Source organism: Podarcis melisellensis (genome assembly GCF_964234715.1).
Source record: "Podarcis melisellensis genome assembly, chromosome: 5".
NCBI lineage: Eukaryota > Metazoa > Chordata > Lepidosauria > Squamata > Lacertidae > Podarcis > Podarcis melisellensis.
Window position 1 is genome coordinate 78524493 of NC_138537.1, and position 72089 is coordinate 78596581.

Sequence of the window (72089 nt, forward strand, 5' to 3'; positions counted from 1 at the left end):
AGTAGAACCATATGGGTGGAATTCACCTAGGGAGCCTCATCAGTGGAAGATTTGCACAAGGACTTTTGCTTGTGCATTGGGGCTTCCCCCCTCATGAGTCCCCCACATCCCCTGAAATTGGCTTGGAGGGGCTCGGTAACACACACACACACACACACACACACACACCGCTCAAAATAGTATGGGGAAATAGAGGAGGATTGTTCTCTCTGGAAAGTTGAACATTCGGAACATGCATAATAGTGCAATGTTGAATTCCACCCTATGTATTTACTAAAAAAAACACAACCCCATCTGTTTTCAAGGTTTCTTGGGGTGGGTGGGAAAGGAGCAATTAAGAATTCCTAAGACACTGATACCGCTTTTGAGATACAACCAGTTAGTTTAGACCTCCCAAAATCCTGGGCTAATTTTGGATGAGGAGAACTTTGGAAGTACCTTTAGAAAACCCAGCCAGCACATGTGAGCTTGGTTTGCTTTTTCAAAGGTCATATTTACATGATGTATGGCCTGCCCTTGGAGCATATGTGAAGAGCCACAATAGGGCTCTGTAAATTACCAGCCCATTTTAAGGAGTTCAAATCAATTTCTGCAATGCAATGGGCCGACCAACCACCAACACAAGCAGCTGTCTTGTTGAGTGTCTAAACTGCCTAATGCAGAACACACAGGCACAAAACGGGCACACACCGTAAAAAACATATCCTCAGTTTAAATTGTGACCAGAAAACCATTTTACGGGTCAACAGAACTCACCTTTGAATATATCCACATACTAAAGGCTAAGCAAATTCATGCGGTGAGCCAGATGTTATTGAACTTCAAAGCCATCACTGATCATTATTTGTTCATTAATATGGTGAAAATCTTTCCAAGTACTTGTGAGAGAGATCCTTTTAATCTTGTAGAAATATCTCACAACCCATATACCATCCATTTGTATCATCACCATCATCATCATTAGTAACAGTAATAATAATAATAATAATAATAATAATAATAATAATAATAATAATACATCTTAACGTTTGCTTCACATGCGTTATATTTTCACTATCCTTATATATGTAAATTAGGTTTGTATAATTAACCCTGCATTGCATATGGGGAATGAGTAATAATGGCTTGCCTAAAATGGACAACAGCAGGGATGGGCAACCTGCGACCCTCCATGGGTTCTTGGACTGCTAGAATGGTCAATGGTCAAGGATTCTGGGAGTTTCAGTCCAAAATGTTCCCCATCCTTGGCCTAGGGTGTTCATCGCATCAGTGAGATTATTGATGGGTCACAGCTCCATGTGTTAGACAGCAATCCTGTACACACTTAGCTGGGGAGAAGTCCCACTGGTGATGATGAGACTTATGTCTGAGTAGACATGTATAGGAGTGCACTGTTAGCCACTGCATTATTGCTGTATAGTTGTCTATCACCTACCACATGCAGAGATCAACTTTAGTTTACAGGTGATTTAGAGGAACTGTAAGCCTATTCAGGTGTGTGAAGCTTCACTTTGGGAGAAGAAAAAGCTGGGGGGTAAACCCTACACATATCCAGAGTGGAGTCCCTAAGATGTTGGATGGAGCCTCCATCTGGTAACTCCTGCAGTCAAGCTGCTGCGAAATGTATCACTTGCTCTGCTTTCCTTCGGCCCACATCAGTGAGACTGGGGGGGGGGGGAGGTCTTGTCATCTGGGCAGACCATCACCTTTGAACATAATGCCCAAACTTGCCAACTCCTAGGGGCTGTGGTCCCTTTGGCTCCCCCAGGGCCCTCCAAAAGTTGATGGGCATTGCCATTCTAATAGTGTGTGTGTGCACCATCTTGTAATCAATTATGTGGGGCAGGGCTTACCTGACCCCCCCATATTGTATCCGAGTTGGCACCCCTGCCTGACCCCAGAGAGATGCTGCTAACACAATGGTTTGACTTGACCCCCAGAGGCACACTCCGTTGTTTCTCAGGACAGACAGATGCCAGCAACAATTCAGGTCTTCCAAGCCCCTCATGTGATGAGAGAGAACAAGGATGAGTATACTGTCTATGCTGCCCATCACCTTCCCTGTCACTCACAGAACTAGGCTTCTTCTGGGTTTGGGCCCCCTGTTTTTCCAGGGTTCTAAATCAAGGGTTGAACCTACATGAGGAGAGCAGGGTTCACACTGCTGAAATTTCCTTAGAAGCATGTGGAAGGTGACACAGACAGCAGTAAGCCAAGATGGATCTATCCTCACTCTCCCATAATCTCCTTCAATGTTTGAGGAATTTAGAATGCCTAAAAGGGGATTCTATATTCCATTAACTGCTACCCCCATTTTGTTTTTATAGCGGTGGTGTTGATGGGCGAGATCTGTTAACACCGACTAGGCAGTTATTGTTCTAATCAATAAATAATTCATTACCATATTTCTTTGGCAACTGTGTCTTGACCTAAGAGACTCTACAACCAGAGGCATCCGTAGCTTCCAGTCATTTTCATGACACAGAGACTGAAGAAATCAAATATCTCATGTAAATATTGCAGTTTTTAAACCCTGCTGCTGGGAAGGAATATATTCTGAGAGTTGTTACTCCACATAATATCAAATTTGCTGCTTATGCTGTACAATGACTATGTAAAAAACCAAAATGAAACAAACTAGCAACTTTATAGAGGGCAAACAATCAGATATCTAGAGTTCAGGAATGGAAAACCCATTGGGAATATTAGACCGAAGCACATGAGAGCACCGTTTGTACAACATTGAGTACACAAATCCTATAGTTGAGTTATGCCTCCTAGAAATATATGATATGGGCGACTCCTAAGTCTCCCAGTGGACCACAGAGATACAATGGCAGCAGGGGAGGTGACTGCAAACCAGGTGATGCCTTTGCACTCTTGGGAAGATAGCAGCAGTAGAACTTTGATCATGTCAGGATGACATCAGATGGAGAGAGAAAACTCGATATATCTGCGTCTTGGAGTGAGAGGAGCAGCGCTTAGTTGGAATCCTGACTCACTCGAGTGTTGTTCAGCCCTGCATCCTGTAGCAAAATATCATTACACCTCTCTATCGATCTATAGAATTTTTATTATAGTGTTTTGAGGGGGGGGTAAGCTGTATGCCTGGGTTCCTTCTAATTCCTGGATCCAACAAGGTTCCGGGTGCTGGAATTGCCAGGGAAGTTTCTTGCTAATGGTCTAATCATGGGTTGTTAAGGTAACAAAGGAAGTGGCTCTGCGCCAGAGAACAAATGGATGGACCGCTCTCCTTCAACTGTCTGGTAGTTAAGACAAATGGCAGAGTTGTGGTGTGTGAGCTAAAATCTGGCAGAAACCAGAGAGAGAGATGTTTGACTTCTGCTTGAATCCGAGGCAGCTGCTTATGGGAGAAGCAAGACCCTCTTAGAGTGTTAATGCTGTGAGCCCCTCCATCATGGGCTCAGGTTGTATATCTGTGTAAATAAACCATATATCTTAAAGACATCACAGTCTTTGCTGTCCATCACTCTAAAGAAACTGAAGCCTGGAACTCCTAGAATCTCACACCGCTCAGAGATTTGGGTGGCATGTGAGGCTGTTATAAATTGTTTTGGGATGCTTTATGAGAAGCAATTCCTAAAATAAATAACCATGATGTTCTAAGGCCCTGTTCAGGAATTTGCTAACTGTGCCTGTGAATGGGCTGCAGGGCAGTGCTCTACCCTGACCTTCCTTCACTGAGTGGGCATCCTGCACAATCAGGCTTCCTGATCATAAAGGTAAAGGTACCCCTGACCATTAGGTTCAGTCGCGGATGACTCTAGGGTTGCGCGCTCATCTTGCTCTATAGGCCGAGGGAGCCGGCGTTTGTCCGCAGACGGCTTCCGGGTCATGTGGCCAGCATGACTAAACCACTTCTGGTGAACCAGAGCAGCACATGGAAATGCCATTTACCTTCCCGCCAGAGCGGTACCTTTTTATCTACTTGCACTTTGATGTGCTTTTGAACTGCTAGATGGGCCGGAGCTGGGACCGAACAATGAGAGCTCACCCCGTCGCAGGGATTCAAACTTCCAACCTTCCGATCAGCAAGCCCCAGGCTCTGTGGTTTAGACCACAGCACCACCCGCATTCTTGAGCATGGGAGTGACTAAATACATCTTGCAAAATGCAAGTCCCTGTTCAGACCTTCCTACTCAATGCTGGAAGACTGGGGATGGAGGAGACTAGGTCGACACATGCTGTTGCTCCTTAGATACAATGAACGAATGCCTGCCAAGGGCATAACTCTACAGATCATGACACACTAGCAGGAGTATGTGAGTCTCTGCCAGGGGTCACTGATCTCATGCCTGCAGAAGCATGCATGAGGCTACATCACTTTGCCTCAGTATCTACAGAGGTTATATTCGAGAAACGGGAACCTATAAATGTTAAGAGTTGAGGCATGAGAACAGGCAGCGAAGAGACAATAGCTAAGACTAATAACAACAACAAAAAGAGAGATAATTAACATTTATCGCCTCAGAATCCTTTCTGCTGTTTTGCCTTGCGTTGCCAGGCACAAACACCCACTAGGAAGCACAAACTGGGCTGTTAGATGAAGTTGCTCACTTGATAAATCCTTGGCTTCATCTAAACTTTGTGGGCTGTGATTGGGGGCACAGAGGAGACAAAACCTGCCCCAGAGATTGGGGTCACCAAAGCAGCAGAACAGATTTTTGCCCCCTCCCCTAAAGGCTGCTCATTTTATATACACACGTATACTCACAGTCATAATTATGAGTGGCTTATATATTTTGACTAGCTGCCAGCCAATAATAGATTTTTCTGCTACACAATTATTATTATTATTTTAAAATGACATCCACAAGCTCTTTTCTGCCCCCATCCCACCCAAGCAGTTTTAATTCAATCACCATTATTCAAACCTCAGCTTGGTAATTAAGCAAATTACTTCAAATGTGGTAATCTGATCTAAAATCTTTTTCTGCTAATCTGCAATGAAGTAAAATTTGATAAAAAACAAAGAGACTGGCAGGTCTCAGAACTCCGCACTGAGTACAGAAATTAACATCTTGGCACCTTTCAATGTAATGATGTTCCTGACTTCTTGAAAAGCCTACATTCATTTCCTCATAATGCAATATTTTTTCTCTGTGTTTCAGCTTAATTACTCCTTTGAAGGATCAAAGGCACATTTTATTAGTTTCATTTGGTGCCTACAATGTGTAAATGCAAAGAAGGATGATAAAACATGCGGCTACGTGAGGATGAAAACTTTAGGGCTTCGTATGATGTTGGCAGAGGCATATTCCAATACCCGCTTTTGTTTCTTGATTTTCAGCAGAGTATGCTACTAAATGGAGTTTTCTTTTGGATAGACATATGTAGGATTCTGCTGCAAGTGGACCCCCCCCGGGGGGGTGAGGGCAGGAAGGAGCCATTTGATAACCTGCACTGATTATTGTCTATAATCATAGACTGTTGTTTATTCCAGGCAGAAACATTACCTGGCCTTTGGGTGAACATTTTCTACAACTGCCAAATAGAGGTGGATTTAGGGGAGCAGGACTGCTTTGGTGGCACTAGGTGCGGAGCCTTGGAGGAGCCAGAAGGGAACATCATAGATAGGATTTAGAATGGAGTGTGAGAGGCAGAGGTGCCAAATTTTAGCATCACACAGGGTGCTGCTGAAATTTGAGATCCAGACACTAGCTCTCTAGTGTGTCCACTGTCCACCACCCTCAATAGCTGGGTTCCAAGTAATTTAACTGCTGCTTTGAAGTCAGTCTTTAGGAGAAGAAAGGGCTATGCAGTAAACTCTACATGAATCTGGAGTGGAGTCTGGTTGAATGGTGTCTTGTACACCTCTTTCCAGCAACTCCTGCAGCCAAGCTGGTGCCAAATGTTTTGCTCCACTTTCCTTTGGACCACATCAGTAAGGCCAAGAGATCACATCAGTAAGGCCTTGTCATCTGGGCAGCCCAGGACCTCCAGATACACTGCTCAGGCTTACACCCCTGGGAAGTCACTTTGGAACTGCTAAAGCAGGAAAAACAACACAGGAAGCAGCCACAGCAGGTGCTGTGATTCTCCAGTGGTTTAACTTCACACCCCCCCCCCGAGGTGTACTCCATTGTCTCTTGAGACAGACGGATGCCAACAAATTCAGAAATTAGCAGCTTATATTTAGCCCAGAAGCAAATAGGTAGCCTGTCAGGGAACTGACATCGGAGCCAAGTGGAGAGGTAAGGCTCCCTAATGATGCCGGAGAGGGAACCAGCAAGGAGAGAGAGAGAGCTTCTGCTGGGGAAGGAAACCAAGGTGACACCAGGAAGAAAGGAGAGGCTGAGAGTACTTTGGAGGGGAGGCTCCTAGACTCTTCCAGTGAGATCAGTGAGGAGAGTGCAGGTCCACCGCTTGGCACGCCCACTCTGCGCAGAAGGCTTCCACGCAGAGAAGCGAGGAGGAGATTGGCTGTTAAGGAATTCTTATGTTGGAAGAAGTTTAGGAAACGCCCACTGACGGATTCTGCCAGTGACTGAGACAGTCGCGCTGTTAGGGCTGTCAAACCGGGGAAAGGTCCAGCTATGCAACCAGCTCGGAGCAGTTTGGAATTTATGCACAAGCAACCCCAATTCCCATTACATAGCCAATGCAGATTTTAAAACCATTTTTGAGTTATATATATAATAATGTAATAATAATTTATTATTTATACCCCGCCCATCTGGCTGCATTTCCCTAGCCACTCTGGGCAGCTCCCAATCAAATATTAAAAACAAATACAGTGGTACATCTGGTTACGAACTTAATTTGTTCTGGAGGTCCATTCTTAACCTGAAACCGTTCTTAACCTGAGGTACCACTTTAGCTAATGGGGCCTCCCGCTGCCACTGCGCAGCACAGCTGCGCAATTTCTGTTCTCATCCTGGGGCAAAGTTCTTAACCCGAGGTACTACTTCCAGGTTAGCAGAGTCTGTAACCTGAGGTGTTTGTAACCCGAGGTGTTTGTAACCCGAGGTACCACTGTACAGCACTAAACATTTAAAAAATTCCCTAAACAGGGCTGCCTTCAGATGTCTTTTAAAAGTAGGATAGTTACTTATTTCCTTGACATCTGATGGGAGGGCGTTGACTTACTGCCCCAGTCAACATGCAATATCAACACTCTATATGCAGCTGCAGTCTGCAATAATTGTAGCTTTTGGACCATTTTAAGGGTAGTCCTCATTTATTTAAATTCCCTCCATTTGTAACTCTACATTGCCTTTCTTAAGTGAAATAATCACATAGCCAAATCAGGCTGGCTACATGGAATCATGTTCATTACATCGTTACTAGCTGGGTGAAGCTATGGATGAGATTATTCCAGAAAGGAAAAGGGAGTAGCAAGTCAAGAGGAAAATGGTGCTAAATCAGTAATCAGGGAAAATTGTGGTGCTGCATTTGGGTGGAAAAGAGAAAAGAGTTGTTGTACCTTTATGAGTGTTGTGGAAGAGGGAATTTCAGGAGGTGAACCAGTTTGCAAACTGAAATGCAGCTATTCTTCAAAACTTGCCCTCCTCTGAATTTTGTGATACAGCTGTCTACCAATAACCATGTCAAAAAATGTGTACATTAGCAGGAGATTCAAAGAAAAATGTGTGTATTCCAGAGAAATGCAGCAATCACAAGATTCCCTTTGTATCTGTAGCATTTAGGAGCAGCCTGATCTGTTTTGGATGCATTCTGTGTCACTCTGATTAGATTCGCTATTCAGGAACGAATCTGACAATGCTAAATCGAAAAATCTTTTTTTTTGCCCCGACTGACAATAATGGTACATTCCTTATATCTGGGATGGTCCTCCTCTTCCATGGAGCACTCAACTTTGGGAGGGATGCACATGAAAAGGTGAGGGAGGAAGAGGACACCCGCCTAGCCAGCCAGATCAAAAATTGGCTATAATTCCCCCCCCCCTCCTTTGCACATAAGTGGAGGAAATATGTAAGCAAATGAGCCCCTCAATAATGAAATTAAACTTCCCAAATTTTATATACGAGCATGGCAGCTTCCAAAGCAATCCTTGAAATTATTGTTTTGACTTGATGAGGTTGATGAGCATTGTCCATTATAAATTCCTAACCACTCTCAAAGAACTAGTTTCTTGGGTTCTCTTGGGTGAAGAAATGTCCATTAATCCACTGTTGCTTCACAGTGTAAACATCTTTAGTCATTACATAACAGCTCTTGAATAACATTCTATGATCCATGTAGGATTGAGATTACACATAAAAGTATGCTCAGTATGCTCAGCAATTTAATTTGCCACTTTACAAAATGTAGGACAAAATATATTAGTGAGTTTATGAGTTAATTTCATCTTTTTTTCAAATCCATACCCAGAAATTAAAATTCCGTAAATTTTTAACCCATAGCTTTAGAGAGGTTGTCCACCCATTCCAAAATGTACTAGCATTGCTGTTATTCCATATCTAGCACATTGCATATTATAAATTTCTTTTATCAATGTGTTCCTTTGATGTATAATGAAGCTTTGAGCATATTCCTCCACCGGAAAAGCTGAATTAATGAATCACAAAATTACATAACCTGGACTGGAAACCTCCCCCCCCCCTTAATATCTTCAGTAAAACATGCAAAATATCCCACAGTTCTACATTTGCATTAAAATTTATTTTAGGCAATCTGTAAATCAATGGCAACTATACACGCAATATTGTAAATGGATGTTAACACACACACACACACACATTATTGACATATAACTAGCTGGTACAATGCAATACGGAAAGCATTTGTGCTGCATTTAAGATGCATCTTAATCGTGATGTTACAGTTAGGGAAATCTACTTGATTTGGTGGGAACATGATTACTGAAAGAAAAATTGTTTTACCCCTCACCATCACAAAATTACTGATCATATGTCTGCTGCTCTAGAACAGCGTGCATGAATTATGGATGAATTGGGGGGTGAATCAGTCTCCTACAAAAGCATTTCTGTTGGCTTTCTGCAGGAAGCAGGATTTAACCCCAGCTGATCAGCCGATGTGGGGTGGGTCCAATCCTCCTTGGTTTGACTGTGTGTGTGAAAATCCTGCAGGGAGCTCCCAAATTGAGCTCAACCAATCAGAAAGCAGAATTTAACTCTGATAGGTGGGAGTGTGTGCGTGTTCAAACCTGCTTGGTGGACTGAGTGCCCATGTTCCTCTGCTCAACCTTGCAATATAAAGGAGGTGCCCAAACAATTTTCAAAAACAACCTCATCAATTGTGCACTGTTTTCCAGCTTTTATACAGCACCGTTGTGAGCCCAATTGCTCAGTTGAGTCACGTTCCTGATCTTAGATGAACACAAGAACTACAGCAATTTCTGCTTCTGCGTCCATTTGCAGGGGAATTCCCTGACACAGCTTGTTCTCAGATCACAAATAGATATTTAAAGGGGATGGAATTCCTCAAGACTCCTTTGATTGTAAGAACATTCACATTTTCCAAACCTCTTCAGTGCCACAGTTTCCTTCAGCTGCTACAGTGCTGCCATCCTCCTGCACAACCTGGGTTCTTACTCTTTTGATTTCTTTCCAGAATTAGTCAGATTGAAGGGGGTGGGATCCCAAGCAAACAGGGATCAAGTGGTGAATGGGATCGCATCACTGTAATGCACAGCTAATCAAATTTGACTGCTTAATTGAGTTCTTTTCACCTCCATGACACTAAGTGAGAGACAGAAAAAATGGCTATGCAAGTAAATATATTTTCACAGGTATTTTTTTTTTAGAAAAATGTCAAACTTTTTACCAAACTTTGGTAAAAATGTTTCAAAAAGCAAAACAAAACAATGATTACTTCTTGAGTCAGTTGTACAAGTTAAGAGCTGCTTTTACCTCTTCTAAAAAAAAAGAAAAAGTGAAAGCTTCCTTCCTTTACTCTGGAGATGAAGCTATGAGGAGACTCAGAACAACAAAGGAAAAGTATGTTTAATAAAAATAAGCCAAGTCAAAGAATCTGCAAAGTTGAGTACAGAAAGTAATATCAGCTAATGGAGGCATGTTGAACTGTCCTTTAATAAAACATGGAATCTGTCATTGAGAAAGTCTTGACTTGCATTGCCCGAGCCTGTCTTTCGTTCCATGGAAAATTGATAGATAAGGAGGGAATATTTTAACTATGTATTTCAGATCTTCAAAGACAACGCATGACATGACATTGCATTGTAAAATACCTGGAACTATAGAATGGATTGCATTTTAGAATTTTCAAAATGAAATTTAACCCGTTTGAAGAGGAGAAAACTTCAGGGCATATGGACTGTGCAGGAACTCACAGTGCATGTGATATCATATGTTATCTGTGCCATTTGCATGTACATTCATATATCTGTCCATTATTATTATTTGTTAAATTTGTTAGTTGCTTGATTTTGCCCAGGGCAACCCAAAGTGACTTACAAACCAGACAGACAATAAGCCACACAGATACATGAAAACCAAGAGGAAAGAGAAATACATGAAAAAGGCCAAATATAGTTAAAGGCTAAAGGCCTGGTTATGGAGGAAGGTCTTTGCCTGACGCCTAAAGATGTGTAGTGAAGGTGAGCATTCAACAAATGGAGAACCACCGCAGAAAAGGCCCATTCTGGTGTTGCCTGCAGCTGTGACTGCCTCTTATCCAAGGGCAAAGCAGCATAGGGATTGAATGTTGCATAATGGCCAGAGGGCATTCCTCACCACTTCTACAAAAATCCAGGCTGCTTGAAAGGCCGGATTCCACTAAATAATTGCTCTAGCGGAAGGCAGCTCAATGATTCCCACTTGTGCAATGGGGTTTCCACTTTCTTCTTCCCTCACAGCCCCCCTGTGTCCCCTAAAGCCAGCTGGGGCAGGGAGAACCCCCAAAACAGCTAACAGGGAGAGGGGAGATTGTTCCACCTGGCAAGCAGAAATGGTTACACTGATGGAATGGTTGTATTAGCTTTATGTTGAATTCCACCCTTTGTTACCATCTGTGACCCAAATACAACAAGCGTCCTAGCTGTGGTTTCTGAGCTGCATTCCTGGGAGTTCCTCTGTGAAATGATCAGCAGTGACAGACAGCTTCCTTAAAATATAGCTTGCTACTAGGGGTGCAGAGTTAGTATTGCAAGAAAGAACTCACCCAGGCAAGCTTGGAAAAAAAGATTTTAATACAAACAAACTTGGACAATAGCTTGGTTTATTCCAAATCTGATTCTGAGCCCAATTTCAATCTCTGATGATGTCATAAGGAATGTAACAGGATCTGTTTTGTCCCTGAACACACCCACACCCACATATGAGCTCACAGACAGTCAGAATTATACTAACATTGCTTTGACAGTCATTGGTTCTCTTGACACTTGCCCGTCTTGGCATAAAAGAGCAAGCCGGGAAGGGCTGGCCAGGAGAGTGCAGACAGTCAAGACTGCCTCATTGGGGGAAGTTATAATCTCCTATAATCAATCTAAAAGTGGTGGAGGGGGTATATATCCTCTTTAAGGGGACCTACCTGGATTCTGAGGTTTTAGATAACTACCACCCATTATTGACTCTCTGCACTTGCCCAGCCAATCATCCCCTGATTTGCTCTTTTTTATATAAGCAAATATTTTCCATTATCTTCCACCCTGAGCCTTATGATCTGTGGAGGAGACCCTACTCATGCTCCTGCTTATGGCTGTGGTTTGCAATTCAGTGACTAGGGATAGGACCTTATTTTCTGTGGCACCCTGATTGTAGAACCCTCTTCTGTTCAAAAGACTGCCCTCGTGTTACCAGGCATTCATCATCAGGGGATGATGTTACTGCTCCTTCAGAAAGTGAGCTGAGAATGTTCTGCTTTGTCTTGATTTTTAGTTGTGTGTGTGTACACATATATACACACACAATTGTAAGGAATACACACAATTGTGTGTATTCCTTACAATTTGCGGAACTGGGATCTCCTTGGGATGAAGGGTGGTTTAAAAACATAACAGAGGGATAGAACATATTAGAATATATGCTAATTCACCATGAATACATTGTGCATGGGTATTCTGAATGCTGCGTATCTCTCATCCATAATGCACACGATTTCCCTCCTGTCTGTAATAGATAAGGATCTGCAGAGCTCCCTTGAGAAATGTCACTTACTGAAACTATTTTTGCTTCCCTTTAAATTCCTTGGAAGTCCCTTCATGAAGAATGAGGCTTTGAGGCTGCAGGAATTTGTTGCTCAGAAGATGAATGGGACTCACCTTCTCTGTATCAGAACCCACTTCTTTGCAGTGAAGCTGTTCCAGTGTCAGAATTGCTGCTGCTGCGAGGAAATCTCATAGGACAGGGAGGAATAAATTGAGCACAAAAAAGGACACTCACCTTGGTGATACAAAAACTTTGAATGGGTGGTGTTCCAACATCATCAAGTGTTAGGGGAAGAAGTATTCTGAGATGCTTGCAAGTAAGGGCTTCAGCCAACCTGAGATTTATACATGTGCACACAGAAGATCCCATGTCCAATCCTTAATATTTCCAGTTAAAGAAGATCTGATTGCAGGACTGGGGTAGATCTCTGCCTGAAACCTTTGAGAGCTGCTTCCAAAGTAGGCAGTATTGAATCAGGTGGACCAGTATTTTGACTCAGGGTGAGACAGTTTCATATGCTTGTTTCATTAGCCTTTTGTGACTTCACACACGGGTGGGTAGAGATGTGGTTGCCTAGGTAATATTTGTGTACCTTACTTATGGAGGTTTTCACAGAAAAGGATTGAGCTGTTTGGTCCTCAGAGAATTCTGCTAAGTTACATTTTTCAAGAAGTTAAAGTGTTTTCTATGTTTTGATCAGGAGCATCAAAAATATCACCGTAAGTAAGGTTAAGTGTATTAACACAATAGTTGCATGGAAAACTTGCCTTTGTAACTGCATGTGAAGACTCACAAATGTCACTGGATCTGTAGCTTGGGCTAAGATGATGGTGATGATAATAATTTTGTACCCTGCCCCATTCTGGGTGGCTTCCAACAGAATATAAGAAAACATGATGATGGTGGTGGTGGTGATGATGATGATAATGATGTTGATGTTGTTGTTGTTGTTGTTGTTGTTGTCAATACCCTGCTCATCTGATTGGGTTGCCCCAGCCACTCTGGGCAGTTTCCAGCATATATAAAAACATAGTAAAACATTAAACCTTAAAAAGCTTCCCTATACAAGACTGCCTTCCGATCATAGCTGTCGACTTTCCCCTTTTCTTGCAAGGAATCCTATTCAGAATAAGGGGATTTCCCTTTAAAAAGGGAAAAGGTTGACAGCTATGTTTCAGATGTCTCCTAAAGGTTATATAATTACTCAACTCCTTGACATCTGATGGGAGGACATTCCACAGGGTGGGCACAGCTACGAAGCCCTATGCCTGGTTCACTTCTTGCAATGAGGGAACCACCAAATGTTATCTGAAAGGTAACTGCATTCTGATCCATCCACATCTAGGAGGTGTGGATTGCACCAGTTTTGTATGAGAATTTGCTAGGGACAAATCCCTCGATGATCCCTAGTTCCCAAGCAGTCTCCCATCTGACTGGCCCGTACCCCTACCCATGATTGCCTATACTAGCTATGAGAACTAAAGCTCACTATTAGCTGAGAGTCTTCATTGCACCTATCCTTCCATAGGAGGACTGCAAGTGAATCACTAATGGCCTGAGAGGTCACCAACTGTGTTGTCATGTGCTTAGCTGGACAGAGAACAGTGTCTTGGGCAATTTATTTGCATTGTATATTTGCAGGCTCTGGGGCACACCCATCAGTAGTTTAATTGGAAATGGACTTGACTCATTGTCTATCTTATGGCAGGCACATGGCTTTATAGAAACGCCTTGGCCAGTAACAATACAAATAAAGTCAAAGGTAATTCTTATCAGTTACCCTGTTCAATAGTTTGTGACTGCCATTAGTTTTTATTACACAGAGAAGTCACTTTGGAAGACTGCCTATATATCTTGTAAATGTGAGGCAGCTCCCTGCCTTGCATGTTGATTTGGTGGCCTTGGTTGCTGTCTATTCTCATTGCTTCTTTCCTTCTTGGTCACTATGGTGTGTTACACAAATCAAGGGCCGGGTGCCTTTTGATTTTGTTTCCCGACCCCCCACTGCTCTGCTGGAAACCAAGGACTAAAATTCTAAATTAAAATTCTAAACCAAGCCTTATGAGGAACAGTTGAAGGAACTGGATATGTTTAGCCTGGAAAGGAGGAGACTGAGAAGAGATGTGATAGCCATCTTCAAATATATCAAGGACTGTCACACGGAGGAGGGAACAAGCTTGCTTTCTCCTGTTCTGGAGGGTAGGGCTCAAACCAATGGCTTTGACTTATAAGAAAGGAGATTCCCAATGAACGTCAAGAAGAACTTTCTGACAATAAGAGCTGTTTGGCAGTGGAACAGACTCCCTCAGGAGATTGTGGACCCTCCTTTCTTGGAGGATATTAAGCAGAGGTTGGATGGCCATCCGTCATGGATGCTGTAGCTGAGATACCTGCATTGCAGCGGAAACCCTTCTAACTCTACAATTTATGATACTATGATTCTATGAAATCTCCTGACTATATTGACTTGTTGGCCAAGGAGCTCCTGTGCATCCATCACAGAAATGTGGATTCTGGGGGATGCTTTAGGGTACATTGCCATACATTGTTGAGGGGGCCTCCCTGGGACCACTTGTGGACTAAAGGTATGCTCTCAACAACTGTACATAGGGGAAACAAAAAAAATTCCTTTCAGTAGCACCTTAAAGACCAACTAAGTCAGTTCTTGGTATGAGCTTTCGTGTGCATGCACACTTCTTCAGATACCTTCAGATACCTTCTTCGTATCTGAAGAAGTGTGCATGCACACGAAAGCTCATACCAAGAACTGACTTAGTTGGTCTTTAAGGTGCTACTGAAAGGAATTTTTTTTGTTTTGACTATGGCAGACCAACACGGCTACCTATCTGTTACTGTACATAGGGGAAGATAAGAATTGGCATGGCAAGTTGGCACGAAGCTTGTCCTCCTTTACTAATTTATTGCAAATTATGAATGACTTCCCCTCAAGAATTGCAAGATGATATAACAACAAAAACATACCGTATTGGCCTGAATATAAGCCTCACTCCCCCCCCCCCCAAAAAAAATCTGACCATGAAAAGTTAAAGTGCGGCTTAAATTTGCAACCTTACAAAAATGGGCTTTTACAATATCGCTGCTGCAACAGACAGACGGTAAAACGGAACGGGTGTGAGTGCCTGTGGAATTTCAAGGGAGTGCCTTATACTGTATTCGGGTATTGTCTTTTCTCTCTCTCCCCACCTTGAATTTTAAAGGTGCAGCTTATATTTAGGTTCAGCTTATATTCAGGCCAATACGGTATACAGTTGTACCTTGGGTTACAGATGCTTCAGGTTACAGATTCCACTAACCCAGAAATAGTACCTCAGGTTAAGAACTTTGCTTCAGGATGAGAACAGAAATTGCGCAGCAGCAGCGGGAGGCCACACTAGCTAAATTGGTACCTCAGGCTAAGAACAGTTTCAGGTTATGAACAGACCTCCAGAACGAATTAAGTTCTTAACCCGAGCTACCACTGTATAAAGCAATTTAATTTCTAAAACAAAGTGATTCATTTTTTAAAAAGTCAAATCCGATACATGCAGACTGGGATAAAGAAACCTGCAGTTAAAAGGCTTGTTGAAAAAGTAAGTTCATCAATGGGTGTTGCAAAGACATATGTAGCAAGTTCCAAAGGCAGGTGTCACAATCTTGACTGTGAATTCTAGAAGACATGTTCTCTGCCTTGCAGGCCTCTTCCCACATGGCTTGGGAGTGTGAGGCCCTGACTGACTCCAGCTACAGAAGCTGAGGCTGCTGAACAGACTCTTGTGTTGGGGTATTGCTTACAGGGGGCAGGGTTGTTGCTGTTATAACAACAACAACAACAACAACAACAACAACAATATATTTATACATGCCCATCTGGCTGGGTTTCCCCAGCCACTCTGGGTGGCTCCCAAATGAATATTAAAAATATGATACAGCATTAAACATTAAACATATACTTTTTGGTATCTTTAGTTTTGATCCTATTATGATTTATGTGGAAATTGTTTGGTTTGGTTGTGTATATTTTTTGATGTTTTACTTATCGCATATGACTACTTTTGTTAGGCTATAATTATATACTTTTTCATGTTGTAAGCCGCCTTCAGCATGGATTGAACTATGGAAAGGCAGCATACATATGTATGCCGCCACATGAAAGGTCAAATTTTGCATGGAAGAGACCACTTAGTGAGATAGTATCTGCAAGAGGCCTTATGCTGCAGAGTGCAGGGTTTGGTTGAATGTTTAAGGGGTGAGGCAGTATTTTAGGTATCCTGGTCGTAAGCTGATGGCAAAAACGTCCTGGTGAGTAGGCAAGGCACAGCATTTTTTCTTACTAATCTTCTCATCCAGAAGCACAATACATTTCTGAGAAACACCAGGAACCCATAAAATACTAAGACTATTTTCAATGGCTTTCCTATTGCACTTACCCTCTTAAATAGTGATCTTCTTGTAGGGTTTCTTTCCAAGAAACAAACAAATAAAAGAAAGACAGGACCCCAGAAACCATTGCATTTGATTTGGCAATCTCAATCCACAAGGGAATGAGAGACAGAGCCTCATAATTCAGTTGACTCACATTTCCTGCCTATAAATGGCTTGGGCAGATGATGGGAAATGGATAAGGACAGGATTGTGGAGGGTGGGGCTTGTCATGGGCCTGTCATTACTTATCTGCTAAATGTAATGTTGTTTAGCTCTGAGTTGATACAGCTGATTCTGGGGAGCATACTGTAATATGTGGTCTGTAATAAGCATGGTTCTGATTCCCCTGGTCACCCAAACTAAATGGTGTTTCTCCTGTAAAAGCACACCTTGTCTTTTAAGCAGGTTGTACATGCCACAATATAAATCAGATTCAAGAATATGTCACTCCAACAAGGTATCCTTGTCTGCACCACTATCACCTCTTTGTAGCATTTTCAGTTCATGAAAACTCTTGCTTGACACACTTCCAAAACCTGTATTCAAAATGAAAAGTTAATGCATTCTTAAAAGGTGGTGCTTCATATTTGGTTTCAGGCAGAACTCTCACTTATAGTGCATCTTTCTGCTTAGTGTCTTCCCTCTCCTCCCTGCAAAAGATGCAGTTATTATCTTCCTTATTCAGTGAAAGATGGGAGGGGGGCTTTGTTTTTAAAGCTGGATTACCTTAAAGCTTTGAGGCATTATGAGGTAGCCATCGATTGTGTTTGCATGTGTCCCTGCTTAAAATATGGCTGCCTTCTAGACCTCATAGCTTCCTGAAAGCCCCTGAGAAGAGAGGACCTCAAAGTGCAGACAACCCTGGAGGCTGTCTGTGGAGTGCCTTATATCTGGTGACAAAAGTTAAAAACAAATTGAAAGGAATTCATTTTATCTTTTTTAAAAAATGTGTTGCTCTTAGGCCCCTCCACAGGCAGCCTCCTGGGCTGTCTACACTTTGTGGTCCTCTCAAATGCTTGCGGGAAATGCTGGCAGCCAGGAAGGCTGCAAAATACAGCACAATAATTGTTTTAAAAATTCAGACAAGAATGCAGACACACAAAACTTAATTACATCATAATGTTATGGAGACTTAACGTAAATGTGAAATCTGTGCACCCCTGAAATTTCCTCCCCAATAGCAATGGTATTTTTGCCCCTCCTCCCTCATAAATGGTCTAAAAGTGAAACGTATTGGCACAGGCTTAGCTTTGCTCATGAAAATCTAGTAGCTGCAAGAGCAATATACTCAGGGCTGCATGTCTGGCACCCAATTCTCCAAGCTTCCTACTTGCCACAAAATCCCATTCCCTAAGAATCCCAGGTGTTTGTGCTTATTGCTTTTTAAATATTCAGATTTTTGAAGATCTGTGAAGATATCCATGAAAGTGTAGGGACAGCACTTGCTGAATCTCAAATCTCATTTGAATTGATGAATAAAATTACCTGTGGCCTGAAGGCAGCGCTTCACCGCCTTGTATAAGTCCATGTTCCCTTTCCACATGCCTATCAGCAAAATAGTAAAAATAACAAAATAAGTTGCACAAATCGAGAACAAAGCATTTCCTTGATTTACACAACGTGTATGCATCGAATAATTCACCTTTTGAATTGTTATAGTGCAGAGCACTCACAACTTGGGTATAAGATATTTCTTGTTTTGGTCATCCCCTGGGCTTTCAAAACTGATGACAACATGCACATGACCTTAAGGGCACTTACTTGGAAGAAAGGCCCAATGAGGGCAGGGTATACAATATCATCTTCATGTTTCTTAAAGACACAATAAAAGAAACATACGAGAAAACTCTCAAGATACACATCAGATACTGTCAAATTCTAATAGCTACTGTGTGTGTCAGCTATCAAGTAGTGTCAAATGGTTGAACACTACATAGGAGATATTGTTGAATACTGACTGCTGCTGTCTGTCAGTTATCAGATACTGTCAAATGTTGGCTGCTAAATGTTGGGGACTGTTCAATACTATCTGTTGACTCCATTATGGTTCTCCTTTCAGTGTCGACTGCTACAGCAAAGTACTGATGTAGAATATATCAAATATCTACCCACTATTCTTTCATCCATAGGACATTTGTTTTTTGTTTGTTTTGTTCTAATTTAATTTATTCTTTTCAGATATATACATTTCATTGATTTTACAGTCATTTTGACATTTTAAAACTTGACTTCCTTCCCCCTCTTTCTGCGGTTCCTTAAATTAATTTTAAATATCTTCTGCATCTCCAAATTAACTTAACTTTCTCATTTATTTATCTTCTTTAAATATATACTCTCACGTAACTGCAGGTTATTACAACAATCCTGCCAGTGTTTTTATCTGTTTGCAATTTGTCTGTAAATATTCAATAAACCATTTCCATTCTTTTATAAAAAGTTTGTTATCTTGATTTCTTATTCTTCCGGTAAGTTTCGCCATTTCTGCATATTCCATATTTTTTTGTATCCATTCTTCCTTTGCTGGGACTTCTTCTTCTTTCCATTTTTGGTCAAGTAACATTCTTGTCTCTGTGGTCGCATAGATGAATAAATTTCTATAGAGTTTTGGGCGTTCTATCCTTATAATTCCAATGAGAAAGGCTTGTTTTCTGTTTTCATTTTACAAACGTTATTTTAAGCATCCATAGAACATTTGGATAACATTTCTTACCAAAATTTTCAAGGTAGAATTTTGAGGAAATGTTTGGAGGGGCTTTAGCATTGATGGTTTTTTGTTATGCTGCAAGAGGCCTTACTCCACAACAATACAGCTTTCAAGGAGGACAGTGTTTCTTATGTTTGCACCTCTGCACCATTGTAGCATGTGTTATAGAATGTGACTCCACCCCATTGAAAATGCATTGTGTGGCAACAAGCTTTCCATGTGGAGGCCTATACACCCAATTATTTCCCCTCCCTTCCAATAAAGGGTGGGTGGTACAAACTTTCCCATCCTATGGGATATTTGTGTTACTTTATACTGGCAGAGTACAGGAGATGAGTGCATTGGCTGCTTAAGAGAAATGCTTCCCTACTCTTAATTTGAGATTTGAGAGGCAGGGTGTGGGAGGAGTGGGGAATGACTGAGAATCACCTACCCGCTCTTCCACTCATGCAAACTTCTCCTGGATCAAAGAGCCTTCTGCCAGCAGAGGGACACAGTTGGATACAACCTTTACATTGTGCTACATTTGAGTTTCATTCTTCAATCTGAAATACTCTCCTCTGGGTGTATTCTGGGTGAGTTTCCAGGCATTGTGTAAGATGCTTTCATTCAGAGCTGGGTCAGTGGCTAGGAATGGGAAAGGATAATTAGCATGCCATTTCCCAACCTGAGTCCTACGCTCAACTATCAGGGGAATGGCTGATTTCCTATTTATTGTGTCTCTCTTTATGACATTGTTTCCTTCTCCAGAGGTTCCCTCTAACCCTTCTGAGTGTCTTTTCAGTGGCTATGAGGGACTGCAACAGATAGAATCACTGGAAAAATCCCTTTGCATACTTGAATTACTGCATGCAGCCCATTCTATATCCTTTGCATATGAATTTACTGTGCACAGTCCAAGTGTCAGGGACTGTGCTGAGGAGGACTGCACTGAGGAGGAATGGTGGGAGCCACCCCTCCCCCTGCTCCTGCTCCTGGTCCTGAATCCTCCCAGGAGCTGGAGGACAGTATAGATTTGGAACAGTGGTTTGCAGAGGGGCATAGTTCAGGAGGCAGAAGCTGGGAAATACTGGATGGGGAACAGCTAGAAGAAGTGACACTGGAAGAGAGAGGGTTAACAGATTCATAGTCACTGGAGAGCATTCCTCTGATCTCCCCAAGGTCACGAAGAGCTCAGAAAATTTCAGAACAGAAAGCACAGAGGGTACAAGCTCAGATTAAAAAATGTAGGAGTGAATAGATTAATAGGGACGGAGTGGGTGTAAGCTTAATTGGAAGCACTACCATTCTGGGTGGACACTTTATTTTGTCCTTTGCTGTGTTTATTAAAGAAACTAACTGGTAAGAATTCCTTTCATTTGATCTGCTCATTTATGACCACGGGGGAGGAGCCGATTCCCCAAAGCCTGATACCAAGTAGGTAGGCAGGTAGATTTGTGAACCACATTGGTCAATGTAGACATTCTTAAAATAAATACATTTGTGTCCCCGTGGGATCACAGATTGCATTTGAATGTCCATCCAGATGCACATCTGCACCTCAAAGAACATCTGGATCTAAGTCACCTATTGCCAGCCTCACTTTCTTGGCAGAGTGTTGATACAGAGGAGGCCTGTTACTTCAGCTGCCGACATTTTACCCTGCATGGCATTCTGCAAAGAGGCCAATTCAGTTGCTGCCTCAAGGACATTCCTGCATCCTCTAATCTCTGCTTATTACATACAGTCCAATGGCAGCACACATTAGCCTCCATGTTAAAAACACCCTAACATGATTGAGTTCCTGCAGGCAAGTGCAAGTTGTCACTTTGGATTGTCGGTTCTTTCAGCAACAACTCTTCTGCGGTTTGCTCCGGACGCATGGCAAACTGTTTCAAGGGACAGGAAGTTTACACTTGTCATGGTGTTTTGGCAAGGAGAGACTTGATCTAGTAGCAGGGGAAGGGTACAAAAGAAGAGCGAGATGTACCCTTAAAAATAAAAAATAAAAGGACAGAGTTCTGTTTTCTAATAGACATATGACCTTCCTCAAAGGTAAAATCCATCTACAACTGTCTCCGGAGGACAGAAGCAAAAAATATTCTGAAGCACTTAAGTAGTGAGAATTAGAACTTTGGCAGCCTGCTATTGCAGGTGAGCTAAGTAATTTATGAAGACTATGTCACCCTGTTATTTTAGGCTGAATAATTACTCTGACATTCCAACATCACTTCTTTTTTTTTAACAGAAAGCAGCCCTTTTAAAATTATATCTGCAGCTCTCCATCAATCTCCAAAAAGCCTAGTGGGATGAGAACCGATTGCTAAATTAAAGCATGTTCCTATTTAAAATGATTTTCATTCAAATGTTTTTGGCACATCATTAAGGATAACCCTTCTCATGGTAGCGCAAGAGAGTTTCCACCCTCTGTGATATTCTATATCAAGTACATTATGATTAGTGCCACACTGAAATCTCTCCTCCAGTTTCTCAAAAGTTTCTTCCCCTGTGAAAGAGGCTTCATTTTTTCCCCTGCCCATGTTCTTTATAATTTATTTAGGGTTGGGAGAGTTTGAGCTTCCTTTATCGTTGTGAGGTGGTTTCAGAGAAGCCTAAACAGGTCATTTAATTATTTCATATATTTCTTGATAGACTTGAGACCAGAACGATGGAAAAATGTCCCCCAGAGCCCACAACCCCGCTAGCAATTCTGTTCTGACTGTGATGTGACATGAGACATCTGCCCATGTATACGATGCCATCTATGCAGAATACTGAGGGAAAATTCCCTCACATGTGATGAAACAGATTTGTCAGGCTTAGCTGACCACATAATGATTTCCCCTGAGATTCCTCTCCCAAGAAGATTTAAGGCCCATGAAGGGACCAGTCTGTAAATAATAGAGACCAGTTCTTTGCCTTTGTGATGCAATGGACTCAAATTAATCAGAAATCCATTAGCCTGTGCTTTAAGTAACTTAGCTGCCAATATGTGACAAAGTTGATAGTTGATTGTAGTCAATTTATGACCAAGTGGGAATAATGGTGAGCCAGTTGGGGAAAGGCATTCTTGCCAATTCTTCCACACCTTAAATGTGTTTGTTTGATAATTTTTGAATGCAATTTCTTTTCTCATTAATTGAGGGGTATGCGTTGTTGTTGTTTTTCTTGTTGTGTGTTTTTTAAAAATTATTAAAACATACAGCATGCAACATTTACACAATTACAAAAAAGCAGTAAAAAAACTGTGGTTAAAAAAAATACAGGAGATGTGTGGGGGTTTGGGGCAGCACTATTTATGGCAGGCAATGTATTCACAGGGGCTTATGCAACCAAATAAGGTAAAATGAAGTACATGGTCTGCTGCCGCTTTACACACAGGAAACATTGTGGTATATTAGTGAGCTTTAGCACTTACATCACATGGACTGATTGATGGCAAATGACATTCTTTGTTTTTTGTCATACATCATTTTGTCATACACTGAGAGAAGTGAGGTTATAGGGAACCAGGAAGAGTGCCTTCTCAGTAATCGTGCCCACCCTGTGGAACACCCTCCCATCATATGTCAAGGAGATAAGTAACTATGCAACCTTTAGAAGGCATCTGAAGACAGCCCCGTATAGCAAAGTTTTTAATGATTGATGTTTTATTATGTTTCTGTATATGCTGGAAGTGGTCCAGAGTGGCTGGGGCAACCCAGTCAGATGGGTGATGTATTACAACAACAACAACAACAACAACAACAACAACAACAATCATCTATTTATACCCCGCCCATCTGGCTGGGTTTCCCCAGCCACTCTGGGTGGCTTCCAACAAAATATTAAAATACAGTAATCCATCAAACATTAAAAGCTTCCCTAAACAGGGCTGCCTTCAGATGTCTTCTAAAAGTCTGGTAGTTGTTGTTCCCTTTGACATCTGGTGGGAGGGCGTTTCATAGGGCAGGTGCCACCACCGAGAAGGCCCTCTGCCTGGTTCCCTGTAGCTTTGCTTCTTGCAGGGAGGGAACTGCCAGAAGACCCTCGGCACCGGACCTCAGTGTCCAGGTAGAACAATGGGGGTGGAGATGCTCCTTTAGGTATTATTATTATTATTATTATTATTTCCACAATGCACAGCAGCTCTGGTGAACATTTCAGATTGAACAGTAAGTAAGGAAAGGGAGGAAGGAAAGACAGCTTTCAGCAATTGTGAATAATTGAATACCCTTGGCTTAGTTCTACTCAGAGCAGTTTGTAAAGTTGCAATGCTACGTTTTCCTGGTGACTAAAGAATAAAACCCTGCTTTCACACTCACAATATCCTAAAAGGCTTGAACTGTATTAATTGATTCATCAACAAAGCTAATTGAAAGGCTACATGCATAAATGGCTTTGGGAGCCTGACATAAAGTGGCTCATTAACTTTAGCCATACAGAGTAGCTAATGTTCTAAGAGGAACATCTCTCACTACTGGCCCCAGAGGAACGCTTCCATCCATTTTTAAAACTGGCATACAGTGCATGCCTATGTGGAAATTGTAATGAGATGCTCACGCACAGGGAGAGGGTCTGTGCAAGGATCATGTAGTTCTGAAGCAGAGCTAAGCTGCAGGAAATAAATATGGTCGAGATGTATGTGATGCCACAGTGGTGGCTGGTGCCCATTAGAACTGATAGACAGGTCAACAGTGGCAGACAAGTCAACAGTGAGTGGAGCCAGAGCCAATGGCAGGCAAAGTCAGTTAATTCAAGCTTTGTTCTCCTCCTCCTCCTCCTCCTCCTCCTCCCTACAAGGCCAACATTGAGACTACAAGGAGAAAGAAGCTGCCAGGCAGGGCTAGTTGTAAGAAGACAGACAGGCAGATTGGGGAGATGGGGGTGAATGAAGGCAGGCTGAATGCTCCATTTGTTCCAATGCACTAGGCTCCACTGTGATGCAAATACCACAATGGTTGCCCTCAGGGACTCTACCAAATTCCTGTAAGATAGAAGACCTCATATAAGTAACATGCTTAAGTCTAATTAGTACATCAGCAGCAAACTTTGGTCTTTCATATTTCAGTGGTGCCCCGTGCAAGCCCAAAATTTGGCACCCTCCATCTCTCACCTTCCATTCTGCTCAATTCACTATGTCACATTTTTGCACATCTTATATTACCATTTGTGCACACACTTACCCCCTAATGTGCATGTTTGCTTTTGGGTGCGAATTCCTTGGTTGGGGTACTGCAACAAAAAAAATTCAGAGAGGTGTGATATAAGCTGTGTTCATGTGTTGGTTTGGGATGTGTGAGTTAGACTGACTCTGATTAAAATGCAAACTGTATGAGTTTCTCCCTCATCTCTGCCCACCATCTGCTTCATCTTTCAGTGGCATCTTTGACATGTGCAGAGCCTCATAATCAGACCTTAGCACTGAGGGGCAAAATTAATGTGTGTGTGTGTGGAGTAACATGGAGGAACATGGCAGTCTGACCCATTCTTTCATTCCTAACCAACCTCACCCTCCCATTGGGTGCAGGTCTTCATGTGGGACTTTGAAACCCTGCCCATTATGTTGGATGATGCTTTAGATGTTCTCTTCAGAGCAAAAAGTCCCAACCCAGAGCCAAGGCTAGGCAAAGGCAAGATCATAGTCTCCTTTCCCCTTTCGGTGTTGTTGAATAATGAGAAAATATGCTGCAATGCAGCATTTCTTGTTTGTTACACATAGTGAACCTCTTTGGCATATTTGGAAATATGCTTCAGACATCCCTGGACGTTACGGTAAGGTTTTTGCCATTTGCAGGAAAGAAAGTTCCCTCCTGCCTTTATGGAGTGTGACATCAATATTGCATAAGGATCTTTGTGAATGAAGCAGCAACTGGAGAGACGGATGACCCATTCATGAAAGAAATGGAGAAATCAGAACCTTCCCAAGGTATTGTATCAAAATGAAATGAATATTGCAGGAGGCAGTTAAGCACTCCTCCCCCCTGAAAGGCACTACCCACGGTCTTTTTTCTTTTTTTTAGTCAGCCCACAACACATTTAACCCAAGACCTCTCCCTGACCGCTGAAACCTTTTTATAGTGCAAGAGGGAGGGAAAAGGAAAATGCCATCTGTCTCTTTGTGAATGCGCATTGGTATGTCTGAGAGCGTGGGGGGAGAGACTTGCTGGTACAATCTCTCTGCCTGACTATGTGAGATGATGGCAATTTTAACCAAGAGATGAAGATTTGGATTTAGAACAGATTAGAACAGGGGTGGCCAACTCTCAAGAGACTGAAATCTACTTTCAGAATTAAAAACTGGCAGTGATCTACCCCCATTTTGGGGGGGGGGGGTTCAGCTCAAAGTTGTAGAGCTTGTTTTACGAAGGAGAAAAGCCCCATTTGGGGGGGCAGCTCAAAGTTGTACAGCTTTTTGGGGGGAGGAGAAAGTTTCATGGGGGGGGGGGTTAAAGGCAAGGGGCAAAGGGGTAAAGTCACTCACAAAAAGATCGCTATGGATCAAAACAGCAGCACAGAGAAAGCTCCGTCTTCCCTCCCATAGATCATACAACAATGGAGGGCAGGGTGATGGGGTGGGGCAGGAGTCAGTTTTAGTGACACCAAGGAAAGGGAGCCAGAGATCGACCACGATCTACCAAAACATTGTGGGGATCTACCAGTAGATTGTGATTGACCTGTTGGACATCCCTGGATTAGAACATACATTTGATGCAGTGGTGGGGATTGCCCCATTCCCAAGACTGACCCATCTATGCACAACATTGCATGCTCTGAAGTGACAGTCTCTCACCAAAGCCCGAGGCAGGGATCTTTCCAAATGTTTATTACATGAGATTATTTTAAAGTGGGAGAGGGGGAGCTGGTGAACCATCAGTTGTTGCTGGATCCCATAATCCTTAACCATTGGTCATAGTGGTTGGCACACATGGGCACTGTAGTCCAAAGTTTCTGAAGGGTACCAGGCTGGGAAAGACTGATGGGGAAGGCTGATCTTCTGTTTTCAAAGCAGATATTGATGGAGGGAGAGAGAGAGAGGAAGGGATGCAGAATTCCAAAGAAAAACCAAACAACTTATGAATAACATACTGTCTATTCAATTAAGACTGCAACCCGTTGACATAAATTTTGATCGATTAATCATGTGAGTTTTAGTTGAGTAATGAAATATGCACAAATGTGCATATTGGGTAAACAATATTTCTGAAGTAAGAACCATGCATTATTTGCGCCTTAGAGGAGGAAGTCATCTGTATGAGAAAATGGAGGGCACCTCTTTTACAATGGTGCTTGCCACCTTCAGTTTTTAGAAGCATATATATATATATATATATATATATATATATATATATATATATATATATATATATATCGCTGCTGTCTGAATAACCAGAGCAACATCTTAGTCAATTAAAAATTGTTTTAATGGACGAATCTAAATGGTCGTTCAGTTGAACATTGCAACTCTGATTAGAATATGTATACCTGACATGTTTTAAGAGACTTGCTTCTCACAAGGTAAAATAATGTTGCACCTGTAAATGGCAATAATTAATTATTCCCAATGAGCCATAAAGCAAAATGACATTGTAAGACTTTACTGTGTATTCATAGGATAGTCGTAGGCCATCAATTATGTCAAAATGTACAGGCCACTTTTTCTGCCCAAAGATATGCTCAGAGTGGCTAACAAAATAGGTAAGGTAATAGGCACATGGCCTAAACATTTGGAAAGAGAACCATGTTTAGGTGTTTATTTTGTTCTCGCTGGAGGAAAAATGGGATGTGCAAACAATAAAGAAAGGATTTTGTGGTGAATAAAATGTAAGTTTGTTGTTATAAAACTTTGGTAAAAGTAAAGGGACCCCTGACCACTAGGTGCAGTCGTGAGCAACTCTGGGGTTGCGGAGCTCATCTCACTTTATTGGCCGAGGGAGCCTGCGTACAGCTTCCGGGTCATGTGGCCAGCATGACTAAGCCGCTTCTGGCAAACCAGAGCAGTGCACGGAAACACTGTTTACCTCCGCGCCGGAGCGCTACATATTTATCTACTTGCACTTGACGTGCTTTCAAACTGCTAGGTTGGCAGGAGCAGGGACCGAGCAACAGGAGCTCATCCCATCGCGGGGATTCAAACCGCCGACCTTCTGATCGGCAAGTCCTAGGCTCTGTGGTTTAACCCACAGCGCCACCCGCGTCCCCTATAAAACTTTGACTTATACCAAATAATACATTTATCTATACTAGATTTTATATCCTTGGCTTCAATATATTTGTATCAGATTTTTTCTTTAAAAATGCTATAGTCCTGTATACAGAGTGGCTGCTGCTTCTCTTTGCAAGTGAGTGGAACTCCCTGACCCAGATTTCCCTCCTTCCACTACCAATATGAACTCAAAAGAAAAATTAACCATAAATGAACTTTGCTGTGGATGTAGTTGTTTTTTAATCTTCCTGCGTTCTCTTTTCTTTACTATCTTATAGCATACATATACATTTATATAGTTCTGGTCTGCCTAGTGAATGCTAATTTTAGTCCACAGATTGCAAGCTTTTGCTTCCTTCAAGGCATTACACAGACTTAACTCCAGCTGTATCCTGTTGCCTTTGACGTTTAGTGGAGAGCCTAGAGTAAACATAAAGAAACAACCAAGCTTTGGAACTGTAAGGAAAGTCCAGGTTCTCAGGCCACACATTAGCACTTTACTCTGGCAGTCTACTCTGCCTTCCATAAGTTGCTGATACACTTCCAAGGTTCACAGATGTGGCACTAGTGTAACCTGGCAATATGAGTTTCGTACAGCAGTGGAGAGTCAGATGTTGTTGGGCTCCAACTCCAACCAGCCCCCACCAGCATGGGAGTTGTAGTCCAACAATTTTTGGAGAGCCACACTTTCCCCACCACTGGTCTAGTAGAAACCCCCCTACAAAGTATAGTACAGCTGTACAATAACATACAGTGTGATAGTCTACTTTTATCCATAGTAAACCACTGACATCAATGAATATGACTACATTAGAATTTCTACACAGCAGTGCCTTCTCCTTTGGTTTTCCACCAGTAGCACATGTTGGGAACATTGCTGGAGGGGAGAGGGCAGCGCAAGACTAAAGCTGCAGGCAGTGAGAGGCTTGGACAATAGGTACAGCATCTGCCATCTCCTGTTTTGCCCTAGCAAATGGCTTCTTTGTAACAGACAAGCATTGCCTTAATTTCAGAGCATGTAGTTTGGCCCTAACCTCTGTCCATTATCATCAGCTGGGTGAGACCTCAACTATCTCCTTCAGGAGCCTTTGGAACCAAGAGAGGTTTTGTCAGTCTCCTAAAAGCCATGGGAGAATGGCTCTGATATTTATTTGTTTATTCCAGTGATTTTTTTCCTCTGGCTACGCATACTGTGATGGGACGATGAGCTGCTTGTGCGTAAAATGCAAGTCCCTCAGAGTTTGATCAGGTTTTCAAACCTCTGCCTGTGACGGAGCCCCTCCAGCATGGCTGCGTCAATCACTAGTAGAATCCGAAAGTGGCTGCTTTCGGAAACGTTTCCAACATAAAAGCTCCTTAACGGAAACACGTCGTCTGGCCTCTCGGCGTGACAGTTTCCGTCGAGGTGTGGGTGTCCCTATAGGAGGTCCTGAGACCTCCCCACTGGTTTCGCTTGAAGCGTCTCTGAGCCATCCCTCCGACTCACTTTCCCTTGGAGTTCTTGCTCGCCCTCTACTGGTTCCCTCTTCCGCTGCTACTGCTCTCTCAACCTCAGGGAGCCTTTGCACCTGCGGCGCTTTAGATGTCAGTTCCCTGACATCCACCTCCCCTCCAGGGCCCCCTTCGCCCCCTCCCGTCTCCTCTCCTACTGGCGGTGAGGAGGTAAAACCCCTGAAAGAACCTCCCTCATCTTCCGACGTCGCGAACACTTCCTTCCACTTGTTGCTGTTCCTACTCTCTAGGTACTCTTCGTCATCAGAGTCCACTCCATCTTCCAACTCCGACTCCGCGAACCCTTCCATTTCCTCTTCCTCATCGGTGGTGCCGAAATACTCCCTCCTAAACCTTGCTATAGGCTGAGGTTTCCTCGGGAACCTTTGGTGGAACGTTTCTGTTAAAACCTCGTCATTGACTTCCTCTGCACTTACCCAGGTGTTTTCTGACTCCGGTTCCCCTTCCCACGCCACCAAATACTCCACCTGATTACCCTTCCACCTGGAATCGAGGATTTCCGCTACATGGTTGCGGCGTTCCCTCTCTTCCAAGGCTGGTCCCCTGACGTGCTCCCCTTCACGTCCCCCCCTGTATGGTGACAGTAACGACCTGTGGAACACTGGGTGCAATTTCATGTGGTTGGGTAATCGGAGTTTGAAAGCTACCGGGTTGACCTGCTGAATCACCTCAAAGGGTCCCAATCTTCTGGGCCTCAGTTTCTTACAACCCCCTTTGAACGGCAACCCTTGGGTTGACAACCACACTTGATCCCCCACCCTTATGGTTTCACCTTCCCTTCTGTTCTTGTCTGCCTGCTTCTTATATTGTGCCTTGGCCCTTTCTAAGTTGAGCTGGAGCTGCTGATGGATGGCTTCCATCTCTTCTACAAAATGTTCAGCCGCTGGAACGCTCCATCTCTCCCCTCCTTCCCCTGGAAATGCCCTGGGGTGACACCCGTAATTAGCCAAAAAGGGACTCATCCCTGTGGACACATTCTCCGCATTATTGTAGGCAAATTCTGCCAACGCCAACTTTTCGACCCAATCGTTCTCTCTGTCATTGACATAACACCTAAGATATTGTTGAAGAATGCCATTTGCCCTTTCCGCCTGCCCGTTGGTTTCAGGGTGCCGGGCAGTTGAAAAATTAACTTCCACGTGTAGCAAGCTCATGAGCTTCCTCCAGAACCTGGAAGTAAATTGTTTGCCTCGATCTGAGATCACCCTCGAGGGAGCCCCGTGCAACCTAAAGATATGTTCCACAAACAACTTCGCCGTTTCTTCCGCTGTGACTGCATGTGAGCATGCTACAAAATGGCACATCTTAGTTAACAGGTCTACTACTACCATGATGGCTGTTTTCCCCTTGGACCTTGGCAGATCCGTCATAAAATCTATTGATATCGCTTCCCAAGGCCGTTCTGGTGTGGGTAAAGGTTCTAATAACCCTGCCGGCGCCCTTCTTTCCCCTTTGGCTCGCTGACATTGGTCACACCCTCTTACATACTCCCTTACATCTTCCCTCACCTTAGGCCACCAAAATTCCCTGGTAACCAACCACATGGTTTTGTGTTGCCCAAAATGTCCCGCCGTGGGGCTATCATGCAACTGCTTGAGTACTCTCCCCCTCAATTCACCTTCGGGTATATACAGTGCCCCTTTGTAATACAATGCCCCATTTCTTTCCTCAAAACCTCCGGGGCTCTCGCCCTCCCCCCTGAGACCTCTGAGCTTATCCTGGGCATATTCATCATTTTCCGTTTCCTCCACCAGTTCCCGTTGCCCCACCAGCGCCGCCCCACACACCCAGCGGTCCTCCGGGATGACATGTCTCTCTTCGATCACCTCCTCCCCTTCCCAATATTCTGGTTTGCGTGAGAGCGCATCCGCCCTGACGTTTTCTGGGCCTGGCACATAACAAATCTCAAAGTTAAATTTGGAGAATTCCTGTGCCCATCTCACTTGTCGTTGGTTGAGCACTCGAGCTGTTCTCCAATACTCTAAATTTTTGTGGTCGGTGCACACTTGCACCTTGTGTTGTGCCCCAATTAATAAATGTCTCCACCTCCGGAATGCTTCGTGAATGGCAAGTAGTTCCCTGTCATACACCGTGTAACTCCTCTCGGACTTATTCAGTTTCCGCGAGAAGAATGCACACGGTCTCCACTCCGACGCACTCCTCCCCGGTTGAAGAAGGACCGCCCCTATAGCCCGGTCGGATGCATCTGTTTCCACTCTCATGGGTTTTTGTAAATCCACATGCAGAAGTTGTTCTTCCGAGGCGAAAGCCCTTTTCAGTTCTTCAAAGGCTCGATCCGCCTCCACCGTCCAAACAAATTTCTTCTTGCTGCTGAGGCAGTCGGTGATGGGCGCCGTCAAGTGGGCAAAGTTCTTGATGAACTTCCGATAAAAGTTCCCAAACCCCAAGAATCTTTGCACGTCCTTCTTGGTTTTCGGTGTCTTCCATTCCAGTACCGCTTGAACCTTGCCTGGATCCATGGCCAATCCCTTGTCTGACAAGCGGTACCCCAGGAATTCCACCTCCTTGGTATGAAACTGGCACTTCTCCAGTTTCACCCACAGCTGGTTGGCTTGCAGCCTGCCCAACACTTCTCGAACGTCCCTCACATGCTGTTCCTCATCTTCCGAATACACCAACACGTCGTCTAAAAAGGCCACACAGTTCTTGTAGAGCAAAGGTCCCAGAACGTGGTTTATAAAAGCTTGAAAACAGGCGGAGCCCCCTTGTAGACCGAAGGGCATAACGAGGTATTCAAAGGCTCCCAAAGGGGTAAACATGGTGGTCTTCCATTCATCTCCCTTCCTTATGCGTATCAGATTGTACGCCCCCCGCAGGTCCAGTTTTGTAAAAATCTTTCCCTTCCTTACTCTGGTCAAAATGTCGTCAATTCGGGGCATAGGGAAAGCCAGGGGCTCCGACACTGCATTGAGGGCCCTGAAGTCACACACCAGTCTCGGTTTGTCTGTGTTCTTTTTGTCCACAAAAAACACTGGGCTGCCCCCCACCGCTCGGGACTCTCTGATGAAACCTCGCTTCAAGTTTTTGTCAATGAACTCCCTCAGCTCCTGCATCTCCCTGTCTGACATGGCGTACAGCTTGCCTACTGGGAGTTGGGCCCCTGGGAGTAGGTTGATTTGACAGTCAAAGGGTCTATGCGGTGGCAGTTTGTCTGCTTCCCTTTCGCTGAATACGTTGCTCAGATCTGCGTATTGCGGGGGCACCTTCCCTTTGCCCATCACTTCCATCCCCGCTAGGGTGACTCTGTCTCCTCCCGAGACCTTCCCCTCCTTGCAGTGTTCTAGGCAATGCGCTGACCCAAAGGAGACCACCCTCTGATGCCAGCCCACTAGCGGATCGTGTAGCGCCAGCCAGCTCATCCCCAAAATGATGGGCGCTCCTCCCAGGATGGCCACATTAAACGCTATCTGTTCGGTGTGCCTTGCCACTCTCATTATCATCGGGACAGTCTGTTGGCTAACTTCTCCCCCCAACAGCTCTCTGCCGTCAATCGTAGTCACCTGCAAGGGGTTACTTAAAGGGATGGTCTGTATCTGGTGCTCAGCTGCAAACTCCTTACTCATGAAATTACAGGAGCTGCCTGAATCCAAAAGCGCCTTGACCTTTAGTGGGTGTCCGTTTGGCAGTTCTAGTAACACCTCTATCACTAAAGCAGGTCTGGGAGGTTCTGGCATGGGCACTTTCATTGCTCTTTGGCCTGGCTGCTGTGCCCCGACGGTGGCAGCCAGGCGTTGGCTTTTACTTGCTCCTTGCTTTCCTCTTCCTTTCCCCCAACAGCTCCTGCCATCCCTTGCCATTCCTTTCTTTGTGGGCAGACTCTGGCAAAGTGCCCTGGCTGTTGGCAGAGATAACATCTCTTGGCGCTCTTTCCCTCCTTCTTCCGCCCTTCACTGGGATTTGAAACTGCGCGCGCCCGCGCTGTTCCAACTTCCATCGGCTCTGCCGGCGGGAAAGATGGCTCTGGAATGTCTGGAATGCGGAACTCCCTCCAACGGTCTCCTTTCCCTTCCCGCCTTTCCAAAGCCCTCGCCTCCTGGCGCGCTCCTATGGCCAGCGCAGATTTGGTTAATTGGTCCATAGACTCCGCCCTGGGCCCCCGGGAAAGCTCATCTTTGACGGTTGAAGAAAGCCCCTCTTCGAAAAGCATTTGGATGGGCTCCGCCGATAGGTCCCACCCCAATTTATGAATCAGCATAGTAAATTCAGTCCAGTACTCACGGACAGATCTGCTTCCTTGCTGGCAAGCCATTAACTGCCTTCGCACCACCCCCTGCTCAATATCGCTGGAAAACATCAGGTCCATGGCACGAAAAAACTTCCTCGTGTCCTTTAAGATCTCATTATTCGCTGCCATCAGGGGTCTAACCCAATCTTTCGCCCCGGATTCGAGATGGCCAATCACATACGCCACTCGCGATTCCTCGTCGGGGAAGTCATCAAACTGCAAGTTTAGAGCGTATTGCATCTCTGTTCTAAAGGCATGATAGTTCCTGGGATCCCCCCCGAATTTCTGCACCAATCCTGGTACCTTTCTGGCGAGCGGGGTGGTTTTCTCCTTTCCCTTTTCTGCATCCTGAGCCCTCCTCTCCTCAAGCCTCGCCGTTTGCAGCGCCAACTGGATCTCCAACGCTCTGTACCTTTCTTCCAGGCTTGGACCCCCTCCAGCTGCTCCTGCACCCCCGGTTCCGGCTGGGTTGCTCATGATGCTTCTCTCTGCACAAGCTGGCTTTCGGTGACTTTCGGATTGCTGTGATGGGACGATGAGCTGCTTGTGCGTAAAATGCAAGTCCCTCAGAGTTTGATCAGGTTTTCAAACCTCTGCCTGTGATGGAGCCCCTCCAGCATGGCTGCGTCAATCACTAGTAGAATCCGAAAGTGGCTGCTTTCGGAAACGTTTCCAACATAAAAGCTCCTTAACGGAAACACGTCGTCTGGCCTCTCGGCGTGACAGTTTCCGTCGAGGTGTGGGTGTCCCTATAGGAGGTCCTGAGACCTCCCCACTGGTTTCGCTTGAAGCATCTCTGAGCCATCCCTCCGACTCACTTTCCCTTGGAGTTCTTGCTCGCCCTCTACTGGTTCCCTCTTCCGCTGCTACTGCTCTCTCAACCTCAGGGAGCCTTTGCACCTGCGGCGCTTTAGATGTCAGTTCCCTGACACATACCTCTAAACATTTTGTGAATCTAAGTATGGCCTCATTGAGGGGCAGTATTTCAATATGTGTAGGAAAATGAGAGTACCCCTAAACATTTTTGTTTAGAAAAAAACACTGGTTTATTCCATATATATATATATATATACCATATTTATCCTCCCCATTTCATCCTCACAATAACGCTGTGAGCTAGGCTAGGCTAAGAGATGGTGACTAGCCCAAGATGACCCAGTGAGCTTCATGGGTGAGTGGGGATTCAAACCCTAGTCTCCCAGTTCCTAGTCCAACACTCTAACCATTATGCAATGGTGGCTTTCATTGACATGTAGGATCTGCAACAATATGCTGTTGTCTGGAGTGTTTATCCTCAGGATTCCATTCCATTCCCTCTCTGTGTTTTTCCATTTTCACTCTTGAGTCAGCATTCTATGCCCACTGAGCATGCTTCATCCTCACTGAGCTCTTTTAGTGGTCCTGCCCCTTCAGCAAGGGTTCCCCCATTTTTGTCATTCTTCTGTAAACTTTGCTGTTTCTCCAAGTCCACTAATGTCTGTTCCTTGGATATGAGTGGTGATGTTCTGGCTTCATAAGCAACACCATTCATAACCTGATCATTGGAACTAGAGGGAGAAACAGACCTCCCTAGGAAATAAATTCTATATCTATAAACATATATTAGTACCAATGTTATGCCCATTTTGTCACACGCACCCCTTGTTGTTCCTTTCCTTCCTCTGCCTCCATGGCTTTAATTTTTGTCCTTTTCCAATATATGTTGTTACCTGTTGTTCATTTCGAGGAGGAAACCCTTTCAACAGACACAGATTTCAAATAATGTTTGCTTGCTTTTCTGGAACACAGTGTGGGAGATTAAAGCCCAATCCCTGCCTTTATTCTTAACATCCTGGTTGTTATCAGTTTAGGACAGATGTAATGCCATTTTGAGGTTGCTAGTGTCTGTCTGTGTTATACCTTGAATTAAGCTTTCATTCCATTGTCTTTTGTGACATTAGTAAAAAAAGAAGTCTAATTTTCAGGAATAAGGCTTTTTAATAAATACATAAATAAATGGTCTGATGAATATACTCTTTGCCCGATAATTTGCTCCTTTAAACAATCTGTAGAAAGTCAAATTTATTTTCTTTTTAATCATCTGCCATTTGTTTACATCCTCTCTATACTGGAAATGGTCCATCTTTGCAGCCATGTGGCTTCTGATCTGAAAACATCACACTGAAATATTGCTTTCTAATGGAAACAAGGAAATCTTTTGATTCCTTTCCAACATATATTCAGTACTGAAAGCTGGTCTCTAGTAGCTAGAGATGTTGTGTTTGCATGAGAGCTCTGTAATTCATTTAATCCTTCCTTTCTTTCAAGATGTCTGCTGCATCCACAATAACATCATCCAGTTCAACATTGGAGGGCATTGCACAGAACAGCACTCTCTGATCCCCTCAGCCCCAGCAAGCCTCTGCCATATCTGAGGCTCATAGATCCTCAAGGCCTGCTGTCATGTTTCTTCTGGTAAGGAACTCCATTCGTGGCCTGGAGAAAAATGTCTTCAAAACCCACAAGCTAGGAGGACTCGCAAGCTCTGACCACACTATACACCGAGGGTGAAACATTTTTTAGCCAAAGTAGGTACAACAACAGGTATGACACTAACCTCTGTGCATTTAGTTAGGGGTTTCCATGCTCACGTTCTCCAGCCTCTCCCATGGTTGCCATGGTGCAGCAAAGATGTAGTTTGGGCCTCTTGAATTTCTGCCTCTCAGAATATTCACCTTTTTTCATGGCCAGTTCACAGCAATAATTCATCCAGCCTTATGCTGTTCTGGTGCTCTTTTTTACCCCATTTGGTAGGGCTTATTTTTCTTCATTACATTATCCCTGCCGATCAGGGACCATGTGGTGATTTTGATGATGCCACAAGGCTGCAAAACAAACCATCATTGGCTACCTTATGGCTCCTTGAAGAGCAAACAAGGCTCATTGATAGTGAACAATTGTTTCTGGATCATTAACACTACCACTTTCAACAGGTCAACATGCAGGTCACTTTTAGAACCAAACTGAAAAATCAACCAAGGAAGGGGAGCTATTGACCAAAATGCATCACTCTTTTGGCTCGGCCCTTGTCAGAACAGAGCTATTCAGATAAGGATATCTGCATGACTGCTGACTCAGAAAACCAAATATACAACATACAAGTTTACCTGTGAGACAGGTTAAAAAGCGCAGAAAAACAAAATGCCTCTCTTATCTATTTAGAAACCAAAGCGGGCATGGCAACACATCAAAAGTTCACTCGGTGCTTAAGGGTGTGGAACGAAAGGGTAATAGATAGATGTGTGGTGCATCAAGGGGGTTCTTCTCTCAGCTTAACCCTTGGGGCAATCCTCTGATGAACTGGCAGTCACTTTTCATAACATGCATATGGATGAATGATTAAGATGATAATCCTGACATGAATGTTCATGTTGCAAAGCCTAGTTGCTGAAAACCATTACAGAAAAGGTTCGCCTTGCTTCTTTAGCTAGGGTGTATTTAAATGAGCATTTTGTAGGTGTGTATATGAAGGATGGGGAACCAAAATTTTTCAGAGGAAAACAATCTTCTGAATTATATACCTATTGTATGGAAGTTGACAACTGGACAACAAAAGTGGATTATACATGTCCTAATGGTGACCAAAAGACTGGTATTGATGATTTAGAAGAATAAAGATATGATCCCCTTTAATCAATGGATTGATGACATGACAGCACTCGCAAAATATGAACAGACTGCTTATAGATGCTGGCATTGTTTGGACAAATATATTGAAATTTGGAAAGAGTTTATACAGAATATAGTAAGTTATAAATATATGTCTTATGGCATAATATTGTTTATTTGTTGTTGTTGTTGTTGTTGTTTAGTCGTTTAGTTGTGTCTGACTCTTCGTGACCCCATGGACCAGAGCATGCCAGGCACTCCTGTCTTCCACTGCCTCCTGCAATTTGGTCAAACTCATGTTGGTAGCTTCGAGAACACTGTCCAACCATCTCATTCTCCATCGTCCCCTTCTCCTTGTGCCCTCCATCTTTCCCAACATCAGAGTCTTTTCCAGGGAGTCTTCTCTTCTCATGAGGTGGCCAAAGTATTGGAGCCTCAGCTTCATGATCTCATAGAATCATAGAATCATAGAATTATAGAGTTGGAAGAGACCACAAGGGCCATCGAGTCCAACTCCCTGCCAAGCAGGAAACACCATCAGAGCACTCCTGACATATGGTTGTCAAGCCTCTGCTTAAAGACCTCCAAAGAAGGAGACTCCACCACACTCCTTGGCAGCAAATTCCACTGTCGAACAGCTCTTACTGTCAGGAGGTTCTTCCTAATGTTTAGGTGGAATCTTCTTTCTTGTAGTTTGGATCCATTGCTCCATGTCCGCTTCTCTGGAGCAGCAGAAAACAACCTTTCTCCCTCCTCTATGTGACATCCTTTTATATATTTGAACATGGCTATCATATCACCCCTTAACCTCCTCTTCTCCAGGCTAAACATGCCCAGCTCCCTTAGCCGTTCCACATAAGGCATCGTTTCCAGGCCTTTGACCATTTTGGTTGCCCTCCTCTGGACACGTTCCAGTTTGTCAGTGTCCTTCTTGAACTGTGGTGCCCAGAACTGTACACAGTACTCCAGGTGAGGTCTGACCAGAGCAGAATACAGTGGCACTATTCTGTCCTTCCAGTGAGCACTCAAGGCTGATTTCCTTAAGAATGGATAGGTTTGATCTTCTTGCAGTCCATGGTACTCTCAAGAGTCTCCTCCAGCACCATAATTCAAAAGCATCAATTCTTCGGCGATCAGCCTTCTTTATGGCCCAGCTCTCACTTCCATACATCACTACTGGGAAAACCACAGCTTTAACTATACAGACCTTTGTTGGCAAGGTGATGTCTCTGCTTTTTAAGATGCTGTCTAGGTCTAGCTTTTTAAGATGCTGTCGAAACTACCAACATGAGTTTGACCAAACTGTGGGAGGCAGTGGAAGACAGTAGTGCCTGGTGTGCTCTGGTCCCAGTGGCAGTCCATGATGTGGAGTGAGAGTAGAGAAAGACACAGGGGACTAGATATTACAGAAGGACAGTAGGCAAGTTAATACACAGCTGTTGCCTAAAATGGCAGCCCCATGTGATGTGCAACATGCAATCACACCCAGATAAACAGGTGCTTGAAAATGTGCGCATCATACCATTACACTCAACAGAGACTCGGGATTGCCTCTGGCACTTACAAGGTGTGACCAGAAAGTTCAGTGAATGGTCACATAAATTGGACAGCAGGAAATATTTGAACATACAATCAGCATAGGAAACCCACAAAATGCTTACAATTGCGTACAGGGATGAAGCTGTAACTCGAAAGACAGTGTATGAGTGATTTATGTGTTTCCGTGAAGGGCGGCAAACCATCGAAGATGACCCTTGGTCTAGCAGACCATTGATGAGCAGAACAGTGGCAAATATAGAATTCATGAGTTATTGATGCAGGATTATCGGAAGAATTGCATATTCCACGTGAAATCACTACTGAGGTTACTGAGTTGTCCCACCCTCCATATTCTCCCGATCTCTAGCCCCACTGGATTTTTTTCTGAAACCTGCACTGAAAGGGCACAGATTTTCCAACATTTCACATGTCCAAGCTGCTGTGATGAGGGAACTGAAAGCAGTATGAAAAAAGAACTTCTCCGGAAGTTTCCAACAGTTCTACAAACGTTGTCAGTGGTGCATTGTATCAGAGGGGGCCTACTTTGAAGGCCTGTAAGGTATCTATTTTCAAATATTTCTCGCTGTCTGATTTCTGTCACCGTACTTTCCGGTCACACCTTGTAAAAGCTGGCCAGGCATCTTGGACATGTTCCTCACTTTTAAAGAAGGTACAATAGCCTCCAGAGAGAGGCAACTCAATGGCAGGATGCACACCTTCACCAGCAGCTCTGTGTGGTGGTAGAGACAGGGTTGATAGTGTTGGCAGTGTCCAGGTGCATGGCTGCAGAGTGGGCAGCAGTTTCCTAAGTAGGCCAATGACATCAAGCAGTCCGCTGGTGGTCACTAGATGCTGACTTACACACACACCTTTGGTGCCCACCAGTTGCACTCGGTGGCGTTGGTCATTGACTATCACTCTACTTGCTCTCCAGTCACTTCTGCTGGCTTGCTGATCTCCCTGCTTTAGATGTTCCAGAAGTTCCAAGCATTCAGTTGTCATCCTTCTGAGGCTGTAGCAGAAGACCAATGTTCCAGTTTGTCAAGGGCTCAGCAAGCCAAGATCTTAGGCGAGCTGAATAATTCAAAAAGAAGCCACAGGATACAATCTATTCCCCAACACAAGTCCACCAGCTTCAATGGATTTAAGATTAGTTCTCCAATGAATAACTTTGAATGCCAAATGCGATAATGAAAAAGAAAAATCTGCTCACAGCAAGTGCATGAAAGAAGGGGAACTGTATTTAACTTCATCTGGGGGAAAAATAGTGAGGAAAAGATGCAAAGGCTATAATAATGGTTGGATCTGACGGGGGGAAAATTATGAAACTCATTTATGCACTTCGGTATTACCACAGTGTCAATTTGTTTCCTTGTGTAAAACTCAGAGCGTAAATTATACATTGTCACCCTCATTGTTGGTGACACGATTGTCCTGCATTCCAGCTGTGCGCTTTAATTGTAAGATTTATTTTGACATGAAAACACTGATCCAGATAAGGGGAGCAGAAAATGTCAAAGCAGAAAATAACGTGATCACACACACAAAAAAATGAGGTTTTCAGAAATATTGGTCACAGTGGGTAGACAGATGTATAGGCAATTCTGCAGTGGCAATATAGAATAGTGATATCTCTGAGGCAGCTTAAAGCAAGCATGAAATGATTCCTTTTTTTGTAAAGAATAATAGCCATAATTTCATCTCTAATGGAACTTACACACAATAAAAAGTTGCTAAAATAGAAGAATGTCACTGGTTAGAGCAGTTAAAGGGTGTGTTATGTAGAATAAGCATTATTTTATTTTTTTATTATTTTATTTTTTATCATGTGATCCAAGAAACATTGCCATCACATTCTGCCAGTGATAACATTATGCAAACGGATCGAATTGGCTACCATATTGCTGAGATTTCATCCTGGCTGCTGGGTGATCACTGGTGGTGTAGCATCACCAACATGGCCAATTCTAGAGAGGAGGGGGGAAAAACCCCATATGGCCAATCCATGAAGGAGAGACAAAGAAATGAGACAAAAGTAATAGCAAACATTCACTGAGTGGCACTGAGAAAACTTAATAGTTGACACAATTTCTATTTCCACCAGAATTGTGAGTATTTGGTTGTTGTTGTTGTTTTAAACAATGATTGGTGTAACCACAAGATTAATGTTCTTCTGAGTAGTGAATATATTTCAGACCCCACAGGGTTATGGGTTTAGCTTTAGGTTTTTCCTCAGACCTTGGGGAGTCAAAACAGTCATAGGTTTGGATCCTACTAACTAGGCTTCTCTAGAGGGAGCAACCTTAGAGTCTTAACAGCAGAGCAAGAGAGGTGATTTTTCACTAATCCTCCCTTCCCTCTACAGCCACTTTTGCACCCCCAAATCTGTCCTGGAGGGTTGGGGGAAAGGACCAAAGTGATACAAGATTAAAGGAATCTGTCTTTTATAGCCTGAGGAAATGCCAATGCTTTCACATGGCTTGCTGTCAGATAGGAGCCACTCCAGAGTAGCTTTAGAGTGACTGGGGATGGGCAGGGTAGAAATTCATCATCATCATCATCATCATGCTTGAAAAGATTAGATTGCTGCTCATCATCTGCCTCGGTTCATCAGGCAGAAGGTAGAAGGACCTATTGAGGGAGCTTAATAACTGGGCAGATTCTTCTGTATATTAGGGGAATTGTATACAGATGTGTACATTAGGAGAAATTCACTGATAAATTTTCATGAGGATGTAAAAAGTAGAAATGATGTGGAAATGTGGAGAACTGAACTTAAGACTGAAAAAAATGAGCAACAGAGAGAAACTAAAATGGACAAATTCTCTCATCCCTACATGTGGGTGCGGCCATGCATTGATAGAGACCAGTACTTCCTTGTATAGTGAAGTTAGGCACTTCCTCCTTCATGATCAGTAGCAAGATACATATGTGGGGTTTTTTCCAGGAAAGTAACTAACCAGTACCTTGGGAACTTCACAGTGTACAAAGTAGCACACTGCCCACTTGACGTTCCTTCTGGGGTGGGGTGGGGGAAATCCCCTCTAGCCAGGTTTAAATAGCTACTGTCACTCAGCAGAGTAATTTGAAAGGATAAAACACCCTGTGATTTGCAAACAGACTTATGTTTATAGATATTGTGTTTGCAGTTGGAATATTGCTTGTATTACCTTACTGGGAATTGAGAGTGTTAAAAAATAATTATTATAGATTGATATTTAACTTGGCAGGTTTTTGTATTTCATCATCAAGATCATGCTGGGACCTAGATACCTTGCCAGGCTGTGTGTGTGTGTGTGTGTGTGTGTGTGTGTGTGTGTGTGTGTGTATATAGGCATCGAGATCCTGTTATGCAGCTAATAATCTATCATTTCTGAATCAGACCTCGGGATACAGTGGTGGGATGTGTGTTTCACTAGCAGTTAAAGCTATGCTCTCCCCATAGTTTCCTTCCTTCCTCCCTCCCTTCCTCCCTTCCTCCTTTTTTCTTTTCATTGAGATTCCATCAGTTACAAAATAAAGAACAGCTAACACAGGATACAGGTTGACATGCTGAGCATATTAATACCGTTTGACTCCTTACAACCATTTCCCTTTTACAGCATCACTAAGCTTTGATCTTACTTCCTAAGTAGATTGGACCAATAAAGAACCCTGAGCACCAGGAGACCACCTTTCACCAGCCTGCCCAATGACAAATGTTCTAAAGGCATGTCCGTGTGGGTGCTAGCTGTGTGCCAGGCCCAGATAAGGTCCTTTATTAAGGTACCATCTCCATCCATTGCCAAATATTACAAGAGAATAGGACCCATCCACTGATAGCCCACTCCATCCCATTCTGTTTCCAAGTTAAAATGACTTCAGCTTAGTGCTCATCGACATTTCTGATTGTCCCATGCCTAGAAAGCACAGGTGTGAGTGGTTTTACCTTTACCCTGTTGCTCTCCCCTGGAAAACCATCTCTTTTGTACTCTATTGGAACAAACAACAATCTACAGAACGCCCCATTGTCAGGGTACACAGTGACTTGCCACCATTGATCTGCTTGATAAATTATTTCAGAATAGAGATACATTAACTAAGAAATGATTGACTAGACATTTAGAAAGCATATCAACTGACAAATGTTAGGGCAGGCCAAAGGCATTTGGCCACTCAAAAATAAGATGGATGGTTATTTGTCAGCAATATGAAAATTGCTGAATAGGAAGCAGTTCATAAGAACGTGGTGGAAATGATAATCTGCTATTTATTTATGAAATACAATTATGGGGTGTTTGTGCTAAGAGGATATAAGCTACTTGCACTAGCAGGCAATGGAAGGGTGCACCCAGTTAAAGTTAGGGGAGTACGTTTGTGAGTGCTTCCTATTGGGACATTTCAAAGTTTAACAACCTATATTTCCCGTGATTTGCAAATGCTGCACATATTTTTGTTTTAAGCTCTACTGGGGGCTCTTTTGACTAGAAAGTGAGTCAAGCCCTGAGATTATTTAGAATTTGGGCAGTCAGCCATTTTTCTTTTGACGTTTCCCCCACACATGGGACTGCAGGACTAAATTGGTCTTCATTTAGTTATTTCCCAACAGCATGGGGCTGGGCAGAAAGAGTTAAACATGGCCCCACAATGGGATTGGAAGCTGTCTGCTTCCCATTCACTGGACTGATTATCTGAAGAGCCAGAAGGTGGTGATAACCACATGCATGTGTCTTGTATATCCGAGTCTGTGTCAGGATAGCTACAGTTGCTATAAGCATACAGCTGCCAACTGATTGCCAAGAACAAATGCAGCTCCTGGCCCCCCGAAAGGTTAGCCAGCCTTGAGTTAAGAGCTACAGTTACTCAGGATTATTTGTCACCATGCTTCTTATTTCATCCACTTCTTCCTCCCTGTTCCCCTTGTCAGATTGCTCGGAAAAGTCAAAGGTATACAGCAGAAATGATTGATGGGGCACACAGTTTTGCATAGCTGGCTCTGAGGAGGGTTGGCAAGCTAGCTTGACAGCAACCAATCAGAAAGGCTGATTGTAAACAGGAGGGAGAGAACCCTTATTTACCATAAAAGAAGGCACAAAAGACAGTGGAGACAATGGAGCAGGGGGAGGCTAAATTAATAGTACTTGCTCCCCTATTCCATTTACAGTGGTACCTCGGGTTACGAACGCTTCAGGTTACAAACACTTCAGGTTACAGAGTCTGCTAACCCAGAAATACTACCTCGGGTTAAGAACATTGCTTCAGGATGGCAGTGGGAGTCCCCATTAGCTAATGTGGTACCTCAGGTTAAGAACAGTTTTAGGTTAAGAACAGACCTCCAGAACGAATTAAGTTCTTAACCTGAGGTACCACTGTACTGCCACTCAGTCGCTGTCATCCCCTTCCTAGCTTCAGAAAGTGGGGTGCCATGGGAAAGGCCTCTGGTGGTGAGGCACATAAATAGAGCACATGAACATCAATGGATGAAGGCTAAGACATTAGCATTTCTGGAGCAGACCCAGAACTCCTTGCCTTCTACAAGATTCTAGAGCACTGCGGGGCATGCATGTTGAATTGCAAAGGCCTGCTGGCATAATAAAGTCTTCAAGAGACACCTGGAATCCAAAAGCAAGGATGCCTGCAGAATCTCTGTTTGCAGAGTGTTCTGCAGCATGGGACCAGCAGCACTATTCACCCAACTTCTGACTGAGCCTGTTGGGCTTCTATAACTTGGGGATTGATCAGCCTCTGGATGATCTCAGTGATTGGGTCGGGCGGTCCTTAAAGTATCTTGGATCCAAGTTATTCAGGGCTTTGTATGCCTACACAAGAACTTTGAACTTGGTGCAGTTACTTTTAGAGTGTTTTGCAGCAATTGTCTTGGTAATGTTTGCAGCAAGCCTGTACATCAACATTTCTATTCTCTTTCTAAAAACAGAAGGAAGCAATGAGGCTGAGAGAAGAATAATGGCTCACTTCCCCCACCCTCAACTAGCTTGTGGGAACATAGGAAGTTGCCTTATACCGAGTGAGACCATTGAAGCTTCACTTGACTAGTAGCCGCTCTCCAATATTTCAGATACTCCCAGCTAAACCTTGAGCTGCAAGGGAATGAACCTGGGACCTTCTGCATTCAAAGCAGGTGCTCTGCCAATGCCCTATTGTCCACTGAGCTCCCTTTGCAGCTGAGGAGAGATTTGAACAAGCCACTCTTCCCACAGCAGAGAGCGCACCCTCTTTGTCACTCTGCTGCTGTATCAGCTCTTGCTTTGCAAATGAGATCCCTTCACCCTGAAAGTTCTCAAACCAATTCTTGGTTGATCTTGTAGCATCCTTGCCTTCTTTTGTAAAGTTGGCACATTCCTGGAGAAGTAATTAAAGTGCCTGGTTTTTGTGTGTGCATTTTGATTTACTTATCCAGCACGAGTTTTTTCCTGAAATGAGCAAAGCCTTAATGACATTGACAATTGGAATATGCAAGAGATAAGGCAGTTCAGGGAGACATGTGGATGGAAAGCTGTGGCACCCTGGCTTATCTAGGGAAATGCTGAGAAGCAAATCCCTGGGAGGTTGGTGATTTCAATTAGCCCAACCAAAACAGCTCCAATTTATCTTTTCCAAGAGTGGATCTTCCAGAGACTTTGAATTACCAGGTACAAAGCGGGAACATTTCACGAGTGCTTGAGCACAGGGCCGTCAATTTGGGAAACAATCTTATCTTTCCTACTTTGCATACAACAAACCCTACTTCATTAAAGAAATCTTTATTTGGAAAGAATGAGGTTTAAAAGGGGCTTTCCTAGCAGAAATAGTGGGGGGCGAGTAGAATCAGAAACCACCAAAGGTAATGTAAGGTTTCAGCCAGTTTGAGCTGATGGATTAACACCATTCATAGGATCAAGATTTCAGAACGCTTTGCTCTGCTTCCCTTAGTTCTATATGTGTAGCACGACTAATAGGTGGGATCATCTTAATAGATGGTCCTGGTTGCGGGCAGGCTCCTAAACCTGTCCCCCCCACCCTGGCGGGGGTGGAGCCATCACCCTCATTCAGGGTGGCACCATGATCACCCAGGGCTATTGCCCAATCAATTTGAATGGGTGATTGTGGGGGAATGTATAAAAGCATCAGCACGACGTGTGCCAAGCACCTGCTTCACACTGCCAAACACCCGCCCACCCTGCCTTTAATTTAAATGTCCTTTGGCCTTGCTTTGGCCTTTGGTTGGTTGCCCTTCTTGTGTTGGGGACCGGGTAGGAATTTTTCCATTTGGCAAATTGGCATGGGTTAATTGGTTTTTGCCTACCTCTTAGCAATTGTCACAACTTTGTAAGGTTTGGTGATTAGGGATTGGCTTATTGTTGAGTGGAGGAGGGGACGTCAGCCATCGTCTGCCCCTCCATTTCAAGGGTATTCTGTTAAAGGAATCTGGGGCCTGGATCTTGTCCGAAGTCCGCTTGATGGGCTAGGGCCATGCCAGGCCTCTGGGAACACCAGGGGAGATGCAGGCGGGTTCCCCTGAAGCAATTTCCCTTTGGGTGGTTTACCCTTACAGACTTCCTGCAAAGGGGGCAGGAGTCAGAGATAGTCTTTTGCCAATGCCTAAGCCAATACCGCTCTCATTTCCTGTAATCAATAAAGTTGTGGCCAAAAAAATTGCCCAATAACCTTAAACAAAAATTCTGTGTCTGTGTGAATTTCTTTATGCTAATGGGGGTTGGCTTGAGGGTTTTGCCACACAACCATTGCTTAGGGTCCTTCTCCCTAGTCTCATAAAAAAAGAGAGACAACACTTAGCTAGTTGCCATTCTCACCAAATCTTGAGCACTTCCAGACTGTCCACTATTTTTGGGTGGGTTTCGACCACACACCCATAAATTCAGGGTGCAATCTACTAAAGAATGGGAAGTTTTTGTGTAAGAAACGGTCTTCCCCCAAAGTTCAGATTTACTGTGTTAAAGAAAGGGGGATGCACTGGAAAGTATGGCATAAAACTTGCATTGAGTTCACATCATCTAACCTCCCTACAAACAAATCAGAATGAATGCTCACTAAGCTGTCAGCATCATCTAATCTCCCCGCAAACAAGTCAGGAATAATGCACAATAAGTAGTACGTCTGAAAGAGCCTCCTGTGATTTCCATATGTTAACTGTACATGGTTTATGTTGTGGCAGAAACATGGAATAATTTGGCTCATAAGAGCAGTATCCTGAAAGAAAACATCCTTATTTTGTGTGTGTGTGTGTGTGCGCGCGCACTAGCTCTTACTAGTCATATTTAATGTGCTTTTTATTTAACAAAAGGTATCAGTGTATAATCCAAGCTATAAAATATGCTTGTTGACCTAGTGAGCTGTTTCTATTTAGGAATATTTAGCACAAACCACTGGGAGAGCAATCCACCATTTTCCCTTATCAGTCCCTTCAAGCCACTGGCCTAAATAGCGATTACATCAAAAGAATAATTTGGAGAAACCTCTGAAGGCAGGAATTGCTTTGAACCTTATTATACTGTACCAGTAAGATTAATTTGCTCCCATTGATCTCCTCAAAACTGTTGTAATGATGCTAGGCTGACAAGTTAAATACTTTGGGAAAGTGAAAAAAAATGCTCATTATCTTCCTTGAAGGATGATGATAAAGTAGAAGTGTGAGGAAGCTCGCCCTAGAAGTAATTGAACGGAGCCTGGCCATCGGTACGTCCAGAGGTCCTACCTATGAGCATTGGTGATTGAGCCATTTAATTATTCACACTGAGTTAGGAGGAAGAAAAATCTACTAACAATTAATAGGCTGAGGGAAGCCATGGAATCTTCCCCTTTGATTTAGGATACATTGTACTGACCAGGTCATACATGAGATAGAACTTGCACAATTGCCTCTAGCAACACAGGAAGCTCGTGGATTTGTGGACTAGCCAATTCAAATTCCAAGGGGTTGGAGTTGGACAATATGTTCTTGGTGGCCTCCCCTCCCTGAACAGGTCTACCTCTTCCCTATCTTTTCTGGTGCTTATTCATATACAGTGGTACCTCGGGTTACATACGCTTCAGGTTACATACTCCGCTAACCCAGAAATAGTACCTTGGGTTAAGAACTTTGCTTCAGGATGAGAACAGAAATTGTGCCACGGCAGCAGCAGGAGGCCCCATTAGCTAAAGTGGTGCTTCAGGTTAAGAACAGTTTCAGGTTAAGAACGTACCTCCAGAATGAATTAAGTACTTAACCTGAGGTACCACTGTTCTTCTTCAATTGGGCCCAAACTGCACCACCTCTCAGAAGAGGACACAGCCTTATATTAGCTCAATTTATCCCAGAATTGTCTAGAAACACTGGGGAGAGTCAGCCAAATCATGAACTTTGGGGTCTTAAAAAGCCCACCTCAAAGGAGAGGCAATGTTCTAAGGTCCTCTTTTCCCCCAGCTCAGATAAAAACCTGCACCTGGTGAGCATTCCCTCCTCAATAAATCCTGGCTGCCCTCCTTCATCTCCATGCTCCCCCAAACAACAAGTGTTGCACCAATTGATCAAAAAACACTTCAAGCACAATTTCAGTAAAGGTAAAGGTAAAGGTACCCCTGCCCGTACGGGCCAGTCTTGACAGACTCTGGGGTTGTGCGCCCATCTCACTCAAGAGGCCAGGGGCCAGCGCTGTCCGAAGACACTTCCGGGTCACGTGGCCAGCGTGACATCGCTGCTCTGGCAAGCCAGAGCCGCACACGGAAACGCCGTTTACCTTCCCGCTAGAAAGCGGTCCCTATTTATCTACTTGCACCCGAGGGTGCTTTCGAACTGCTAGGTTGGCAGGTGCTGGGACCGAGCAGCGGGAGCGCACCCCGCCGCAGGGATTCGAACTGCCGACCTTTCGATCGGCAAGTCCTAGGCGCTGAGGCTTTAACCCACAGCGCCACCTGCGTCGTAGAATAATAAATAGCAGTTCCCTTAAAACTCAGACATCCTGATCTAAGTGCCTTTCTCCCCATTGTGCTTGTATCATTTTGTGGTCCCGTCTCTTTCTCTGCTCTTTTAGATGCAACATCTTATAGAGAAGAAGAAACTCTTCATGTACACCACAACTGCGGCTAGGATACTACTAGCCGAAAGATGGAAAAGTGATGAGGTACCAACCAAGGAGAACGGCAACAAAAAATGATGGAGTATGCTGAAATGGCGAAACTAACTGAGAGAATAAAAGATAAAGACAATAGAGACTTTAAAAAACTAGACTGGGAACCATTTATGTCTTATTTACAAAAATATTGTAAAGAAATGGACTCATTAGCAGGGTTTGATTAAAGACTTACAATGAAAAATAAAATAGAAAATATGAACAAGAGGTTAGAAGGATAAGAATATTAAAAATTCCAATAAGAGAATGAAGTATTAAGAATAACAAAATAAGCAGAAGATATAAATGTACAAAAAAAACCAAACAAACCAGAATATGAAGTTCGGAGAAGTCATGGGTGGGAGGGGGATTTCGATATTGTTTTTTGTATTATACATGCTTGTGATAATGATAAAAATATAAAATCCAATAAAAATATTTTAAAAAAATAAATAGATGTGGCATTTTATGAAGATTATGCTGCAACCCCGCAGCAGCCATTTTCTGTTATGCCAAATGCCCATGGCAGCTGTTTTGTAATATACCATGTCCCCATGGTGGCCTCTACTTGTGGAGACCCCCTGTCCAACTTAGTATTACTTGCATGCAGTGGTTGAGGGTATGTGGATTAGTTTAGTCTGCATCAAAACACAAACTGAACCAGAGCAGTCTCTAATAGCCCTCTTCTCTTCACCCCTGTCTTTATTCGTCACTCTTTTCTTCCGTTCCACACCCCTCCACTCCTTTCTGCTTCTTCTCTAGATTCGTCAACAGGATGGCCAACAGTTATGTAAGTGGGGGTGGAGGAAAAGCCTCTGAAAACTCTGAAGAAGATGAAATCTTCCATTAAAGCTTAACTCTAAATGCAAAATTCTTCCCCTCTTTTTTTTCCTGAAAGAAGAAGCCACAAGGCTAAGGAGAGATCTGCTTGAAGAGATGAAAGGACAGAGGGGATTATGTGGGAAATGGATATTTCAGTATAAAACCTTAGCAACTGTCTCCAACCTGATAATGATCAAAATATCATGGAGCAATTTAATTTCTCATTTTCAGATCTAGGAAATGTCCTTCAGCAAGAATGCATTTTCTTCACAGTGTATTAAATATACTAAAAAGGAAAAAAAACTTTCAGTAAAAGTCTTGCAGACTTGTATTGTTTTATCCTTTTTATTCCTTGCCTTTAAAAAAAACAACAGCTTTATCTTCTATCTTCTTTGCAAGGGATTCCCACTGGGATAATAGTGTTGTGCCTGTCAGACTCCCCTTTCCTTTATTATTTAGGACAGGCATAAACATAAAAGCACAATAGATACTCTCCTTTCCAGACATTTGGACCAAGGAAGGGATATATCTCATGTCACCTTCAATTAGTGCTGATCTGCAGGTTGGCGGGTCGAGGGGGTGGGGGGCAGTTTTGCAAGAAGAAAAGAAAAAAGAAACTTTTATTGAAATCCAAAAGGTGGGAGCTTTGGCTAATTTTTTTTTTTCATTGAGAAAGGGATTCGAGGCTGCTTGATTCCTTAGAGTGGTCACTGAATGGTGCAAACATCACCTACATGATCACATGATGCTCTATCACCAAAGCTCAGTTCCTATATGCATGGATCACCAATAAACTTTGCCTGATGGTGGAGCAACATGGGTGCCCTCTGCCCAGTCCACTAAAGAGATTCTGTCGCTTGTAGGTTGGGGACTTTGCATGATTACTCAATCCCATGGAGGCCATTTTTTTTTAAAAAAAGTAATTGGACATTTGTGAAAAGTCAGACTCAATGGGCAGGATTCAACTAAGCTGTTGTGTGCATGGAATAAGGGAGCATGTTGGGTGGCGAGTTCCCGACCCCCCCCCCCAGGTGGAAATAATGACACATGACACAAATATTAAGGTTAATGGGCTAAAAAAAGGCCACAACTTTATTGGTTACAGGTGAAGAGCGGTATTGGCTTAGGCATTGGTCCTAACTGACTATATCTGACTCCAGCCCGTCTGCTTGAAGTCCGGGAAGGGTTAACCACCAGTAGGGGGAGTGCTGCTGATGCACATCAACTAAGAACTCCCCAGGGGTCACTGCTAGGAAGAGTGCCTTGGGCCCTAACCTCTTTAGGCTTCAGACAGGGCCACACCCCTCAGAATCCTTTAATGGACTACCCTTCCACATCTGGGGCAGGTGATGGCACTACCTCCCCTCTTCCATCTACAGAACAATACCAATGCCTAACCGCCAATACCTTAGGCGGAAGTGGCCTTTTTGGAGAAAAGGATGGAAAAATCCAATTGTACAAGAGGACCAAGTTCTCCACATGCATTCCCCACTTAGCACTACACTGAATTCCACCTCATGTGCTTAGACCATGCACAAATCTCTTGCCAACTCAGGTATGCATGCACTGGGCCTTAAGCCTAGGAGCACATGGGAAGATGGAGGGATTGTGTTTTGTGGGTTAGGGAGAAGGAAGGAAGGAAGGAGTTTGGATTTGATATCCCGCTTTATCACTACCCTAAAGAGTCTCAAAGCAGCTAACAATCTCCTTTCCCTTCCTCCCCCACAACGAACACTCTGTAAGGTGAGTGAGGCTGAGAGACTTCAGAGAAGTGTGACTAGCCCAAAGTCACCCAGCAACTGCATGTGGAGGAGTGGGGAAGCGAACCCGGTTCACCAGATTACAAGTCCACCTCTCTTAACCATTACACTACACAGGGTCTCAGTAGTGGTAGTAGTATCAGGCAGGGGATGATAAAATGGCAGGGCAGAAATTATCTGGTGACTCTTGATTGGAAGCCTGATGGTCAAGCTGATGGAGCCAGTCAAGAAGTCCCCAGTCCATGCAGCATCATCCACACATTCAGTGTATAGCACTTTGACTACATAATCTTTGCATTTGAACTCTAATTCTGTTCAACACTTATCTTTATGCTTCTCCTTGATGAGGAAGCTCACTGAGAGAGGGTTGCATTTCTGTTATGCCCTGGACAACATCATTGAGGGCATGGCAATCTCTGATGTGGCTCACAAGTGGGCTCAGAATTCCCTAGGTTATTTTCCAGCTCTGTTTTTCCAAGCCCAATTAGAAGCCAAAATGGGAGGGCAGAGGCACTCAATCATAAACAGCAACAACATCTTTTTTATTTATACTCCACCCATCTGTCTGGGTTGCCCCACCCATTCTGGGTGGTTTGCAACACATATAAAAACACAATAAAACATCAAACATTAAAAACTTACTGATACAGGGCAGCCTTCAGATGTCTTCTAAAAGTTGTATAGTTATTTATCTGCTTGACATCCGATGGGAGGGTATTCCACAGGGAGGGTGCCATTTCTGATGGGAGGGAGTTGGGGCACAAGAGAGAGGCAGAAAATCTAAGCTAATGAAAAACAGGGAAACAATCTCCTGGTTGGGGTAAAGGAACCACAAACTTTCCAAGCACTTTATCATATTATGCTAACATTTGCCCAGACTCTTATGGTGATAAGAAATCCCCAAACTCTGTTGGAAAGCTCTCCACATTCTTCCAACTCCTTAGTCATTTGTCAAAAGAAAGACACTAAATCTGGATTTAAATAGAAGTGTCCTAAATTGAGATGGATCTGCTGTCTAGGATGGAGCAATGAAGGCCATAGGAACAAAGTGGATAATAAATTATGGACTAAATATGGCGAGAGAAGTACCCATACTATCCACAATCTAGTTTCGTTCTATTGTGTAGAATTATTTATAGTCCCACCTTTCATTGTGGAAAAATAACAAGGTTTACTAAACAAAAACAGTACAATAAAATAACAATAAAACATGAACTGAAATATCCAGAGTTCAGTAAACTTGGTACTAAGGATCAGTGCCCAAGGATGCCCACATGAACATATATGTTTTTACCAGCCAGCAGATCACTGCACAATGTTGGGGACACTGCAGATAAGGCCCTTCATAAAAATGAATGCAGATACTTGATTGGTCACACAGGTTGGTTTATGTAGATGAGGATTCCCCCAAGCATCATGGAGATATGTGATGCCAGACTAAGCCACAAGTCAGACTGGATTGTCACAGGACACTTCCAATGATGGCAATAAGATAATCATAAGTAACAGCACAATGGTGGTGTAGCAAATATGGATAGTCATTGGATAACGCTGCCTTGAGATTTGTTTTACAATCAAGCAGTGTATAAATTCTAGATTTTAAACAAACACTTTATGATCTATTTTAAAATATTAACTATTGAAGGAAATCTGTCCCAATGGAGGGTGGTTAGGATAAATTGTTCGGGTGCCTTGAAATTGGCATGCCATCAATCTTAAACTCTAAAACTTCAATACTTTTACCTGCCCCCTTAAAAGCATTGTCCAAAATGTTACCCACTTTGTTTACAGCAGGGTGTGTGTGGGGGGGGTGCCCATGGTGGTGGGCACTCCAAATGGACATCTGATAATGCTGATACCCCATTCACCAACTCCTGCCCTTTAAAAAAGGGGGATAACTATCCATGTCAAAGAGTTGGGTGATTCAATGTCTGTATGGGATGCCAGAATGACATGTAATATTATCTGTGTGGTGGAGGGGAGAGATGCTCTTGCTCCACCAGCTAAAGACTACAACCAGCCCAGTATAGATGGCTGAGGCTGACTTTTGTGACCTCTAAATGCAGAAAGGACCAATCAGACTTGAACTACCATGAGCTGACTCTTCATACAGTGGTTCTGCATAGCCTTTATGATCAGTCCTTAAGAGAACATCTCATATAAAATATACCCTAAAGTGGATGATTAGCAATTCAGAGAAGATTCACTGAAATCAGTGACAACAACTAACGTAAATCAATTGGTTTCACTGGGTTTACTCTGAGTAGAATCTGGATAGCAACGAGCCTTAGCAGATATAAAAAAAAGGATGAAGATGAATGCAGAAAAGATATACTTGGGGTTTGTTTACATAATAAAATCAGCCATGACTTGTGTGGCCATTTCCAAAGGTCAAAACTAATCAGTGTCGCCCCACGCAAGTTCTTTTTAAATGAAGTTTTAATGGCATTTGCTATTATCATTCCAAATAAATAGCATTTTATTCAAATCTACCTTATTGACAGATAGGTTGTCTCATTCACCTCTGCAGCGGGCAAATGAAGAAATGAAAAACTAAAAAGCAATGAAGGAAAGGGAACTGATATCTGGCTTCGGAAGAAAGGCTCTGCAGGATACAAATAAGTAAAACATGGGGATGAAATGAATTGGAACTGAATCTATTTGCATTGAGGACTGAACACGATGTGCTCAGTGGGAAGGCAAGAAACACTTGACTGAACAATAGAAAAATAAGTTGAATATCCCTAGCAATATTTCTGTATTTTGAAAAAATGAATTTCTGTTGTTAAGCTCTCACTCATATATTTTCCCTGATGCTGCTAACTCAGGTTCCCCTCCCTGCATCCCTCTTAGATGCACTAAAGGCATTCTGGAAAAATGTGTACTTTATTTTGTATATATAATTACATATTTATTAATTTCCATTTATAAATGTAAAAGAATTACAGAAATCAAGAGAACAAAAATATAATCAAGTAACCAGTTACAATATTTTACCTTAATCTGTGGCTTGCATCCAATTGCATCAATCATATTTATGATGTTTCTGTATCCAGTGGGGGCTTCTACCAGTGAAACAATAGTAGAAGACCATTTTTTCCATCCCCCTTGCAGCTCCCCAAACCTGCCTCATATGATTGGTGAGCCTTTCAGAACAGCATGAGAGGTTATGTGGGGGCCTTCAAGAGAAGGGGCCCTTTCTGCTGATGGAAGTCTCAGCTAGTTCAGTCAGCACAAAGGGCATCACTGGATACAACCCTGAAACTGCCAGTTTAGCATTAGTCCTGATGGGACAAGAGTCTTTAATCTAGCTTTCAAATGAAAGCTCAGTGCAGAGCCAACAGAACATTTTGAGGTTCACTAGTATGTGCATTATTAAATTCTGTGTGAGCTGGAAAATGATTCCTTGTTAGGAAAAAACCGTCAGGATTATCAGGGTGCATTACCCTCAGAGGTCATCAGGCTTATTTGATCACCAGCAGATGTTTTGGGTCACTGAATAAATGTACTATCTGGTTCAGCTACCTGGTGTGTTTTGGTCTGGGTAGACACCAAACCTCTAAAAACCAAGCTAGCGCCATGCACCATGCAATACACAATGCACCATGCGAGCTTGTTAGCATGGAGATGGGGAACAATAATAAGTCAGTGCAAGCTGGGCAACACTTTAAATGGGAAGTGCTGGGCATTCATATAAAGTTGTGAGCAAACCATGTGGAAAATCGTTCCCTTGCAAAAAAAAGAAAAAGAAAAGACATATCTGCCTTTGTGTGTTAGCATCCCAATCCAGCCATGTCACTTTTTAATGAGGCAGAAATATCTGCAGGCAATAATACACCAGATTTCACATAGCCCTCTGGGAAAGAAGTTCCCCTGCAATCTACAGCTCTCGCTGTGATGTGACCCAGCCCATCGTCAGAACTGCAGTGCACAGAAGCTGCAAAGAAAGCATTCAAATGGGGTTCAAGTAAGCTGGAAATAATTAGGAAGAGAAGAATTCATCATACAGGTGTAAGCCTTCCCACTCACCTTTGGCCCTTTCTTCCCTCTCCATGTTTTTCTAGAGATCCCTCTAATATGCAGTGGATGGATTTCCAGTTTGAAAAGAATGCCAGCTGAAAGGAGAGTAGCACCTCATTGTAGCAAGAAGCCAATGTGACATGCTTTTCAAATTGGAATAATCCACCTGCATTTCCACCCCTGTTGTGCCCTGTTCTTTTCTGTACCAACTCGCTGGAGAAATTGTTTTCCTTTCACATAGGGGGAAAAAAATGTGACTGTCCTTTGTCAAGTGGATGTTCTCTTTTGATTATCACTTTTCTCCCCTCTTCCCTATTATCTCCAATGAACGACAGATTGTGTGGGATTGCTATTTTCCTTCCAGTCTACCCCAAAAGTAAATGATTTCTCCTTAAAGATCTGGAAGGGGCTAGACAGAACTGCTTTCGCTGTAGTTGTAGTCTTGTAGACACGCTTATGCCATTGATGCTAGATCTCCAATCTTCTTGCTAACTTCACTCATTGGCACAATTAACTTCTTGTTTCATTCTCACCACCATTAAAGAAGAATGTGTCCCCACCAACCGGTCTCCAGTGGTCCTAGAGATTATGAAGGAGAAGTGCCTGGGAAATTCTGGAGCTCAAACCTAACAGTGGTGACAGCCAGCTCTTAATTGTTAGTCACGGAGCTGCTACTTGCTCATTTCTGAACTCCCATGTAAATCATTAGTTTTTATAAAAACTGACACATTCTAGACTGCTGAGAATTACAAATTCCTCAGGCTGTTATTTCACTATGCAGGCAAAACTCTAGACTACTCCAGCTGTACCCAACCAACTTCAGTGTATTCAATCAACTATTCCCCCTGCTGTCATTTTACCTGTGCCATATTAGTAAACCCTCTCCAGGTGTCCTACTTCCAAGATAACATATGGCTGGGAAGAGTAAAGATAAGCATTCTACCTCTATCACCACACCATCCTCACTCTCATCCTCCATAGGGTAAATTATGACAATCAGAAGATCAGGGGTCAGCAAACTTTTTCAGCAGGGGGCCGGCCCACTGCCCCTCAGACCTTGTGGGCGGCCGGACTATATTTTGGAGAGAGAGAAAGAACGAATTCCTATGCCCCACAAATAACCCAGAGATGCATTTGAAATAAAAGCACACATTCTACTCATGTAAAAACACCAGGCAGGCCCCACAAATAACCCAGAGATGCATTTTAAATAAAAGGACTCATTCTAGTCATGTAAAAACAGGCTGATTCCCAGACTGTCCACAGGCCGGATTTAGAAGGCGATTGGGCTGGATCTGGCCCCTGGGCCTTAGTTTGCCTCCCCATGATCAAGATTAAAGCTAGGGATTTTCTCTGACACCCCTCCCAAGTCAGTTCAGTTTTCTTGCAGAAGCTACTCGAGCTGTTTAGCTCATGCCAAGGTCAATTCCAAATGTGAATTTTAGTGACTTTTTATAGCGGAGCTTTCTGTACTAGACACTCCATTTTTAAATCCACATTTAAAAGGAGATGCTTTGAAGCTAACATTTCCTCTAATGGAAAACTGCTTCTTTGGCTGACTACTCCTGCTGTGATATGTCCCATATGACTGAGCTGGTCACTTCACCACACATTATGCCGCATAATACTACAGAGTACGATATCCCATTTTAAAGTAGATTTTCAGAGCTGTTGAAACATGAACAATTTGAGGTCAACTTGTGCCATTTGCATTGTAACCAGAAGGCAGAAATATGCCAGAAAATTGGCTGGTTTTCAGGGCTGGCACCAATCCAGCCAGCAGCCATAATTTCCCCTTTTATTCCTTTTTCTCTGGTGTGTTATAATTCTGAAACTTCACTTTCAATCATCATTTCTTTGGGCTTGCATTCTATTCCACCAGTAGAACAAAGGTGCCAACAAACTTACTGGTCCTTTTTAAATGAACTTGCAAGCAGGAGCAGACACTGGAACATCAATTGTGTAACTGCTCCAGTCTCTCCTCAGCATTATTTATTGCAAGAGTGGTCCATCTGCTTGTATGGGATTATTGTGCTGTGAGGAAAACAACAAAGAGCCCTATGGCCACTGTGAGTTATTTGCTTAGAAAATGCAAGTGCAAGAGAACGAGAGGGGGAATATAGTGGGAAAGAGACTGGGCTGTGAACCAGGAAGCTTCTGATTTGCATTTTGCTTCAGCCAAATGCCCACTGGATGTTCTTAGGTAAGCCCTAATCTCCAAGCTGCACATCTGCAATATGATAAAAAACATAACTGATCTACGTTGTTGTTGTTGTAGTAGTAGTAAGTAACACTAATGCTTGTGTAAGCATTATTAATAAGAATTGTTGCCAATGGCTGCTGCAGCATGATCTTATGCATATTGAGAATAGAGCCCACAATCCTCACAGCAAAAACAACCAACTGCAGGAACCAAAACTTTTCGAGCTGTGATATCTCAAATAACAAAACACCATACAAACAGTGAACATAGACCAGGCACCCTCAAACTCGGCCCTCCAGATGTTTTGGGACTACAGTTCCCATCATCCCTGACCACTGGTCCTGTTAGCTAGGGATGATGGGAGTTGTAGTCCCAAAACATCTGGAGGCTGAGTTTGGGGATGCCTGACATAGACCATAGGTATTACAATGAAAAAACCTGTCCATTTTGAATTCATCTAGCATTTATCAAGTTTGTACAGAGTATCCTAATTCAAACTGGACTTCTGAAGGGATGCTAGCAGGTTATTCACTTGGTGAATAGCAAAGTTTCTTCTCTTGCAAAGTTGTCCTCAAGAGTGCAGACTGGACTTTTTGCCCCTATATCAACTGGTCATTCACCCATTCATCTTTCTTCCACTCCCAGGAAAAAGATGAAGAACACTAACCCATGCATATTTATTCAGAAGTAAATCCTATTTTCTCTGTGGGATTTACCTCCCAAAAATGTGCTTAGAATTACTGCCCCAGGATGTTTATGTCCCACTGGGGGAGAAAGTGGGATTTGCAACCCTATCCTACCTGTATTTACTAATAAATAAGCTGCAATGGTTTTCAAAGGCCTTGCTTGCAAATAAGAACAGTTAGGATTGTACTTTATAATCCCGTGTACATTTACATGGAAATAACTTGTTGTTTAACTGTGTGAACATAATAAAGGTGCAGTAATAGGCATAAGCGATGCAGCATATTGTGTAAAGGTTGAGAATTGCTGGTTCTTGTTCTCCAACTGTCAACAACAACAACAAAGCTCTGTTTAGATTTTAGCTCTTTAATACCGATCAAAGCTCCCAGTTGCTTTGCACCTGGATTTCACCCACATTGTTCCTATCAGCCACATCATTACGGGTCGTTTCTTCTCAAAGTAAAATGGTATATTTGAAATTAATGCAATTATCTCTCCTCCCACACAAGTACCGACGACGAGAACAGTCCTTTAAAAAACCCCTTTATTAACATTATTAGCAACCCAAAATTTGCAGTAGCAGGATATTATACCCATCTATGAAGCAAACAAACAATAAATAATAAGAAAAAGAAATGGTGACACACAATAATATAAATCAAGACATCCAAACTTCACAAGCTAGCATGGATGGTGATTGTTGAGCATCCAAGGACTCAGCTATATGGCTGAAAATAAAACATTTTAAGTGCAAAATATGTGACACCAGATGGCAATGGTGAGCCTTATGGAAAATTCAAGATATTTCTTTAAATGTCTTTTTAAAAAAGCATTTTCAAAGTGGTTTTTCTATGTGTCTAGATTCTACCTAAGTCTGAAGCATAGGAGGTAAAATCCCACCAGATGTCATAGATATTTGATCCTTCAAGATGACATTTATTAATCTCCATATTGGACTATAGAATATTAGAATTCCAGATTAAAAAAAATATGGGTTGTGACTATGTATGCAAGAAGGCATCCTTTCGCATTCCTGCAGCTGTTGCATGCAGCACTGTTTCTGTTCTGTTGCAGTTCATCAACAGGGTTGATGGTCAGGGATGATGGTCAGGGATGATGCGAGTTGTAAACCAGCAACATCCATACCCTTCAACATATCTCTTTTGAAAACAGAGAGGTGAAGAGGGTGGCAACACGAGAACGGGGCCTTCTCTGCAGTGACTCCCCATCTGTGGAATGCTCTCCCCAGGGAAGTTTGCCTAGCACCTTCATTATACACCTTTAGGTGCCAGGCAAAAATGTTCCTTTTTAACCAGGCCTTGGGTGGTTCTTTTTGGGGGGCAGGTGTTATTGGGTTGTTGTTTTCATTCTGATTATATATTTTGTGGTTAATATGTTGGTCTTTTCTGTGAACTGCCCTGAGACCTTCAGGTATAGGGAGGTATATAAATTCAATGAAGAAGAAGAAGAAGAAGAAGAAGAAGAAGAAGAAGAAGAAGAAGAAGAAGAAGAAGAAGAAGAAGAAAAAGAAGTAGAAGAAGTTTTTAATGGGATGGTAACTTTAGGGTTGGGGTCTGACCCTGCCCCTTACCAGCCTCATGTTCCTATGTATCTGGAGGAACTTTTAAAAAGGACCTGTGTGTGTGTGTGCGTGTGTGTGTGTAAGCAGATACAGTGGTACCTCAGGTTGAGAACTTAATTCATTCTGGAGGTCCGTTCTTAACCTGAAACTGTTCTTAACCTGAAGCACCACTTTAGCTAATGGGGCTTCCCACTGCCGCCGCTGCACGATTTCTGTTCTCACCCTGAAGCAAAGTTCTTAACCCGAGGTACTATTTCTGGGTTAGTGGAGTCTGTAACCTGAAGCGTCTGTAACCTGAGGTACCACTGTACAGTAGTACCTCAGTTTTTTAACGTAATCCCTTCCAGAAGTCAGTTCAAGTTCCAAAAATGAAAACTGGAAATGGAAGCCTCAAAATGGAAAACTCAAAATGGAAGCCGCGTTCGACTACAGAGGCATTCGAAAACTAAGGTACCGCTGGATAGAAAAAATGAGAATACCAAAATGTTGGCATGTTACACCATTTTAACCCAGAGGGCAATTTGTGGCTTCCTCCTCTCACTCTAATATGACCCCATTAATTCCATGTCCCAATGCCCTTTTTCTCAGAGTGAGAGAGAGAGAGTTCCAACAGCCAATAAGATTAAATATTAGTATGTGGAAAACAAGACCGAGGGTTGTGAAAGCAAAGTAATAAGCAGTGTTGTGCTGAAAATTTCTCCTGTGCTTCCCAGCATTCTTCCTCCACCAATTTGTGTGAAAAGAAATGGTATTCAAAAATTATGAAAAAGGAAAGGAAATTTCAGAGATCGCAGAGGTGTGCAGGGTTTTTGTTGCACTTTTCTTACATGTGCAGTGTTTGTGAGAGTCATTTATTTCTTTCAACAAATCATCTCTGTGGTGGTCTGGACTTCTCATGAAAGCCAAAATCAGTGTTCAGACCTATCTCACATGCTTGGTTGCCAGCCTCCCTGGCTTCACTTCTCCTAGTTCAAACAAGCAAAGACCTCATGAGGATGCTCCTCCCGTGGGGCTTTTTCAGTTCAGGAACTGCAATCTGGGAAGCCTGCAGTGTTGGAGAAAGCCTTAATGGATACAAAAACGCAGGCCACTCAAGGACACTCTTCACAATGAAAAAAATAAGCGCAAACCCACACCCACCTAAATTCTGAAGAAATTCTAAAGTGCCTTGAGAAAGAGGCAGGAAGATTGAAGTCTCTTTGATGGGGGAAGAAAACGTTCAAGAAATTGGAGGGCAGATTCCGGCACAGCACTAGTAATAAGAGGAAAACTTTGCTGTGCATCAAAACAGTTCACAAGAACTGTCTGAACCAGGAGACAGTCCCCACTTTGCAGAAACAAACACCAAATGAACATGGATGGACTCAGACCGATTTATTATGTAATGCAGTGGGGACTAAAATGTGGCCAGATGTTTCTGAGCTCCAAAATCCCATCAGCCCCAGTCAACAAGGTTGATGGACAGGGATTATGTGAGCTGTAGACTACCAACATCCATACCCTTCAACGTTTCTCTTTTGAAAACAGGGACATCTTATTGAATCAGAATCAGAATCAAGCCATCTGACTGGGTTGCCCTAGCCACTCTGGGTGGCTCCCAATATATATATAAACATGATTAAACATTAAACTTTTTTTAAAAAAACTTCCCTCTACAGGGCTGCCTTTAGAAGACAAGGTTGTATAGTTACATATCTCCTTGGCTTGAGGGTCACATAACTCCAGACCCTCCAAGTATCCCTGTTTTCCAGGGATAGTCCCGGATTTACAGAAACCATAGTTTCTGATTTGATCCCGGAATGTCCATAGGATGTCCCTATTTCCATCGGAGAAATGTTGGAGGGTATAGAGTTATGCAACCCTGGAGCCTAAGAGATAAATAACTATACAGCCTTTAGAAGACATCTGAAGGCAGTCCTGTATGGGGAAGTTTCTAAATGTTTAGCATTTTATTATGGTTTTATATGTGTTGCAAGCTGCCCAGAGTGGCCGGGGCAACCCAGTCAGATGGGCAGGTTATAAATAATAAAATGATGATGGTGATGGTGTAATAGAAAGTTCCTATTTTTATCGGAGAAATGTTGGAGGGTATGTAACTATACTTTTCAACATTTCTCCAATGGAAATACAGGCATCCTAGGGAACAGCGGGACATTCAGGGATCAAATCAGAAACTCGGACAGATTCTGTAAATCAAAGACTGGAAAATAGGGATAATTGGAGAGTCTGCAACATCTGAAGGGCCACAAGTTACCCACCTGTGATTTAACACATATATCAAAAATGGTACCTAATATTTTTCCAGTGGTTAAGGTGGAGGATTCCTCCCATGAAGAGCTTACATTGCTGGAAAAAAATTCGCATTGAGGTCTTGTGCAAGAAATGCAAATGCTGTTTTCTACATTTGGTAAACATCACACAGAATCTCCCACTCAAATCTGATCCTGCACTGGTGCATCTGTTCCAGCGATATCACTTGACAGTGAGGAAAATGCATGAGAAGAATCTACTTTAGGTTGAATTGATTTAGATGGTCCACAGTTAGCAAACAAATATTCTTCTTTTTTCTCATTTCTGTCTCAGTTATTTAAAACATGTTTACTGAAGCGTGAACATCTACTTGGTTTTTAATTAGCATACAAATCACACCCGTGAGGCATATACCATAAAATGATTCTCCGTATCTTCTCCCCCCCCCCTTCCTTACAACCTTATCTACAACCAAGCTCAGTGATACTTCTTGCGGGTTTTTCAGCCCGTATTTCCAGCCCAGTCCTTAACACCGGGAATGGTTTAATGTTTATTTCCACATTTATGCCTCCCAGCACACCATCCCTGCATGTTTCAGACCCTCACACATAAAAGTTAATATACAAAGGTAGCAGTACGGTTCCCTTCCCAGTTATGGCTACACATTGCATACATATTATTATCTGCAAAGGACTTAATTATGTTTCATATTACCATTTCAAAAGGGCAGGTATCACACTAAATCTCTGTTGCACACTGCCTGCATACCCATATTTGCAATTGCCTAAATACCCATTTTAGTGTATACTGCCTTGAGTGTTCATTGGCAGAAAGACAGAAATAATAAGTGTGCATTTGTTTATTTGGCAAAGAGTCATGGAGCAGCAGTATAGCATCTGCTTTGCCTACAGAAAGTCCCAGTTTAATCTCCAGGGTCTCCAGGTAAGCCTGGGAGAGACTCATTTTTGAAACCCTGGACACTCACTGTCAGCATAGACAGTAATATAAAGCTAACGTATTTTTCGCTCCATAAGACACACTTTTTTCCTCCTAAAAAGTAATGGGAAATGTCTGTTCATCTTATTGAGTGAATGTGTTGTCCCTGGAGCTGAATTGCCCAGGGGCAAAAAGCAGGGATGGTGGTGTTGAAACAAGCCGCTGAGCAGCTGTTCAGCAAGCGATCGAGAGGGGGGATAAGGGACTCTAGCGATAAAGGAGGCTGCCTGGGAGGTGGGCGGTAAAGACAGTGAACTTTGCAAGGAGAAGAGACAGGAAGATTAAAGCAATGAGGAGAGAAATTAGAAGAAAAGGAGGAGCAAAAAACTGCTGCAGCTAAGGAAAAGACACTAAGGCAAACAAGAGGGAAGGGGGTGTTGAAACAAAGCCGCTGAGCAGCAAGGGATCAGCAGGGAGATAAGGGACTCTAGAGATAAAGGAGGCTGCCTGGAAGGGGGAGGTAAAAGCACATGGATCCTCAGGATTTTTGCATTGGGTCACCCCAAATTCACCATCAGATCACATAGCATGTCCATGGCTACAGCCTGCACACAAAAATCACGCATCCACTGTTTTGTGGGGCCACAATGGCACAAAAACATGATTACAAAGCACGGATCCACATGGATCCTCAGGATTTTTGCATTGGGCTACCCCAAACTCACCGTCAAATCACATATCATATCTTTGGCCATAGTATGAACCACAAAAATCATACATCCACTGTTTCATTCAGAATATTTTTTTTCTTGTTTTCCTCCTCTAAAAACTAGGTGCGTCTTATAGTCAGGTGCGTCTTATGGGGTGAAAAATACAGTATATGAGGTAGATGGGCCAATGGTCTGACTCTGTATAAGGCAGTTTCTAATGAAACTAGACAAATCAGTGTGTGCAGCCACAAGAGCAGGCCTTTTCTGCAGTGGCTCCCCACTTATGGCATGCTCTACCCAGGGAAGCTCACTTGGTGCCATCTTTACATAGCTATAAGCACTAGGCAAAAACATTTCACTTCCCCCAGGGCTTTGGCTGATTAAACAATCTATGCAATTTTAGACTACAGGGGGAGGGGTTATTGTTTTTCATAGAATTGATTTTAGAATGTATTTCCATTAATTGATTGTGATTTTATGTAAACTGTGCTGTTTTTACTGTTCTTAGCCACTCTGAGGCCGGCTTTGGCTGGGAAGGGTGGGATATAAATACATTATTATTATTATCATTATCATTATTATTGGTGTCCGGAGTTAACCTATTATTGGAATGTTTGATTCCAATACCAACTTTTAATGTTCCCCAAACTTTCCCAGTCATTGTCTGAAACAAAATGCAGGATTTCAGTCCTCTTTACCACTTAATTCTGAGCAGGCATTTCTGCTTAAAATGGTTTATGAACTTTAACAAAAGGCGCTCCAAGTCCCCATGGGTGGGGGGGGGAAGCAAGAGGAAAGAGCAATATCTCCTGTTCACTCACATGCAGCTTGCATTCCAATCACAGCCAGTTTGACATGCCCCTTCCCATTGATGTTGATGTGACGTGCTTAGAATCATAGAATTGTAGAGTTGGAAGGGACCCTAAGGATCATCTAGTCCAACCCCCTGCAATGCAGCTGTCCTATACGGGAATTGAACCTGCAACCTTTGCATTATCAGCACCACACTTACCAACTGAGCTATCCAGGCATGGTGTTCACCTTAATTTCCTACTCCAGTTTTGCACCTTAAATAGGACTAAGATTTAGGACTAAGGCTATTGTTCCTCCTCTCCTATTATTCCAAAGGGTAGAGAATTGTTCTAGTGCTTGCCCCCAGGTAGAATATTGTTCAGCACCGACCAATGAATGCTCTGTTTTCAAGGCCTTGGTCTTCTACTCATCAATTAGGGAGGGAAATATCTCTAAAGATATGCAAAGAGAAAGGCATTCTCTCCCCTCAAGTGAATATCTCAGTAAGGCACCTGAAAGGAAAGATATGAAAGAAAGAAATGTTAATGCTTTTCATAAAAATTCAGCATTCATGTAGGAAGCAAGTCAATCAGAATTTCCTGTTCTGGCAATCTAAAATATAGTTCTACCACACACACACACAGAGAGAGAGAGAGAGAGAGAGAGAGAGAGAGAGAGAGAGAGAGAGAGAGAGAGAGAGAGAGACTCCAGACCCCCCAGATGATCTGGAGGAAGAAATCTTTTGTTCTTGGAGTACAATGAACTCTAATGATATTAAATATTCCACCATATTTTTAAGAATATAAAAGATCACAAAAAGGCGAGATTTGCTAGGGAAAGCATGACAAAGAAGGTGCAATCCTCTTTTCTACCCAAAACACAGCCATTATGTGGACTGTTAATCAAGAATGCTAAAATTAGCTTATTTTGCACAACTTTGGCCAATTTAGATATTTTTATTCCTTTTTTCTTCCTCCCCCTCCTTTTCTTTAAAGTCTTCAACACAAATCCTTAGGCTGCTTTCCTAACAGAACTCAATCAAATTTTATAGAGGAGATCCAGTATCAGCCAAATTTCACCAGTGCCAATCAAGGCTATGGCACTCTTGCACTGATGCTTATAATAATTCCTTAACCACCCCACCCCTTTCCTGATTGTCTGTGACCTGTGATGTCTATTTAGAGACCTAGAAACAAAACCTACTTACTCAGGAGTGTGTCCATGGGCCCAGTCACAAGAAGGACCACCTTCTGAGGACGATCCCATTTCCTGGACATAGCTGGAATAAGGCAGTTGAAAGCAGTGTCCGGGCAGAAATCGCTTAAATGTCATGGAAAACCAACACGTTTGCCAGCCCATCATGGAAGTCTAGATTTTGGCTAATTTCCATAAAAATAACTCAAAAATTTCTTCTTTGTTTTGAATTGGGGGGGGGGGGGAGCTCAACAACCAGGCAAAAGTTTTCGAAATATGGCAACCCTACAAATATTGACCTGCTACATATCAGCTGTCAGATACTGCCAAGTCTTGTTTCTATGTAACCTGTCAGGTCTTCTGAGATGTCAGCTAGTGCCAACATTGTATGCCAAATACTGTTGTTGAATACACACACACACACACACACAGAGAGAGAGAGAGATAGAGAGAGAGAGAGAGAGAGAGAGATTCTATAGTGAATAGGTAAAGGTAAAGGGACCCCTGACCATTAGGTCCAGTCGTGACCAACTCTGGTGTTGCGGCGCTCATCTCGCTTTATTGGCCGAGGGAGCCGGCGTACAGCTTCCGGGTCATGTGGGCAGCATGACTAAGCTGCTTCTGGAGAACCAGAGCAGTGCACGGAAACGCCATTTACCTTCCCGCCGGAGCGATACCTATTTATCTACTTGCACTTTGACGTGCTTTCGAACTGTTAGGTTGGCAGGAGCAGGGACCGAGCAACGGGAGCTCACCCCATCGCGGGGATTCAAACCGCCAACCTTCTGATCGGCAAGCCCTAGGCTCAGTAGTTTAACCCACAGTGCCACCCGCGTTCCTCAGTGATATAGTGAATACTCACCATCAAAGTCTGCTGAGCAGAACCACAAGTGTGGGTGGGGAGATGGCAGGTAGATTTCATCTCTAATCTCCAGTTGAAATAACTAGATCTGTGTAAAAGTAACTGCATGTGGCTTCCTTTCCCATTGCTTAGAGCTTTCTTTGTTTGCTACCCTTGCTTCTGTCTCCTCTGCTGTTGACCCCTACAATGTCAGCTTTTTGTTTACAGTGGTACCTCGGGTTACAGATGCTTCAGGTTACATACTCCACTAACCCAGAAATAGTACCTTGGATTAAGAACTTTGCTTCAGGATGAGAACAGAAATCACACAGTGGCAGCACGCGGCAGCAGTGGGAGGCCCCATTAACTAAAGTGGTACCTCAGGTTAAGAACAGTTTCAGTTGAAGAACGGACCTCCAGGGCGCATTAAGTTCTTAACCCGAGGTACCACTGTATATGAAAGTGCATTTTACCATTGGTCTCCCCAGTACAGGAAATGGCTTATTCTGGCTAGGGTTGGCTTTCTAAGGTCTTTGACAGAGATCTTTCCTGCCCTTGCTACCTTCAAGCTGCATCTGTATGCCCACTTACCTGGGACTAAGCCCTCTTGAACTCTGTGGGATTTACTTCTGAGCAGATAAGTAAGGAAAGTGCACTGTGAACCATTTAAGTGGAGCTGTTAGGAATTGAGCCTGGAAATTTCTGCATGAAAAGTGGTGTCCCACTGAGCTACAGGGAAAAAGCAGTGTGTGTGCAAGAGAAATCAAAATTCTGTATCAAAATAATGCAGATTTTTTAGTTAGTCATAGGGGTTGTAATGCTGCTACTTCTGTCCCAATTTCTAACGTTCCATTTACGTTGTAAGTACTGTACCTGTTGCATTAAGGAACTGTGGCCTTTGAATTGATATACCACCATGTCTCACTAAACATTAAATGATATGAAAGACTGTTTATCATGTGATATTACAGCAGACCCTCCAAGTATCCCTATTTTCCAGGGATAGTCCTGGATTTAAAGAAGCCGTCCCAGTTTCTGATTTGATCCAGAAATGTCCCTCTTTTCCTTAGGACATCCCTATTTTCATTGGAGAAATGTTGGAGGGTATGAACCCCAAGCCAAGGAGAAAAGTAACAAACTATACAACCTTTACAAGACATCTGAAGGCAGCCCTGAATAAGGAAGTTTTTTAAAATGTTGAATGTTTTATTATGTTTTTGTATATGTTGGAAGCTGCCCAGAGTGGCTGGGGCAACCTAGTAAGATGGGTGGGGTAATAATAATAATAATAATAATAATAATAATAATAATAATAATAATATGGAATAGGACATCCCTATTTTCATCGGAGAAATGTTGGAGGGTATGTCACAGCACAAAACTCCCATGATGTCCCAAATTAACAAGGCTGCAAATTAACACAGAAGTGAGTGGTAACTCTCCACTAGATTCTTAGAAATGGCATTTATGTCATGTGAAATATGACATAAAACACAGAAGTTACCGAGTAAGGAAATGTAAGGAAAACAGAATAAAGTGCTCTGAATGCAGCCTATGATGTGACATGGAGGTAATAGCAGCCAATGAGGTGCAGCAAGGTTGCTCACCTGCCTTTCAAACATGGAGTACCTGCCAGTGCCTGAGAGAGGGAGGCAACAGAAAGGTCAGCGCAGTGTGGGTGCAGGTTTGGGAACTTTGGCTCCACAGTTATAGCTACACTTCCCAAGCCACCCGACTGCCTGTCTCCTCTCCCTTGTGGTTACCTGCAGCAACTTCTGCACTGGGAAGCCAGATACACAATGCCATCCTCCCTCATCTCATCAGCCTCTACTACATGCAGGGTTGCAGTTGGTGGGAGGACTGGACGTGCCCCATTTTGTGTGTGTGTAAGCTCTACCCGGGACGCGGGTGGCGCTGTGGGTTAAACCACAGAGCCTGGGACTTGCTGATCAGAAGGTCGGCGGTTCGAATTCCTGTGATGGGATGTGCTCCCGTTGCTCCCCTGCTCCTGCCAACCTAGCAGTTCAAAAGCACATCAAAGTGCAAGTAGATAAATAGGTACCGCTCCAGCAGGACCTGGCATTTCCGTGCGCTGCTCTGGTTTGCCAGAAGCGGCTTTGTCATGCTGGCCACATGTGTGCCAGCTCCCTTGGCCAATAAAGTGAGATGAGCGCCGCAACCCCAGAATCAGTCACGACTAGACCTAATGGTCAGGGGTCCCTTTACCTTTACCTAAGCTCTACCTACTCAGGCAAAGCCACCAACTGGATACAACAAACTAGAGAGAACTATGAAAATATTTTTACACAGGCAGCTTCAGAGATTTTGTTAGAAACTGAAGGAAAGCAAAACGTTTCATTGTGCTACAGATAAGGAAACGTTAATCATCCGATTTCTGGGTACTTTCCAAGAGGGATGACTAAGCAACATGCCTCAGCAATCTGAGCTTGGGGCTTTTTTTACTTTGGGGGTGGATGACTTGACAAAGAAGGAGGGATGGCAGAAGCCTATAAAATCATGAGCGGTGTAGAAAAAGAGAACAGCAATAAATTCTTCTCTTCCGTAATCCTAGAGGTCATTTCAATAAAACTGACTGCCAGTCAGCACTTCTGTTAGAAGAAAAGGCTAATTCGCACAGTTCGTACTTAACATATGAAAGAGATGATTATGGCAGGTACCTTTAATGGATTATAATAATTATTATTACTTAAACACACAATCCAAACAGGGCTAGACAAATTCATGTACTATAAGCCTCACAGTGGCCATTAGCTATAGTGGCTAAGTGGAACCTCCATCTTGAGATTGTCTCTAAATGCTTACCTCTGGTTACCAGCTACTGGGAAGGAAGGAAGCAACATGCACCTTCATGTCCAATTTTGTGAGATCCCCGGGGCATCTGTTTAGCCACAGACTAAGTGCTGGGCTCAATAGATGGGTAGCCCAATCCAGCATAGGCTGTTTTTGTGCTTCCTGATTTCCTGCACGATGAAGGATAGAAATCTGCATTCTTGTTTTGTTCTGCGGGAAGGAGACGCTGCTCATTGCATACACTTGGCAAATCAATATCAACAAGCTAACCCTATATTCTCTCCACTTCACATAGTAGATGACATGAGAAATTAGCTCTGTGGTGAATGAGCTCCATGCATGATTTGGCTTTGTCAAAATAAATGAGGCTCTAATGTGGGAAGGTTTCAGCTACCATAAAGCAAAACTTGCCAGGGAGTCTTTCAGGTGGGGAAAAGAAGATGTTTCCTCATCCCTTAAATCTGGAGGATATAAGACGAAACTTAACCACTTACTCCAGCTCCAACATATTCCCACCGCTGGTGTCGGAAGCCAAGTACATGTAGCCACAATCTATCTGTAGCTTCTAGAGAAATGCACTTGTTTCATTTGATTTCCCTCAAACCAGCTTCTATCCCATTTAAAAACAGAAGCCGCAGTTAAACCGAGGTGTGTACATTTCAGACAGCGATTGTGCATCATGAGCACATGGAAGCTTCAGTGAAAGTTAGCACAGGGAAACAAATAAGGTATTGGGCACTTGGTGAAGACCAAAGTATTCTAAAATACTCTCCAAAAGTATTAATACAAACACATTAAATAACTAATAATTTGCCTCCCTCTCATGACACCCCAAATCAACCACTTGCAGTAGTTGCCTCACTCTGCCTAATGACAGGTGGGTGTGTTTCTTTAATTATATCATTATCAAACGACATTATCATAAAAGGTTGTGATTCACTCTTTCCCCTCAGAATCTCAGGGACTTGGCCCCTACTCCTTCCAGTACCCTTCTCCTAGCCCATTTGCTTCCTTTGCCCACTGGTATGAACTAATAATAATAATAATAATAATAATAATAATAATAATAATAATAATAATAAATTTATTTATACCCTGCCCATCTGGCTGAGTTTCCCCAGCCACTCTGGGCGGCGCCCAATCGAGTGTTAAAAACAATACAGCATTAAATATTAAAAAAACTTCCCTAAACAGGGAATAATACATCAAAAGGTCAATAACAATAAGTCAAAAGTTTCATGGAAGACTTTTCTGAAGGAAAATGGTTGGCGAAGTCCACCTGCCCCCACAAGAATATTTTTCTGCCGACTATTCCCCATTTTGCCACCCACAGATAGAGTGGATAATTTTGGAGGGGCCATTTTACCTCCACCCTAGATTTCTGTGATGCTGATGTGATGGCCTTTCTGCACTTACAGCTTATTGCTGATGTTTGATCCATGTTGGATCATCTGAGTGAATTTGTAGCTGATTATCTGCACTTCTGGTCACATGTCATTATTAGTAGAGAGTGAATATGGAGCTTTGCTTTCCACATTAAACTGTCAGTTGTGTCTGAACTGAGAAAATTCAGTGTCTGTAGTCCCACCTCTCACATACTCTCTTGTTCCTTTAGGCAGTAATCATCAGGGATATGAGCATGCACAGAAGGATAGCACTTTTGTGCCAGGCCTCGGTCATAGTCTGTTCTCTCAACCAACAAGAAGATGTATTTTTCCTCTGCATTTATTTAGAGTCCTCAGAACGTGACTGATGAAACTTGCAAGTTATTATTCCATTAGGCTGCATTGCTGAGACAGTCTGACAATAATGTCTTCTATTTTATAGAAGGACACAAACATACCTGCCTTTTTATGCTACCAAATCATTGAAGACAGAATGCTAACAGACACTAGAGCAAATATAAGTGACAGTGGCAATATAAACTGACCTTGGTGGAGGTTTTTTAAGGAAAGGGAAGAGGAACCTACACAGATTTATTCTTTTTAATTGCATTGTGTCATTTTAAGCCAAGTTTCAGAGGGGAATAAACAAAAGTGAACTCTTTAGGACAACTGCAGGCAGTATAAGCTTTTATAGCCCCATTAAAGGTAAAGGTAAAGGACCCCTGGACGGTTAAGTCCAGTCAAAGGTGACTATAGGGTGTAGCGCTCATTTCGCTTCAGGCCGGCTACAGTTTGTCCACAAACAGCTTTCCAGGTCATGTGGCCAGCATGACTCAACTGCTTCCGGCGCAATGGAACACTGTGATGGAAGCCAGAGCACATGGAAACGCTGTTTACCTTCCTGCCGCAGTGGTACCTATTTATCTACTTGCACTGGTGTACTTTTGAACTCCTAAGTTGGCAGAAGCTGGGACAGAGCGACAGGAGCTCGCCCTGCCGCACAGATTCGAACCACCAACCTTCTGATTGGCAAGACCAAGCGTCTCAGTGGTACCTCCATTATGGGGTTACGTCTTATGTCTCAAGACATCTAGTTTAAGAAGAAAGAAAATTGCCACTGGAAAAAAACTGGTGTGGCTAGAGGTCCCTTCTGGCCTCTGAGTAAGGAATAGGTGAGTGAAAAGTAACAGCCCATTTGGACTGTGACAGAGGAATGCTCCTTCAGGCAAAAGCGGCACTACATTAAGCAGATGTTGCTTTCAGGGAGACCCAGCTGAAAAGTCCCTACGAGCACGTCAAAAACTTATGTGTGGCCTTTTGAATCCTGGCCTGTGAATTTTAAGACTCATTAAAAAACAACAAAGCTTGTCCTTGTAGTCTTTTATGTCTGGTGGAAGATGTTGCCATAGCACTGAGAATCTGAGATTTTGCCCATAATGGAAACAAGAAAGGGATTTTGACCAATGAGTAATTTTGCCTCGAAGATAATTCTGTTACTTCTGCTGCAAAAGGCAAATGCCATTGCTCAAGCTTAGGAACGTTGACGCTATCCGTGAGTGAATCAGCTCCAGTCTCATGAAGGGAAAAGTTTTCTGTTGATACATAAATATATCTGTAATTAGTAGCATTGGGAGAATGAGGCCAGAAAAGTTTGTGAAAGTTAAAG

The 72089-nt window shown here is 43.1% G+C and overlaps 1 long non-coding RNA gene across 4 annotated transcripts; it reads left to right on the forward strand.

Moving 5' to 3' along the window:
* The first annotated feature begins 12698 nt into the window (after positions 1–12698).
* LOC309371212 lies at positions 12699–49422 on the forward strand. 4 transcript variants are annotated; one of them, XR_014168916.1, is made up of 6 exons: positions 12699–12832; positions 21871–21966; positions 24995–25126; positions 26210–26341; positions 35469–35615; positions 49196–49422. It is a non-coding gene; the product is annotated as an uncharacterized lncRNA (long non-coding RNA). The 4 variants fall into 4 exon arrangements; XR_014168915.1 differs by lacking the exon at positions 35469–35615 and having other exon boundaries at positions 26207–26341; XR_014168917.1 differs by lacking the exon at positions 35469–35615 and having other exon boundaries at positions 49196–49417.
* The last annotated feature ends 22667 nt before the right edge of the window (positions 49423–72089 follow it).